The 72,089-nt window shown below is 43.1% G+C and overlaps 3 protein-coding genes across 4 annotated transcripts; all 3 read right to left on the bottom strand.

The window, feature by feature from the left end:
• Nucleotides 1-16,935: 16,935 nt before the first annotated feature.
• LOC308240331 (spindlin-2) lies at nt 16,936-18,965 on the bottom strand (the record flags this gene model as incomplete). The annotated part of the gene is made up of 2 exons (XM_080653215.1): nt 18,844-18,965; nt 16,936-17,747 (listed from the first exon to the last, which is right to left on the bottom strand). The coding sequence occupies exon 2, from the start codon at nt 17,713-17,715 to the stop codon at nt 16,936-16,938; it is 780 nt and encodes a 259-aa protein (XP_080509341.1). The 5' UTR covers nt 17,716-17,747; nt 18,844-18,965.
• A 28,076-nt stretch (nt 18,966-47,041) lies between these two features.
• Nucleotides 47,042-48,571, bottom strand: LOC308239296 (spindlin-2B). Its single transcript, XM_080652101.1, has 2 exons — nt 48,436-48,571; nt 47,042-47,934 (listed from the first exon to the last, which is right to left on the bottom strand). The coding sequence occupies exon 2, from the start codon at nt 47,930-47,932 to the stop codon at nt 47,159-47,161; it is 774 nt and encodes a 257-aa protein (XP_080508227.1). The 5' UTR covers nt 47,933-47,934; nt 48,436-48,571; the 3' UTR covers nt 47,042-47,158.
• Nucleotides 48,572-63,107: 14,536 nt separating this feature from the next.
• Nucleotides 63,108-65,029, bottom strand: LOC308239386 (spindlin-2B). Of its 2 annotated transcripts, none has more exons than XM_080652215.1 (2): nt 64,996-65,029; nt 63,108-64,048 (listed from the first exon to the last, which is right to left on the bottom strand). In XM_080652215.1, exon 2 carries the CDS (start codon nt 64,044-64,046, stop codon nt 63,273-63,275), a length of 774 nt encoding a protein of 257 aa, XP_080508341.1. In that variant the 5' UTR covers nt 64,047-64,048; nt 64,996-65,029; the 3' UTR covers nt 63,108-63,272. The 2 variants fall into 2 exon arrangements, with proteins under 2 accessions (XP_080508341.1, XP_080508340.1); XM_080652214.1 differs by lacking the exon at nt 64,996-65,029 and adding an exon at nt 64,550-64,687 and having other exon boundaries at nt 63,156-64,048.
• Between the last annotated feature and the right edge of the window lie 7,060 nt (nt 65,030-72,089).

The raw sequence follows: 72,089 nt of genomic DNA, 5'->3' as shown, positions 1-72,089 counted from the left end.
TTGCCCCTCAGGAGCAGGGGGAGGTGGAGAAGCCCTCAGGGGCAATCAGGGCCAGCAGCCACCACTCGAACCCACTGATGGCACCAAGCAATCAGAACCGGCACTGGGCACCAGCAATGGGTGCGAGCAGCGGCTCCAGGACCAGCAGTAGGTGCGAGAGGTGGCTGCCGACCCCAATCTCCCCTCAGGAGCAGGGGGAGGTAGAGAAGCCAAGGGGCAATTGGGGCCAGCAGCCTCTTGCACCCACTGACGGCACCAAGTGATCAGGACTGGCGCTGGGCACCAGCAGTGGGTGTGAGCGGCAGCTCTGGCACCGGCAGCAGATGCAAGCGCCAGGTAGGACCGCAGTGCACAGAAGCAAAGAATTTTCAGTAATCACCAGAGGCTCACCCCAATGACAGCGCCCCCGCTCACCTGTTCCACCATCCCGCCGCAGCTGACACCCGCCATGTTCCGCGCATGCCCCCTGGTGGTCAGCGCACATCATAGCGACCAGTTGTTTGGTTGTTCCGCCATTCAGTCTATTTGCATATTAGCCTTTTATTATATAGGTTAACTATGTTCTGCTTTTAACTTTTTAAAAAAACATTTCTTTTAATACTGGTTAGGTAGTGATGAATTCCTTTAGTTATTTTTTTCTGGAAAGCTATTTCTTTTTTAATTTAATTTAATTTAAAAATTTTAAATGATAGCCTTGCTGGGTAGAGTAGTCTTGGTTGTAGGTCCTTGTTTTTCATCACTTTGAATATTTGTGCCAATCCCATCTGGTCTGAAATGTTTCTATTGAAGAAACAACATACAGTCTCTTTTCTAGGTAACTTTCTTTTGCTGCTTTTACCATTCTCTATCTTTAACTTTTGCCATTTTAATGATGTTGTGTCTCGGTGTGGGCCTCTTTGGGTTCACCTTATTGGGAATTCTCTGCAATTTCTGGATATATCTTTTTCCTTCCCCAGTTTAGAGTAGTTTTCATTCATTATGTCTTCAAATTGGTTCTCAATTCCTTGCTCTCTCTCTCTTCTCCTTCTGGTACCCTGATGATGCAAATGTTGTTACACTTGATGTTGTCCTTTAATTATCCTTTTTTTAAAAAAACATTTTGTGCTGTTCTGATTGAGTGTTTTTTACTGCCTTGTCTTTCAAATCATTGATTTGATCTTTTGTTTCATTCAAGCTGCTATTGATTCCTTCTAGTGTATTCATTTCATTTATTTTAATTTATTTTATTAATTAATAAATATACTTTATTTCTGACTGGTTCTCTTTTATGGTTTCTATGTTCCTTTTTATGATTACTATCTTTTTATTGTTCTCACTGAGTTCATCCATTCTTCCTGTAAGTTTCTTGAGCATCCTTAAACCATTGTTTTTAACTCTATATCTGGTAGATTTCATTCCTCCATTTCATTTTGTTCTTTTTCTGGAGATTTCTCCTGTTCTTTCATTTGGGGCATGTTTCTTTGTTTCCCAAGTTTCACTGTGTCTCTGCATTTGTTTCTGTATATTAGGTAGATCCGCTATGTTCTCCAGTCTTGGTAGGGTGGCCTTATGTAGCAGGTGTCCTGTGGGAGTCAGTGGTGCAGTCTCCATGATCACTTGAGCTAGGTGCTCCAGGAATGTTCCTTGTTTGGGTTATATGGGCTCTCTTGTAGTTGCATCTTGCTTACTATTGGTTCATCCTTGGGTGGGGTTTACCCTCAGGTTTCCCCAACTTTTGAAGATTGAGTCTTACCTATGTGTACAAGCTACTGTGTGAGGGGTTGGACCCATGAAGCAGAATTTTCCCCAGCAGTTTCTGGTGCCTGCTGAGATCTTTGCATGTGCCACTTGTGGAGGAAATTGGATCATGCTCTGATGTGGTCTGAATCCCACTACCATGTGTTTTTTTTAATTATTGTTGTTGTTTTTGTTTTGTTTTGTTTTTGTTCTGGGGCCTCCTGGGACGGACTTCAGTGCTGGTCAATGTCAGGGGCTGCCTATGAATGGCCCTGAGCTATTTGTTCAGAGCTAAAAAAGCCATCCACAGTTTTCAGCTGCCTCTGCTGAGCCTGAGTTTGTGTGGGAGGAGCCATACTGTGTACCGAGGCTGGCTTTCACTAGTATCAAGCCTGTGACGAGTCAACAAAATGCCCAAGTCTCCCTGAGATTCGCCTACTCTTGCCAGCTGCCTGTGAGGCTCAACCACTGAAAGAGCCTCTAGCATTAGGCAAGTTGCATGAGGCAGATTCTCATTGAGTCACCAGGTTGATAAAGATTTAAGATCGGTGTCTGTTTGGGTCTGTGACCACTCAGACATTTTATCAGTGTACACCAAGGCCATCCAACACCTACCTAGGGCCTTTGGACCTTTGTGGTGTGGTGAGGTCTCAGGGAGTTGTCATTCATAGGCCAATAGAGTTCATCAAGTTAAAACTATTTAAGATTTGGCCATGTGGAGTGAGATCTCTGCACAGGAATGGTGGTGCCAGTTGGAGCACACGGGGGAAATATGATCCTTGCCCTAGAGCCACACAACTCAGTACTCCCTGTGTGTCTCTGACACCCCCCTCCCCCAGCATGCCCAGAACTCCTCAAGAGCCTTCCAAGAAAGACTGCAACCCAGACCCAAGCTGGCCACAGCCAAAAGACTCCTCCGCAGGGTGCAAGCTTGGCATTGTGAAGCCACAATGAGTCAGGAGCATTGGGCTAGTTCGTCTCCCCAGGCCAGTGCTATAGGGTGACAGTGCTGGTCAGATACATGAGGAAAAAATGGCTCTGGCTCTATAGCCATTCCACTCCATCCCTTTCTGTGCCTCTCTGGCACTCCCTGAGTCTGCCTGGAACTTCTCAAGAACCTTCCAAAAAAAGACTGCAATGCAGGTCCAAGCTGGTCACGGCTAGCTCATTCCTCCACAGGGTACAAGCTTGGCTGGGCAAGGCCACAAGGAGTCAGGAGAGTGGGGCTAGTGCATCTCTCCAGGCTGATATTGTAGGAAGAGTAGTGCTCAACCCAGGAAAGTTAGCATCTATGGGTGGTGTGGGAGAGGCACTTAGCACAGGGACACTGGCAGCTGTCCTTCTAGGCCTTTTCCTAAAATCATACAACCCAATATCTCTCTGTATGACTCCAGTTTGCTCTGTGCCATTGTCGTTCTGCCAGAGCCCATGAACAGTGCACGCTAAGGTTTTTTACATTGGCCCTTTAAGGGTGCCTGGCAATGATAAAATTTTCTTTGTGGAGATGTTTTGAAGACTGAATGATTTAATATTTGTAAAGAATCTAGAATAGTTCTAGCACATAGAAAACACTCTCTATGTGCTTATTAGATATTACATAAGTAAAATGGCTTCAATAAAGTAGCAGTTGCTCTGACTGGTTTGGCTCAGTGGATAGAGCGTCGGCCTGCGGACTGAAGGGTCCCAGGTTCGATTCCGGTCAAGGGCATGTACCTTGGTTGCGGGCACATCCCCAGTGGGGGATGTGCAGGAGGCAGCTGATCGATGTTTCTCTCTCATCGATGTTTCTAACTCTCTATCCCTCTCCCTTCCTCTCTGTAAAAAATAAATAAAAAATAAAAATAAAAAAAAATAAAGTAGCAGTCTCCCATCTCACTCTGATGAATAACATCCCTGGCACTGGTGTTCTGGGCTGGGGAACCCAGCATAGGGCTGAGACCCCTTGCTCCTAAGGTAGGACGTCTACTGCTGAGATATCTCTTCAGAATCTCAGATGCTGCACGTGGATGTGGGGCCAGCCCTGTTCATATCTCCACCCTTCTTACCAGTCTTTGGCTGTTTCTTAGTTATAAGACTTCTTCAACCAGTCTTTAGTTGGTTATTCAGGTTGATTGCTCTATAATTTATGTGTAATGCCCATTTGGTCTTAGGAGAAGGTGAGTATAACTTCCACATACTCTGCCAAGTGTGTCTGGATTCTTTCACTTAGCACAATTTTTAATGGCTCATGTTGCAACATGTATCAGAACTTCATTCCATTTTCTGACTAATATTCCATTGTGTGTATATATTATATGTCTTAGTCCATTCAGCTGGTATAAATACATACCTTACGTGCAGGAGCACCATTTCTCTCCACTAATACTAGCAGCAAATATTTTAGCAGCCGATTGTCACGTCATTAGTCTTGTACTGACTTGTTTGGTGTGCGCAACAAAATATTTCACTTTCGGAGAACAAGAAAAATAGGTTTATTTGCGTTCTGCTTATTAATTTGTGCAATTATTCAGTATCTAGTAAGTTAATTTTCAAGGACTATATTAATTTTTATTAAAATGTTCTATTATTTTATGTTAATGATGACTCATTTTTTTCAGCCCTTTGTATTCAGCATATCTCTATCAAAATAAACCTGTGTTTCTATGAAAATTGAAGCTTTTGTTTTTTTGCGGCCCACATAAACTTAAACCTTGTTTATTTGGCCCGTGTTAGCCTTTGAGTTTGACATGCTTGCTATACACTGTAGGTGATACTTTAAGTCAGAGAGAAACTTGACATTATCCTATGTTTGAAGAAGACATATTACCAGCAATTTCACTCATATTATTGGAAGGCAATTCTACATATGTCTGATATGTTTCTGTACTCTTGAATGAAAGACACTGACTCTTCTTTCTTTGAAGCTATCTATCTAAAGGTGTTTGAACAGCAAGCAGCTTTGGCAGATAGAGATAGTATCTCTCTCTGACGTAAAGAGCAGGTTTGCTTTGAACCTGTGGAAGATAGAATGATTCATTCTGCAGCAAAGGGAAAGAATGCTTATTCCAATATAATAAAGATAATGTCTCCTTCAAGAGCAAAGGGCACTTATTACCCATTATAAAAGTTTTGAGCTTCCCAAACTGAGATTCCCTTTCTCGTAATGCAACCTACTTTATACGTATGTAGTTGTCATAAGACCATTTTACATCAGGGGACTTGGGCTTCCTGGGCATAAAAACCAATATTCGGGCTATTGCTATTATTGTGAATAATAAACTATCCTTTGTCTCTGACCCAGAAGTCTCCTGTCTTCGGCTGGCACCCAAGAAACTGTAACAGGCTACCTTGTTAACGCACAAATAGGGTAAAATTTCATAATCCTCACAGTTTTTGATACTTGTAACAATGAGATAAAATGCTGATAGAAACGTGGTTTTCTGTAAGAATGAGGACCTCACCAGCCAATTAATGGAATCTGATGGTACTTTACAAGAATTGGTGGTAAATGTACAGACCAACTATGTGATAAATTGTCCTACATATTTTAATGAGAAGGAATTGGGGAAGTGGTTACAGGATGAGAGCTGTGGGCTCCCTGTCTTTAATGGCAATCAAAAGTCATATGCACCTGTCTGAATATGCTGGGGAATTTTGGTGAAGGGAGAGAAACTTCTATGGCCCTGTTAGATATGAATGCTCAAGTCAGTGTTATGCCCAGACCTGCTGAGGGAAATGGCATAAAAAATGAGCTAATGGTCCAGTTTGTGTGGTTCAGTGGTTGAGCATCAACCTGTGAACCAAGAGATCACTGTTTGACTTCCTGTCAGGGCACATGCCCCAGTTGTGAGCTAGATCCCTAGTAGGGGTGTGCAGGAAGCAGTAGATGTATGTTTCTCTCTCATCATTGATGTTTCTATCTCCCACTCTCCCTACCTCTCTTTGAAATCAATCAAAACCATTTTAAAAATGAGCTAATGGGTTTGGGCTTAGTTTACAGTACACAAAGGAAGTCAATATGACCTTGTGAGTAAAACCTTTTGGGTCAATTCTGTGTACTCTAAGTGTTACCTCTAAACCTTAATATATATTAGGAACAGATGTTTGTATTTTCCTGCCAATAGGTGCCAGATAAGATTCAGCCACATGTAGAGAAGTATTGGTGGGACACATAAATCACTCTAACACTAGCCTTTTTGACCCTTCCTGAGTGTATAGAAATCCAGGAGGAAAAAAATTACAGCTCAGATTAAATTCTTAAAGGAAGCACAGGTAATAAGAGGTTCAAGGACAGCCATGTACAAAAGTCTAAAAGGAACTGAAGGTTTATACTGGACTAGAGGCCCAGTGCATGAAATAATGCATGGGTAGGGTCCCTAGGTCTGGCCTGCAATCAGGGCCGGCCGGGGCCTTCCTTCCCCAGCTGTCTGCTGGCCAGGGCCTTTCTTCATTCTGCACTGCCCCCTGGCGGTCAGCGCACGTCATAGCGAGCGATCGAACTCCCAGTCTCCCAGTCAAACTCCAGAGGGGACACTTTGCATATTAGCTATATATATATATTCTTGTCAAATAAATCCAGTTGTTTCTCCTATAGCCTCAGCTGTTGGAAACAATGTGACTAACTGAACTAATGGCACGTGGTAAAATGTTTTACACATTGACAAAACCTTCTTTCCAATACTACTGGTACCTAAAGATCAGATTTCTTTGCATTCATATGAACAGGTCTCCAATATATGTTTCTTGTACTTCAGGGCTACCTAAACTTCACTTGCCACAATGTGATAGATCAAAGTTTAGCACAAGTGCTTCTACACTCTGGTTTTCAAAACTTTCACTAAATCAGAAGTCTCAGTCTAAACAGCCCATGTTGTGGTATCACACATCTAGGAAGAATGGCAAAAATCTCCAAGAAAATTCAGGAGCCTGCTTGCCAAGCAATGATGCTTAGTACTATGTAGGCAGGTTTACAATACTCAGTCCTTCAGGCAAAGAAAAATGGACTCTTCATCCCCTCTACCACCAAAAAGGAGACTGAGCACCTAACTGGATCCTTTAGATATTAAAAACTCTTTGTGATTACTTTGGCATTGTATTTGGCTGTTATATCAGATACCCACAAAATAGCATCTTTTGAGAGGGGTTTCAAACAAAATTAGGATATGAAAATTGTCCAGCAAGTTATGTTATGCTCTTTAACTTTGGGGTCCCACAATTTTCATGACCTCTTTTAGCTATATGTCTCTGGGACCATCCAATTGGAATCTCTGGCAAAGTGAAGCAGTCTCTGCCTGGATGCAAAGAATTAACATTAATAATTTTTTAAAATATTCAATACAATGCTACATTTTATGTGGATGTACACATATACTGTAAGCATAAAGCATACTAGAAAAGGGGCCTCACCAGGACCCAACCATGTTGGCACCCTGATCTCAGACTTATAGCCTACAGAACTGTGAGAAAGAAATTTATTTTATACATACTTTATGGCAAGCATGTCAAATTAGTGGCCCACATGCCGCATGCGGCCCACAATGAATATTTTTGCAGCCCAGCCAATATAAGAAATGTTTTAAAAAAATTTCATAACTTAATTTTTACAATATCCTGTTACACGTAATTATTAATAACGAACATTGTAATTAATACAACGTTCGCTAATCACTGATGACTATAATCGTGTTGCATTCATTTCCCTTATGCGCCTTACACACAGGCGCACCATTTCTCTCCACTAATACTAGCAACGAATATTTTAGCAGCCAATGGCCTCGTCATTAGTCTTGGAATGACTTGTTTGGTGTATGCAACAGGAAATACTTCGACTTCAGGGAACAAAAAACATAGGTTTACCATATTTGCGTTACGCTTATTAATTTGTGCAGTTATTCAGTGTCAGGTAAGTTAATGTTCAAGAAAAAATAGTAATTTTTATTAAAATGATCTATTATTTTATGTGAATGATGACTCATTTATTTCAGCCCTTTGTATTCAGCATGTCTCTATCAAAATAAACCCACGTTTCTATGAAAATTGAAGCTTTTGGTTTTTTGCAGCCCACATACACTTCAACCTTGTTTATTTGGCCCGTGTTAGCCTTTGAGTTTGACATGCTTGGTGTATAGGGTCTCCCCTTTGTTAAACTTGTCAATACATATTTTCTTTTTTTCTTAAATCCTCACCTGAGGATATTTTTTCAATTGATTTTCAGACACAGTGAAAGGGAGGGAGGAGGGGGAAAGAGAGAGAGGGAGAGAAAACACTGACATGAGATACATAGATTGGTTGCCTCCTGCACGTGCCCTGGTCAGGGCTGGGGGTTCAACATGCAAACAAGGTTTGTGCCCTTGACCGAGAATCAAACCCATGAACCTTTGGTCCGTGGGCCAGTACTCTGTCCAACTGAGCCAAACCGGCCAGAGCATCAATCCATATTTTCAAACTTCACATATGTTGCTGCTCTGATACGTGTGACATTTTTTTTTATTTACTTCCATTTCCTTCGTCTTACTTACCAATGAGATTCATATCGTCAACAAATACTTATATGCCAGATATTCTTCTAAGGACTTGAGATACATTTGGTGTGAAAGAAGAAAAAATATGCACCTTTAAGGATTACATTCTGAGGAAAACAAACTCTATAATAAAGACCCAGGATTGCAACAATGGCTCATGACCAAACGCTGACAATCCGGAAGTCAGCGCAGGGTTGCCCAGCTGCAGCCTGGTGACCCAGCAGTGACTGCCCAGGTGGCTGAGACCCAGAAAGTGAGTCGGTCTGATCTGCATCCTCAGTGGAAGCTGTTGATCACTGTACTTACCTCTCTATTTCTCTCCCTTTCTTTCTGATGTTCCCCTGCATCCAGGCTTTTCTTTCTCTCCGGTCATCCGCGTGGCTGCTGTTAAGCCCCGCCACTTTGATCAGGCCCAGAGATAGGCCTGGAGATGCTGACTGGCATAGGAACCCATCAATGAGAACCAAATCTGGGTGCTGTGGGGAGCCAATGGCAGACTAGGAGGCGGAGCTTTTGATGCTGACTGGCATAGGAATCAACCAATCAGAACCAAAGGTGGGTGCTGTGGGGAACCAATGGCTGTCTAGGAGGCAGAGTTTCTGATGCTGAGAGGCATAGGAACTGACCAATAAGAAACACAGGTGGGTGCTGTGGGGAACCAATGGCTGCCTAGGAGGCAGAGCTTCTGAGGCTGACTGGCATAGGAACCATCCAATGAGAACCAAACCTGTGTGCAGTGGGGAGCCAATGGCTGCCTAGGAGGCGGAGCTTTTGACACTGACTGGAATAGAAAATGACCAATGAGAACCAAATATGGATGCTGTGGGGGAGCCAATGGCTGTATAGGAGGTGGAGCTTTTGACAAGGTCTGGCATAGTTACTGACCAATCAGAATCAAAGATGAGTGCTGTGGGGAACCAATGGCTGTATAGGAGGGGGAGGAGCTTTAGATGCTGACTGGCATAGGAAATGAACAATCAGAACCACAGGTGGGTGCTGAGGGAAGCCAATGGCTACCTAGGAGGAGGAACTTTTGACGCTGACTGGCATAGAAACTGACCAATGAGAACCAAAGAAGGGTGCTGTCAGGAGCCAATGGTTGCCTAGAAGGTGGAGGGTCTGACCCTGACGGGCATAGGAACCGACCAATGAAACCAACAGATGGGTGCTGTGGGGAGCCAATGGCTGCCGAGGAGGCTGAGCTTTTGACACTGACTGGCATAGAAACCAACCAATGAGAACCAAATCTGGGTGCTGTGGGAGGCCAATGGCTGTCTGGGAGGCAGAGCTTTTGCCTATGACTGGCATAGTTACTGACCAATCAGAACCAAAGGTGGGTGCTGTGGGGAACCAATGGCTGCATATGAGGCAGAGCTTTGGACGCTGATTGGCAGAGGAACCAACCAATCAGAACCCAAGGTTGGTGCTGTCGGGAGCCAATGGCTGCCTAGGAGGTGGAGCTTTTTGATGCTAACTGGCATAGGAACCGACCAATCAGAACCACAGGTGGGTGTTGTGGGAAACCAATGGCTGCCTATGAGGTGGAGCTTTTGATGCTGACTGGCATAGTAACCAACCAATGAGTAGCACAGGTGGGTGCTGTGGAGAACCTATGGATGCCTAGGAGGCGGAGCTTCTTACACTGACTGACATAAAAACCGACCAATGACAACCACAGTGGGTGCTGTGGGGAACCAATGGCTGCCTAGGAGGCAGAGATTTTGAGGCTGACAGGCATAGGAACTGACCAATGAGAACCAAATCTGGATGCTGTGGGGAGCCAATGGCCACCTAGAAGGCGGAGCTTCAGACACTGACTGGCATATTAACAGACCAATGAGAACCAAATCTGGATGCTGTGAGGAGCCAATAGCTGTCTAGGAGGTGGAGCTTTTGATGCTGACTGGCATAGGAACCGACCAATGAGTAGCACAGGTGGGTGCTGTGGGGAACCAATGGCTGCCTAGGAGGTGGAGATTTTTGACGCCGACAGGCATAGGAACCGACCAATGAGAACCAAATCTGGAGGCTGTGGGGAGTCAATGGCTGCCTAGGAGGCAGAGCTTTTGACACTGACTGGCATACAAACCGAACAATGAGGACCAAACTTGGATGCTGTCAGGAGCCAATGGCTGCCCAGGATGCAGAGCTTTTGACACTGACTGGCATAGAAACCGAAAAATGAGAACCACAGGTGGGTGCTGTGGGTTACCAATGGCTGCCTAGGAGGTGGAGATTTTGATGATGACTGAAATAGTTACCGACCAATCAGAACCAAAGGAGGGTGCTGTGGGGAACCAATGACTGTCTAGGAGGAGGAGCTTTTGACACTGACTGGCATAGGAAACGACCAATCAGAACCAAAGGTTAATGCTGTCGGGAGCCAATGACTGCCTAGGAGGTGGAGCTTCTGATGCTGACTGGCATAGAAAACAACCATTGAGAACCAAATCTGAATGCTTGTGGACAGCCAATAGCTACCTAGGAGGTGGAGCTTTGGATGCTGACTTGCATAGGAACCGACCAATGAGACCCACAGGTGGGTGCTGTGGGTAACCAATGGCTGCCTAGGAGGTAGAGATTTTGACAAGGACTGGCATAGTTACCGACCAATCAGAATCAAAGATGAGTGCTGTGGGAAACCAATGGCTGTATAGGAGGAGGAGCTTTAGATGCTGACTGGCATAGGAACCAACCAATCAAAACCTCAGGTGGGTGCGGCAGGTAACGAATGGCTGCCTAGGAGGCAGAGCTGATGACTGGCATAGTTACCGACCAATCAGAACCAAAGGTGGGTGCTGTGGGGAACCAATGGCTGCCTAGGAGGAGGAGCTTTTGACGCTGACTGGCATAGGAACCAACTAATCAGAACCACAGGTTGGTGCTCTCGGGAGCCAATGGCTGCCTAGGAGGTGGACCTTTGATGCTGACTGGCATAGGAACCAACCAATCAGAACAACAGCTGGGTGTTGTGGGGAACCAATGGCTGCCTAGGAGGCAGAGCTTTTGATGCTGACTGGCATAGGAACCAACCAATGAGAACCCCAGGTGGGTGCTGTGGGTAACCAATGGCTGGCTAGGAGGTGGAGCTTTGGACGCTGACTGGCATAGGAACTGATCAATGAGTAGCACAGGTGGGTGCTGTTGGGAATCAATGGCTGTCTAGGAAGCAGAGCTTTTGACACTGGTTGGCATAGGAAGCAACCAATGAGAAGCACAGGTGTGTAATGTGGGGAACCAATGGTTGCCTAGGAGGTGGAGCTTTGGATTCTGACTGGCATAGGAACTGACCAATGAGTAGCACAGGTGGGTGCTGTTGGGAATCAATGGCTGTCTAGGAAGTGGAGCTTTTGACACTGGTTGGCATAGGAAGTGACCAATGAAAAGCACAGGTGCGTGATGTGGGGAGCCAATGGCTGCCTAAGAGGTGGAGCATCTGACCCTGAATAGCATAGTAACCGAACAATGAGAACCAAAGTTGGGTGCTGTCAGGAGCCAATGGCTGCCTAGGAGGTGGAGCTTCTGATGCTGACTGGCTAAGAACCAACCAATGTGAACCACAGGTGGGTTCTGTGGGGAGCCTATGGCTACCTAGGAGGTGGAGCTTCTGATGCTGACTGGCATAAGAACCGACCAATGTGAACCACAGGTGGGTTCTGTGGGGAGCCTATGGCTACCTAGGAGGTGGAGCTTCTGATGCTGACTGGCATAAGAACCGACCAATCAGAACCACAGGTGGGTGCTGTGGGCAGCCAATGGCTGCCTAGGAGGCGGAACTTTTGATCCTGACTGGCATTGGAACTGACCAATCAGAACCACAGATGGGTGCTGTGGGGAACCAATGGCTTCCAAAGAGGCAGAGCTTTTGACACTGACTGGCATAGAAAACCAATAGTCAGAACCAAAGGTGGGTTTTGTGGGGAACCAATGGCTGCCTACAAGGCAGAGCTTTTGACACTGACTGGCATAGGAACCGACCAATCAGAACCACAGGTGGGTGCTTTGGGGAACCAAGCTGCTTGGGAGGCGGAGCTTCTGATGCTGACTGGCATAGAAACTGACCATTGAGAACCAAATCTGGATGCTGTGGGCAGCCAATGGCTGCCTAGGAGGTGGAGCTTTGGATGCTGACTGGCATAGTAACCGACCAATCAGAACCATAGTTGGGTGCTGTGGGGAGCCAATAGCTGCCTAGGAGGTGGAGCTTTTGACGATGACTGGCATACAAACTGACCAATGAGAAACAAATCTGGATGCTGTGTGGAGCAATGACTGCCTCTGAGGCAGAGCTTCTGACGCTGACTGGCATAGGATCCGACCAATGAGAACCACAGGTGGGTGCTGTGGGGAGCCAATGGCTGCCTAGGTGTCGGAATTTCTGACGCTGCCTGGCATAGGAACCAACCAATGAGAAACTAATCTGGATGCTGTGGGGAGCCAATGGCTGCCTAGGAGCCAGAGATTTTGACGATGACTGGCATAGGAACTGAGCAATCAGAACCACAGGTTGATGCTGTGGGCAGCCAATGGCTGCCTAGGAGCCCAGCTTTTGACACTGACTGGCATAGGAACTGACCAATCAGAACCTAATCTGGGTGCTGTGGGGAGCCATTGGCTGCCTAGGAGTCGGAGCTTTTGACACTGGCATAGGAACTGACCAATCAGAACCAAATTGGCCAGCAGACGAGGGCAGTTGGGGGCAACCAGGCCAGCAGGGGAGGGCAGTTAGGGTTGATCAGGCTGGCAGGCAGAGGCAGTTAGGGGCAATCAGGCAGGCAAGCAGATGAGCTGTTAGGTGCCAGTGGTCCCAGATTATGAGAGGGTTATCCGACTGCCAGTTTAGGCACGATCCCATGGATCAGGCCTAAAATGGCAGTCGGACATCCCGCAAGGTGTCCCCAATTGGAGAGGGTGCAGGCTGAGTTAAGGGACACCCCCCCCCCCAGTTCCATGCAAGAATTTTATGCACTGGGCCTCTAGTAAACATATAACTAAGTAAATTATATAGTATGTTAGCTTATATATGTTATGAAGCCATACAAAGGTCTTAGGGAGTATATTAAGGCCATGAATGTTTACTAACCATGGGATCTATTGTGAATTGCCTATTCATGTTTTTACCCAAGTTTTCTATGGACTGTTTCTTTTTTCTCATAGAATACATACACTTTTTTATTTCATCATTTTAAATACTGAAGTTTGTAGCCTAATTTCACTATGTATATGATGATTTTGAAATTACAGGTTTTCATATTTTAATATATTCAAATATATCAAACTTTCCCCTCAATACTTTTTCATTTTTTACCTTTAAACAAAATCTTCCCTATTTTCACAGTCAAAATATAAACATTCTCTTCCTTTTGATTCTAAACATTATATAAATGTTACTTTCCAAATTTAGGATTTAACCATTTTTCCACTTGCAATTTATATTGTGTGTAAAGTGTGATAAAGGGCCTTAAGTTTATTTTTGCCCTAAGGAAAGCAAACAGATTAATCCAGCTCCACTTATTGAATGAAATATCTTTTCTCATTCATCTAAAATTTCACTTCAATTATGATCCAGTTTTCTCTTTGCAAATCTGTTTCTAGGTCTCTCCTCTGATTCACTGACATACTTGACCTTGCTTTTTCATCCTTGTACTCCACACAAACCACTTTCAGAGTTGCCAGTGATACTGTTAAAATATAAGACAAATCATGTCCCACCTCTGCTGAAAATACTTGTCTGGCTCCCCATCGCACTCAGGGTAAGAGCCAAATTCCATTCTAGCACTTCCAAGGCTCTAAGCTTTCTGCTTCCCCCACATCCCCAGCACCTCTCTGAACTCACTTCTTGATATTCACTACTTCAGTCACTCCAGCTCCAGCCATGCTACCTAACTGGCTCCTAACTGCTCACCTGCCTGCCTGCCTGATCGCCCCTAACTTCCTCCGCCTGCCAGCCTGATCAACCCTAACTGCCCTCCCCTGCCAGCCTGATCACCCCTAACTGCCCTCCCCTGCTGGCCTGGTTGCCCCCAACTGCCCTCGTCTGTTGGCCAATTTGGTTCTGATTGGTCAGTTCCTATGTCAGTGTCTCTAGAACATGGCAGACCATACGTGTCTTGGGAGCTCAGCACTTGCTATCCCTGTACTTGGAATTCTCCTTCCCCAGACATGCACAGGGCCAGTCCTCTCATTGCCTTTAGGTCTTTACTCAAAAGCCACGTTCTCAGTGAGGCTCTCCCTGGCCTTCCTATCTAATCAATGTCAGACTCCTGTCTGGAAATTCCAGTCCTCATTCCTTGCTTTCTTTATTTTCCCTCTTAACACTTACCACTTTGAAAATACGTTGTATTTACTTACTGCATCTTCGCTATTGTCTGGCACACTAAAATGAAAGTTCCATGAGGGTAGGATTATTTTACTTGTTCCTTTTGATCATTACCACATCATAAGTGCCTGTGCCTAGAAGACTGCTGGCAGAGAGCTATCTGTGGTTATTATTGGTGAGTTGAAGATAAAACAAATAGAGCCGCCGAAATAGCTCAGTTGGGAGAGCGTAAGACTGAAGATAAAACAAATAAATAAAAAATGGGGTCAAACTAAGGCAAAAGGGGAGCTAGTCAGTTTTCCCTGGGTCTTGCCTCAAAGCTACACACACTAATGCCTCCAGGGGCAACTGGGCATTTTATTCACTAGAGTGAAGCAGGCCAGCTGGGGGCTTGGCCAACTTGAGAGAGCATGTGAGTCTATAATGGGCTGCTGTATCCTTGTAGGAACCTTGTTGGGCTCTAATTGTTAGTTTACTGTTTATGATTTTTTTCAAGTGAGCCAGAAGTAAGAATTTATGTAATATGAATTCTCCCAAATGCCGAAGTCGCTAATTTAAACACAGAAAGCAATAAAAACATGAAGATCAAACAAAACAATGCAGCTGTCTGAAGTTGGCCCATGGGTGACGTGCAGGTGGATGCCGGAATAAACTGTACGATCTATGAAAAAAAAAACTAACCTGTGCTATGGTGAGGTGGGCTTGCTTGTGCCATTCTTGAGGTAAACAGCTTCAGGTCATACTGGGTGGAGAATGAAGATGAATTAACACTTTCTTTCAACTCCTGGAAGTTCCCTGCCTCCCTTTCCTCCTGCTATGCGTGGAGTTTGGGGAACACAGGCAGTGAGGAGTCCTCAGAACTCTTCCATTATGAGCAAGTATATTTTCGGGAAGTGGGAAGTGGGTAAACCAGAGAGAGTTTTGAGGGGAATGTCACTAATAGGTCTAGGGAAAGGAGAAGAGGTGAGGAAGAGAAGGACGTAGACAGATCCATGGATCAAGACACCCTATCTCGGAGGGACTTTATTGGGGTTACTGCAGCCTCACACCAACAACCACTACTCCGCTATGTGGCAATACAGAGCCAAAGGAGTGAGTTAAACCAGTGGTCGGCTAAAAGCAGCTCGCGAGCTTTGGCCCCTTGAGTGTGGCTCTTCCACAAAATACCACAGCCTGGGTGAGTCTATTTTGAAGAAGTGGCGTTAGAAGAAGTTTAAAAAATTTGGCTCTCAAAAGAAATTTCAATCATTGTACTGTTGATATTTGGCTCTGTTGACTAATGAGTTTGCCGACCACTGGTGTAGGGTAAAGGAACCAAGACCTTCAGTTCCAAGATTTGCTGCACCTGGGTCCTCTGAGCAATGAGGCCTCCCACAGCCACATGCTTAATGCACAATGTGAGTGTGTTTAGGCTGAGGGTCCGGGGTCCCGCTTTGCAGTTGTGGCATGAAGTCCCTGAAATGAACCTTTTAGGTATAATCCTGGCTCCTGCTTAACCCTTGAGTCATCCCTGTCAAAATACCCTTCTAGGGAACCTCCAAGCCACCTGGTTTCTCTCCTTTGCCACATCCTTTGTGCCCAGAGCCAGGGACAGCAATGTGGACCTGTCAGAAGTGCAAGTTTTTCCTGGGCCTCCCCTCTCTCCTGGGCCCCACTCCCCACACCTCTTTTTCTGTAGGCTCACTCCCTGGGTCAGTCTTTCTTCTTAGAATTCCTCCTTCTTCAGCATCCCTGGCCCTTTGGTCCTCACATGCCTAGGTCCCACCTTAGAGTGAGTATCCTTTAGCCTCTCCCCAAATCCCTGCCAACTCTGTCTTTCTCCCCTTGCTCTGGACCTCTTGTGAGATTCTTTGTGCCCTGTCTACTCAAGTTATTCAGTCTATTTTCCTCTAAGCCCCAAGATCTCCCTCTCCCTCTGTTATCCTCATCTCCTCCCAGTTGGGTGCCTCCCCCTCCTAAGACATCCCTCCCCCCAGGAAGCCCCTCCATTTCTGGCCCCTCCCCACTTCTTCCTAAGCATCAACCTCCCCTGTGCCCTCCCCCCACAGCCCATCTCTAGTTCCTTCTCCTCCCTCCTTCCTAGAGCAGGCCAGCTAAGTCCTATTCCATTTTTAGATGACTGATGATGATGCTAGCTGAACTTTATTCACAGCCTGAATTTACAGCTGTCCCTTCCTTTCATGCCCCATCCACCAAACACACCCAGTCTCTTCAACATGATAAAGTCCTTCCACACAGCATGTCATGTCCACACACATTTGTATTTTTCAGAACAAACAACAGTTATGCTGGCAACGATGTTCGTTGGTAGGGAGTCTAAAGCTTTCTATACATTAAAAAGGTACATTTCTTGTGCCTCCAAATCAAACATTTGCCTCCACAAATGTGACAAATTATACCCTAATAGGACCTTTTCACCAAATCATAGACATAGATATGGAAATCATCATCAAACTTGATGAAGTACACAGAGGGTTTGGCTTCCACTTGGTGAATAACCTTGCCTGTCCGTTTGGAGCCATCTTCTTTGGTATATTCCACATGCTTGCCTATCAGGCCATCTATAACTCCTTCTGGCTCCCTCTCCGCTGGTGGAGGCTCACTGGGCTCTGGCATGATACGGAGGTCTCCTTCCTTATAGTCATCCAGAAGCTGGTACATGTACAACACGGGATCTTTCTCATAGGTAATATAAAACCACGCTTTCATGATCGGCGCTTGGGCTAACACCATCCCTCTCCATTCATCCTTAGAACCATGCTCGCCCTCAAACATATGCTCCACAGCTTTGCCGATGATGGTGTTGGCAAGGCGCGCATCTCTGACTCGAGACAGTGGCACCTTATCAGGAAGTATTTTAAGTTTTAAAATTCTTTCATCTGTGTGAAGTTCCAGTCCATAGACACAGTCAATGCCATCGTATTTCACCAGGTAAAGAGCGGGGTTTATAGGCACCTGATCCAGAACGGTTCCTTTCCACTGGGTGATGGGCTCATCGCCTTCCTTCCATCCGTGGGAAATCCTGCAGCCCACGATGTTCCTGCGGGGCTGGGACGAAGGTCTCCCCCTCTGTTTCTTTTGAGACGTTTTTTTCTTCTTCACATTTGCAGATCCGGTGTGGTGATTTACTGAGTCTCTGGTTTCCTGCCCTGCAGGTGCCTTTTTGTGAGAGGTCTTCATACCTGCAAAGGCGGGGGGAGGGGGGAAAGAGGCTAGAAAGAAACATTTAGTATATTATAGCATGAATTAATTTCTCTATCGCAAATTCGCTGGGCACCAAGTACATTGCTGCCCAAATTATTCAGATACGTCCAGCAAGAATACTGGGTATTGCCCTGCCTGGTTTGGCTTAGTGGATAGAGCATCGTACTTCAGACTGAAGGGTCCTGTGTTCGATTCAGGTCAAGAGCACATGCCTGGGTTGTGGGCTGGATGGGGGGGGGGGGGCGTTGTGCAGGAGGCAGCTGGCCAGTGATTGTCTCATCACTGATGTTTCTATCTCTCTCTCCCTTCCTTTCTAAATCAATAAAAATATATTTTTTAAAAGAATGCTGGTTATCAAGATAGTACTGGATGCTTGGCTGCATCAGCCCACCCTCCAGGCTCCTTTGGCTGTGCTGGAGTTTTAGAGAGGTGGTGGTTGCTTTGATTGAAGGCCCAACAACAGGGTTCCTTTCCATAACGCCTGTCCCTCTGTTGTTATCCTAGAGTCCTTACACCACACACAAATATTCACCATTTCTTAGACCCCCCCCCACCCACCCCATCTCTTCATTTCCACTAGTGTAGTCCACATGTCCCTTGTTTTTTAAAATATATTTCTTTTTTGATTTCAGAGAGGAAGGGAGAATGAGAGAGAGAAACATCAATGATGAGAATCACTGATGGACTGCCCCCTGCACGCCCCACACTGGGGAATCGAGCCCACAACCCAAGAATGTGTCTTTGGCTGGAAATGAACCTGGGACTCTTCAGTCCGCAGGCTAACGCTCTATCCACTGAGCAAAGCCGGCTAGGGCACACTCTGTCCCTCTTAATTCCCATAATGATGCCTTCTGCCTGCTGTTCATGTCTCTCTCCTTCATCTCCTTCCTATTCATTCCCACTTTCCCGCTGGGTGCTCACAACAAACTCATTTCCTTTTCTAGGCACCTTTGTACGCTAACCAGGTGTTTTTCCACTCCCCCCTCCCACCTCCAGTCTCCAAGTCACTCTTCTCAGTCTCCTGTCCCATCCTGGCACCGACCCCAATTGTCTTGCCTGAAGCAAACCAACCCCCAACCTCCAGTTCTCTAGTCCAGTGCCCACCTCCCCGCGTCCGGGGATCGCGGGCTTCACGTGCCCAAATAGAGGACACCTGGCTGCTGCCTTCGCTGTGAACCTGTGAGGAAAGTGGATCAGCAGGCGCCGAGCCGCGAGCTTGCAAGAGCTGGTTGAGGAGGATCCGTGGTCGAGGAGCGCGTCTAAGAGGGCGGCGGGGCGGGCGAAGAGGATGGCGGCTGTGTCTCCAGCGCCGCGCTCGCGGACCCCCTGACTCCCAGTCGGCCGCAGAAGCCCCTCTGCCACTTCGGGATCCCACCGGCCACTACCGCTGCAGGAGTCTCCTCCCCTCTCTCCACAGCTCAGCTTCCTGCCAGGCCTCCCCTTCCTGCTAAACAACGTGCGCTCCCCTCCCCCAACTCTCACACGCCCACCTAGGCCCCTGGCTTGGGAAACGCGTCTGGGCTCCTGGACCCGCCCCTTTTCCAAATCCCGAGCAGCCCAGCCCACAGCCCCCCCTACCCTACCACCTAGCGTCTCTTTCTCCAGTTCAGAGACCTCAGGTTCCCCACCCCCCACCTCACCCCACCCCCACCTCGGTGCCCCTGCCCCATCTGCTTTTCATCTTCTAGGAATTCGCCCTTTCTTTTCCCCGTGCCTTTCTGGAGTTACCGAAACCTTCCTTTCCTGTCATCAAAGGGGATTTGTGGTAAGACTAAGAAGCGCACTAGTGCTCAGTCTGCCATCTTGACCCAATCAATCTCTAGGTAAATTTGACTGTCTGGTCATTTCCAGACTTGACTTCTTGAAGATAGTCCCCCCCACCTCCCTTTTGTTGTTGTTGTTGTTTTCACCGATTGAAAAAAGAATTGCATGCACAATGTCAATACTGTAAAATTCACTTTAAGAAGATAATCCACCCTAAATCCACTTCTCATTCACTAGGGCTCAGAGCGAAACATTAGCTCTCAGTATCTCCTTTGCCTTTTTTTTTTTCTAATCTCATAGAAATCTGGGATCATTTTGCAAAATTCAGTTGTTAAAAATTATTTGTAAAATAATTGCTATGATATTTTGCTATACTGTATGTAGCAATATTAGAAGTACTACTCTCCATGAAAAATTAATTTTACTTATTTTATTGAAGCATTTAAAAGTAGAAATAAAATATTACCAATAAAATTTAATTCTCTATTCTCCTCAAGTCCTGATCCTATTCCTTTCTCCTTCTCTAATGTTAATATTTATTATTCAATTTCTGTGTTTTCAACCATCATACACACACACACACACACACACACACACACACACACAAATACTGTGCATTTTCTGTCTCATATTTGTTTTCCAAATGTACATTATGAAGGATAATTACTCCATAATCTCAGGGAAAAATAGTTGTTTAAAAATGTGTTTTATTTACTTTTTTGTTGTGTTTTTTTTTAATTAAATTTAATTTTTCCCCATCACCATTTATCCCCCCCATTTAACCTTACACCCCTCCCCCGGCAATCACCACACTTTTGTCCTTGCCCATGAATTCTTTCTCTTTTTTTTTTCTTTTTTGCTCAATCCCTCCACCTCCCTAACACTCCCCACCCACCAGAGCTGTCTGCCTGCTCTCTATCTATGAGTCTGTCTCTATTCTGCTTGTTAGTTCAGTTTGTTCATTAAATTCCACATATGAGTGAAATCATATGGTAACTTGTCTTTCTCTGACTGCCTTATTTCACTTAGCATAATGTTCTCCAGGTCCATCCATGCTGTCACAAAGAGTAAAACTTTCTTCCTTTTTACCATTGTGTAGATGTACCACACCTGTTTTATCCACTCATCTGCTGATGGACACTTAGGCTGCTTCCAAATCTTGGCTATTGTAAATAATGCTGCAATGAACAGGGGTGTATATATTCTTTTGAATTACTGTTTCAGGTATATTACTATTAATTTTCAGAAGTGGAATTGCTGGGTCATAAGGCAGTTCCATTTTTAGTTTTTTGAGGTAACTCCATACTGCTTTCCACAGTGGCTGCACCAGTCTGCATTCCCACCAACAGTGCACTAGGATTCCCTTTTCTCCACATCTTCACCAAGACTTGTTTGTTGATTTATTGATGATACCCATTCTGCCAGGTGTGAGGTGATATCTCATTGCAGTTTTAATTTGCATTTCTCTGATTAGTGACATTGAGCATCTTTTCATATGTTTATTGGCTATCTGTGTGTCCTCTTTGGAGAAGTGCCTATTCAGGTTCTTTGCCCATTTTTTAATTGGATTGTTTTTTTTTTCTGTTGAGTTGTATGACTTCTTTATACATTTTAGATAGTAACACCTTATCAGATGCTTCGACGGATATGTTCTCCCATTCAGTGGATTGTCTTTGCATTTTGTTGATGGTTTTCTTTGCTGTGCAAAACTTTTTAGTTTGATATAGTCCCATTTGTTTCGTTTTTCTTTTGTTTCCCTTGCCTGAGGAGATATATCAGAAAAAAATATTGCTATAAGAAATGTCTGTTGCCAAAAATTAAAATTTAAAGTTATCAAGACTGCATTATAAAATTTACAAAAGCCCCCATTAATCAAAAAAGGGGGGATAATAGGGTAATATCATGTAAGGAAAAATATCCTATAAGTAAATTACATCTAGAAAACTTTTACTTTACAAAATTAATTTTCATTTGTAACGCTAACAGCAAGACACCCATGAAAAACACACATGGTGTCTAAATAAGACAAAGGAAAATCGTTTGGGCAAAAATAAAAAGGATCCCAAATCAATTATATAGAAAAGATTCCTTTATTAACTTTTGGTCGAGAATATGTTTGTATATTTTCAGAAAACAACTCCAAGACCATGTGGATTCCTGCAACAGAGAGGAATTGACAGGCCTGCTCCAACCACAAAGACAAGAGGAGAAACAGTCCAGAGATGGAATACGCTGACGATGCCTTGCCCCGCTAGCAGTCAGCAGCTGTGCGACGCAGCAAGTTGCCTAGGACCAAACCAGAGAGGGTCGGACCTGCATTGCCACCATGTGCCCACCATCCAGATATCATTGCTGACATGTACACTTAAGGAACTGTTTGACATTGAAACGGGGACTCACAACTGTTGGACATTGAAATTGGGACTCAAACATTTTTTGTTATTATACGTTTATTTCTAGTCTGCAGAGGCAAGATTTTTTAAAGGAAAGAAAAGGGGAAAAAATAGATACAGAGGCAAAGAAGCATTGAACAGACTGTCAAACTACAGCGGGAAGGCAGGGGGGGTTGGGGGGGGGCTGTAAGAGATCAACCGAAGGACTTGTACGCATGCATATGAGCATAACCAATGGATAAAAGACACTGGCGGGGGGGGGGGGGCAGGTAAAGGCATGTACTGGGGGGTAGGGGAGGCCGGGGGGAGGTCAATGGGCAAAAAAAAGGAGACATATGTACTACTATTTGTAATACTTCAAACAATTAAAAAAATAAATAATAATAAAAAAGAAAAAAAAAAGAAATGTCTGAGATTTTACTACCTATGTTTTCTTCCAGGATTTTTATGGTTTCAAGTCTAACATTTAAGTCTTTAATCAGTTTTGTGTTTTTACTTGTATGCAGTGTAAGAAGGTGGTCTAGTTTCATTTTTTTGCATGTATCTGTCTAGTTTTCCCAACACCATCTATTGAATAGACTATCTTTAGCCCATTGTATGTTTTTGCCTCCTCTGTCAAATATTAATTGACTATAAAGGCATGGGTTTATTTCTGGGTTCTCTATTCTGTTCCATTGATCTATATATCTCTTTTTATGTCAGTGTCATGCCATTTTCATGACTATGGCCTTGTTGTACACTTTGATATCAGGTAGCATGATTCCTCTAACTTTGTTCTTCTTTCTCCAGATTGCTGTTGCTATTCAGGATCTTTTGTGGTTCCATATAAATTTTTGGAATATATGTTCTAGTTCTGTGAAATACGCCATTGGTATCTTGGTAAGAATTGCATTAAATCTGTATATTGCTTTGGGTAGAATGGACATTTTAATTCTTCCTATCCATGAACACGGTATATGCTTCCACTTATTTATATCTTCTTTAATTTCTTTCTTTAGTGTCTTATAATTTTCTAAGTAAAGGTCTTTTACATTCTTGGTTAAATCAATAATGAACTATCAGAAATGGAAACTGAAAAAACAACAATCCTATTAACAATTGCTTCAAAAATAATAAAATAGCTAGGAAAAAAATAATTTTTTAATGACCAACACCTGACATTTCTGATATATGGCATTTGGTCATTATGGCTTGGCTGTATATACTGTGCAGTTGATGGGAATATGACATTTCTACATTTTGTAAAGTAACCAATAATATATTTAGTTTAAAAAATGTTTTTAAGAACTTTTTTTTACTCTATAAATCCACTCTTATGATATTAAAAAAATGTCTTTTTTTTTTACTAGGGGCCCAGTGCACGAACTCATGCACCTTGAAAGGAACTATGGGTCACAAGGCTGCAGTGGGCACAGGGGCGGGTCTCAGCCCATCCTCCATGCCCCCGCCCGGCCCCTCCCACCGTGTATGTATCTGTCCAGTTTTCCCAACACCATCCCCACTCCCGCAGCTGCCGCTCCCACGTGCTGACAGCACGTAGTGATTGGGGCCGGTGCCAGCAGCTGGTGTGAGCAGGGCCAGCGCTATCAGTGGGTGCAAGTGGCTGCCAAGCCCAATCGCCCCTGAGGGCTTCTCCACCTTCTCCTGCTCCTGAGGGCTTCTCCATCTCCCCCTACTCCTGAAGGTTGATCTGGGCAGCAGCCACCACTCGTACCCCCTGATGGCCCCGAGCGATCGGGACTGGCACCAGACACCGTCAGTGGATCTGAGTGGCAGCTCCAGCGCTGGCTGTGGGTGCAAGCAGGGCCAGCACCATCAGTGGGTGTGAGCAGTGGCTGCTGCCCAGATTGCCCCTCAGGAGCAGGGGGAGGTAGAGAAGCCCTGAGGGGTGATCGGGGCCAGCAGCCGCTGCTCGCACCCGCTGATGGCACCAAGCAATCAGGGCCGGTGCCGGGCACTGGCATCAGGTGAGAGTGGGGCGGGCACCGCCAGCAGGTGCAAATGTTGGGCGGGACTGCAGCGTGGGAGCAAAGAATTTTCAGTAACCACCAGAGGCTTGCCCCAATAACAGCAACTGGCGCCCCACCTTGGTCTGGTGCCCCTGCTCACCTGCTCCACCATCCTGCTGCGGCTGACGCCTGCCATGTTCTGCACTTGCCCCCTGGTGCTCAGCGCACATCATAGTGACCAATTGTTCTGCGTTTGGTCTATTTGCATATTAGGGTTTTATATATATAGATAATTACATTGTCAACAAGCCTAAAATAGAACTCTGATATTTCTCTTAATCTAACTTAACTGACCTTTATTTTAAACATAAGTTTTATCACAGGTATGTTATTTTTCTAAATCTTGCTTTTATTACTCAATATTTTGTTTTTAAAATTTATGTGTGTTATATTTCTAACATTTCTTGTTACTTTCAAACTCTTGCAAAGTAGACATATATGACAATTTGTCATCCCTTGAACAATATATTCAAGTATCCATTCCACTTTTTAAAAATATATATATGTATATGTACACTGAATGGCCAGATTATTATGTTCTCTGAATGCATAATAATCTGGCCACTCAGTGTATATCCTATATAATAAAAGGCTAATATGCAAATTGTCCCCTCGACCAGGAGTTCGACCAGCAGGCAGGCCGGCCAACCACCCATGTCCCCTCCCCCTGGCCAGGCTGGCCGGACCCCACCCATGCACGAATTCATGCACCAGGCCTCTAATACACACACACACACACTGAGTGGCAAGATTATTATGATCTCTGAACGCATAGTGTATATACATACATATTTTTTAATTGATTTCAGAGAAGAAGAGAGAGATAGAAACATCAATGATGAGAAAGAATCATTAATTGGTTGCCTCCTGCATGCCCTCTACTGGGGATTGAGCCCACAACCAAGGCATGTGTCCTTGACTGAAATTGAACCTGGGACCCTTCAGTCTGCAGGCTCTATCCACTTAGCCAAACTGGCTAGGGCTGGTTCCACTTTTGATGATCATTTTGATTAATTTCAAATTTCATTTTTAAAAATAATGCTGCAATAAATCTTTCTGTACTTGTTCCAGAGTATCTGTGTGTACAGTATATACTAAAAGAAGAAATGTTGAGTTGTATGTATAAGCACTTCAAAGTTCATAAATGGTGCCAAATTGCTACATTAATTGGCTCTACCAAATTATGGTATACTCATCATTGTAGGTATTCCATCTTCTCTATATCCTAGACAAATCTTGATATATCATCTTTCTGGTGTGTGCCAAACTAGTGAGTGAGAAATAGCAACTCATTGTTTTAGTTTACATTTTCCTCATTATTAGTTTCATCTTATTTTCTTGTGTGTTTTTTTGCAGGTGGGGGGGGGCTGGCATTCAGTATTTCTGTTGTGTGATTTTATCTTCACATATTTCTTTTGAATTGTTAATCTTCTTTTCATTCACTTATATATCATTGACTCTAAAGTTAGCCAGTTTTACATATTCTATGTAAAAATTTTTTACACATACAATCTTGGAATCCATTCCCCTTTTAAATTATTAGAATATTGCACTTAAAAATTTACAAGCTTTCACAACCACAGTTGTTCTCCCTTGATTGTTATCCCTGTTATGAATTTTCTTTTTTGCCTTATGTATGTAGTCATACAAAATATATTTTCAATATCGTTGAGTCTAGCATACTATTAATTTTGAGACACACTTTTATTTTGTGTACTAATAAAAAAGAAAATGATGGTCAATTCAATTATGATAAGTCATGACTTTGTAAGACATAGATCACATTAGAGATGTTAAAATATGAAAAACTAAAAAGAAAAGAGAAAATAGAAAAAATAAGGTAAGCAAATGGAAATAGTAGAATACTACTTTTTTATCTTCAGAATATGTGAAAAACTTTGTCTTAAATTAGAAGAAGTATGATAATATTGGTGAAATTTTTAAAGCATAAATTGTGCCATGTTGTTTCTGTTTTCTACACCTTGCTTATTTTTGCATCAAGCATTATGTTATTGGGTTACATCAGCATAAGAACATGTTGTTACTTTTTCCTTCTCAAAAATACCCTCTTCTGATTCCACATACCCTTCCAGCTACCTTATTTTTCTACTCCTCTTTGCAAAAAAACTTGAAAGAGTTGCCTATCCATTGTCTTCAACTTTTTTCCTCCCATTGTCTCTCTAAAACCCATTCTGATCCTAATCTGGTTCTCCTTCCCATTCCCCCAACATGCCATAAAAAAATGCTCTTAAGCCTGGCTTAAAATGCTCTTAAGTGTGGCTCAGTGGTTGAGCCTATGAACCAGGAGGTCACGGTTCAATGCCAGATCAACTGCAGGCTCTATCCCCAGTGTGGGGCCTGCAGGAGGCAGCGGATCAATGATTCTTATATAATAAAGAGGTAATATGCAAGTTGACCCTCACACCCTCACAAGATGGCTGCCTACGACCAGGCTGGCAGGGGGGTTAGTGAGGGACGACCAAATGACTGAACAAACAGACTGTGTGGGGCGACCAGGCCAATAGGAGGGTTAGTGATGGATGACCAAATGACTGAACAAGCAGGCTGTGTGGGGAGACCAGGCCAGCACGGGGGTTAATGAGGGATGATCAAATGACTGAACAAGCAGGCTGTGTGGGGCGACCAGGCCGGCATGGGGGTTATTGAGGGATGATAAAATGACTGAACAAGAAGACTGCGTGGGGCAACCAGGCCGGCAGGGGGGTTAGTGAGGGACTGCCAAATGACTGAACAAGCAGGCTGTGTGGGGTGACAAGGCCGGCACAGGGGTTAATGAGGGACGACCAAATGACTGAACAAGCAGGTTGCATGGGGTGACCAGACCGGCAGGGGGGTTATTGAGGGATGACCAAATGATTGAACAAACAGGCTGTGTGGGGCGACCACCAGGCCAGCAGGGGGTTAGTGAGGGACGACCAAACGACTGAACAAGCAGGCTGCATGAGACGACCAGACCAGCAGGGGGGTTAGTGAGGGACGACCAAATGACTGAACAAGCAGGCTGTGTGGGGTGACAAGGCCGGCACAGGGGTTAATGAGGGACGACCAAATGACTGAACAAGCAGGTTGCATGGGGTGACCAGACCGGCAGGGGGGTTATTGAGGGATGACCAAATGACTGAACAAACAGGCTGTGTGGGGCGACCACCAGGCCGGCAGGGGGTTAGTGAGGGACGACCAAATGACTGAACAAGCAGGCTGCATGAGATGACCAGACCAGCAGGGGGGTTAGTGAGGGACGACCAAATGACTGAACAAGCAGGCTGTGTGGGGTGACAAGGCCGGCACAGGGGTTAATGAGGGACGACCAAATGACTGAACAAGCAGGTTGCGTGGGGTGACCAGACCGGCAGGGGGGTTAGTGAGGGACGACCAAACGACTGAACAAGCAGGTTGCATGGGGCGACCAGACTGGCAGGAGGGTTAGTGAGGGACGACCAAACGACTGAACAAGCAGGCTGTGTGGGCAACCAGGCTGTCAGGGGGGTTAGTGAGGGATGACCAAACGACTGAACAAGCAGGCTGCGTGGAGTGACCAGACTGGCAGGAGGGTTAGTGAAGGATGACCAAATGACTGAACAGCAGGCTGCATGGGGTGACCAGGCCGGTAGGGAGGGGCAGTTGGGGGCGACCAGGCCAGCAGTGGGCAATTAGGCTGGCAGGGGGGGGGGCAATGAGAGGCAACTAAGCTGGTGGGGGGGGCAGTTGGGGGCAACCAGGCCGGTGGGGGGGCAGTTGGGGGTGACCTGGCCAGCAGCAGGAGGCACTTAAGGGTGACCAGGCTGGCAGGGGGGGCAGTTAGGGATGATTAGGCCGGCACGCAGAGGCAGTGAGGGACGATCAGGCCTCTGGGTGTGGGGGCAGTTAGGGGTGACCAGGCAGGCAGGCAGGTGGGCAATTAGGAGCCAGTGGTCCAGGATTGTGAGAGGGATGTCCGACAGTCAGACATCCCCCAAGGGGTCCCAGATTGGAGAGGGTACAGACTGGGCTGAGGGGACCCCCCCATGCACGAATTTTGTGCACCGGGCCTCGTGTCGTGTGTGTGTGTGTGTGTGTGTGTGTGTGTGTGTGTGTGTGTGTGTGTGTGTGTGTATTTTTTTCAGAGAGGAAGGGAGAGGGAAAGAGAGATAGACATTGATTGGCTGCCTCCTGCACACACCCCACTGGGGATCAAGCCAGCAATCCAGGCATGTGTCCTTGACCAGAATTGAACCCAGGACCCTTCAGTCTACAGACTGACACTCTATCCACAGAGCCAAACCAGCTAGGGCTAAAAATATATTTTTAAAGATTTTAAAAATTTATCTTAAGGTCATCAATGACCTCTAATTTTCATTTACTATTCTCTTTCTTACTTTATCAATCAGCAGCTTTTGATCATATATTTTCCTTGAAAAACTTCTCTTTTTGACTCTCAGGATCCCACACTCTTCAGGGTTTTCTAGTAACTCACTGGCTATTTCTTTGTCTTTTTTATTAATCCCTCCTTATTACTCCCATTTCGTAATGTTGTTGTGGCCCAGTCTCAAATTTGTATCTTTCGGCTGAACTCTCTCTGTGCTCTAGACCTGTACATCCAGTTACCTACTTGACATCTCCATGGGGCTGCCCACCAAAGTAAAATATCAATCTGAGAGTGTTGTATTTCCCCTAAAACCTGCTTCACCTGCAGACCTACCTTCCCATCACAGTAAATGGAAACTCCATCTTTCCACTTACTCAAGGTATAAATTGAATGTAACTTTTTCTCACAGCCCCCATCTAATTTGTCATAATTACGTTGGCCCTGCTTTAAAAATGTGTCCCAAATATGACCATTTTAAACATTTCACTACCAACACCCTAATTTGAGCCATCCTCATCCTATAACCAGTATATTGCCAAGGCCTCTTTACTAGATTTATTGCTTGTACTGATGTTCCTTTATTGTCTGATCTCACACATCAGTAGAAAATTACAATGGATCCCCATTTCACTTAGAGGAAAAGCCAAAGTACCTAGAATTTCTTCTCAAGTGCACATGGATCATTCACAAAGATAGACCACATGTTAGGACACAAAACAAGCTTCTACAAGTTCAAGAAGATTGAAATCATATCAAGCATCTTCTCAGATCACAATGGAATGAAATTAGAAATCAACTACAGTAAAAACACCCAAAAACATTCAAACACATGGAGGCTAAATAGCATGTTATTAAACAATGAATGGGTTACCAACAAGATCAAGAAAGAAATAAACAACTTCATGGAAACAAATGGAAATGAACACACAACAACCCCAAATCTCTGGGACACAGCAAAAGCAGTCCTGAGAGGGAAGTTCATAGCACTACAGACATACCTAAAAAAAAAAAAAAAGAAAAAAGAAAAAGAAAAGTCAGCAATAAAATATTTAACCCTACAACTTAAAGAACTAGAAAGACAACAACAAGAAAAGACCAGAGCAAGTAGAAGGAAGGAAATAATAAAGATTACAGCAGAAATAAATAACATAGGGACTGTTGGAAGCCGCCCATTGTCTTCACTAGTAGAGAGGTGTTGACAAGGAACCCGGAAGGCTGGAGACCTTGAGCTCTGAAAGGTCAGAGCTCTGCACCCACTGTTTAGTTGACACAATGGTAGCTAAGCAACTTCCACCTTTTAGTTTTATGTAAATCCTTGCTGATTGGCTATTATTGGAATTGCCTGCCTAAGGGCTATGGGTGTATCCCAAAACCTGAATAAAAGGGATAGCAAGGCCAGAGCAAAGTGGAGTCCTTCCTCTTGAGCTGGGCTCCCGCCTGGCCCCCAATTCCCAAATTTATATTTTCTTGTCTAGTCTCTCATTTATGTGCAGCCTCCTCCAGAACCCAAACCCTGAACCTGAACCCTGAACCACGCGGGATGTGGGGGGGATACTCACAACCGGCGCCTTCGACATGGGACCTCTGGAGGGGATGATATTTCGCCTACAGTAAAGAAAGGAAGAATACACTGAAAAGGTGGGCAAGAATTCACCAAAAAGGTGGGGAAGAATTCACCGTATAGGTGAGGGAAATTCACTGCAAGCAAAGCCCACGATCAGCTGCAGAAGTCCCCGATCTGTAAGTAGGGTGGGAACGTCTTTTTCAGCCAGGCTAATGGGTCAGAATTAGGTTTTATTGTAAACTTTATCATAAACTTTTGGTTTGCATGCTTAAGGAATTAGTTTTAGAAGGTATTCTCTTACAGTTTTTGTTTGATGTTATAGAACATAACCCTTGGTTTCCTGAAGAAGGTACATTAGATCTTGAGTGTTTAGCAAATTTGGTCAAAACTTGAAAAAAGCTCAGCAGCAGGGAAAAAACTTGCCTCCAAACAGTTTCTCCATGGGGAACACAATATTGCATTTGCTAGAGCCTTTTAGAGAGGCTGAGGAGGAGTCTCCTCCCCTGGCTCCCTCCGCTCCTAGAGAGGAGCAGGAAGAAAAATTGGAGGAATGGCCTTTATGGCCCCATCCACCTCCATGTCCTAATCCTGAAGGAATGAAGGATATGTCGGTGGAAGAAAGGCTTGCTTTTCCTGTTATACAAGTAGCTGACCCACAGCTCCCAAATCAGATAATAAGACACCATGAAAAAATTGATTTTAAAATGATAAAAGCTTTGCGAGAAAGTGTTGTTAAAAAACGGTCCGACGGCTCCTTTTACAGGAGAAATTATGAACAATATTTCAGAAGCATTCTTAGCTCCATATGATTGGTATTCTCTGGCTCGTGCAACTCTGGATGGAGGAGATTATTTACTATGGAAGGGAGAATATTTGGAGAAATGTCAAGAGCAAGCCCACACAAATGGAGGGCCAAATGCTCAAATAACGTATGAAATGCTGGCAGGACTGGGGCAGTATATGGATGTACAAAATCAGCTACATTATGTGCAACAGGCGTATGAGCAAATTAGACTTTGTGGAAGGAAAGCTTGGTGGGCTTTACCAGCAAAAGGGGACCCTCAGGGAGCTTTTAGTAAATGTATGCAGGGACCTACAGGGTCATTTTCTGATTTTGTGGCTTGTCTCACTGGAGCAGTGAGACGACAGATTCAACATGAGACAGCAGGAGATATTTTAATTCAACAATTGGCTTATGAAAATGCCAATGCTGATTGTAAGAAATGCCTGACACCTCTGAAAAAAAATAGTACCATTACAGAGATGATTCGAGCGTGTCAGAATGTGGGATCAGGCACTTTTCAAGCAAATTTACTCACTGCTGCAGTAACAGTGGGAAATAAGAGGTGTTATAAGTGTGGAAAAACAGGACATTTCCAAAAGCAATGTAGGCAACTGAGAAGGACACAAGGTAGCGCTCTAGGGAGAGGCGTAAACACTCCGCCTCCAGATTCAATCTCTCGGTGTCCTAGATGTCAGAAAGGGAACCATTGGGCCAGTCTGTGTAGATCGAGATTTCATAGAAACGGCAGCCGCTAGATCAAGATATAGGGCATGGTCAACCGCTGGGAAACGGCCAGAGGGGTGCCCCCCCAACCCCGTCATCAATAGGGGAAATCTGCCCTGCAAGGCCCACAGTGGATCCCCTCATCCGAGCAACTCCAGGAAGCACAGGCCTGGATCTTAACAGCACTATAGCGGTCACTTTGACCCCTGATATTGCTCGGCAAGCTATTCCTACAGGAATTTGGGGACCTGCGCCAGGCAATTTCCTCAGCCCAAGTAGCACGGGTACAGCCTGAATTACCTTTATTGGGACAAATTAACCCTACTGCATATAGTCCCACTGGAGTCATCTTTCAAAATAAAAACTCTCCTGCCATTATTGAATGGGTCCACCTAGGGCATCAATCCTCTAAAACTGTGGTTACATATGTAGAACTATTGGCCCAGTTAATATTTCAAATTAGAAAGCGTTGTAAACAGCTTAGAGGGGAAGAGCCCCAGTGTATCTACCTCCCCCTCACTGGGAAGCAATTAGAAATGTTATTTCAGACTGATATAAATTGGCAAATTGGGTTAAGTGGATATTCAGGGGAACTTAGTGTCAACTATTAAAAGATAAATTACTGCAATTTTTATATAATACCTCCATCATTATACCAAAAAATACTAGGCAGGAACCAATTCCTGGAGCTTTAACTGTTTTTACTGATGGATCATCTAATGCGGTGGTTCTCAACCTTTCTAATGCCTCGACCCTTTAATACAGTTCCTCATGTTGTGGTGACCCCCAACCATAAAATTATTTTTGTTGCTACTTCATAACTGTAATTTTGCTACTGTTGTGAATCATAATGTAAATAAATATCTGTGTTTTCTGATGGTCTTAGGTGACCCTGCTAGCGGTTCTCAATCAGTTTGCGACCCACAGGTTGAGAACCACTGCTGTAGAGCCTAAGACCATCGGAAAACACAGATATTTACATTATGATTCACAACAGTAGCAAAATTACTGTTATGAAGTAGCAACAAAAATAATTTTATGGTTGGGGGTCACCACAACATGAGGAACTGTAATAAAGGGTCGCGGCATTAGAAAGTTTGAGAACCACTGATCTAATTGATAGATCCTCCCTTCCCCCAACGGATGGACGGAGTATGACGTAACCTGCACCTGCGGCCTGGACATTCCTGAGCACCTAACCAGGCACCTTATGTGGACTATACATTGAACCACCAATCAGCACCTGCCAAATACCCTAAGCCCTCGATTCCTAAGTACCTAAGTGCCTAATCATGTGCCTTATATGAAACCACCAATCAGCACGTGCCGAGTACCCTAAGCCCCATCCCTTCCCATTCCTCCCCTCAAAAGGCGTGTTCACCTCTGCATGTGTTGCTACTCTCCCCTTGCGAGACAGCCCAGCAGGGGTCCTTCTCCTCTAATAAAGCCTGTAGTCCTGGTTTTCGGCCCTCTGTCTCATCTTTCACTAATGGGAAAGCTGCCTATCATACAATGAATTCAGACTGAGTCATACTGACCAGTCATACTTCTGTACAAAGAATCGAACTAACAGCTATTAAGGCTGCATTGCAGGATTTCCAAGAGCCTCTTAATATTGTCTCTGATTCTTTTTATGCTGCGAACCTAGTGAATAGAATTGAAACTGCCCAGTTGAAATGGCTCAGTGACCAAAGTTTATTTTTACTATTTAAACAAGTTCAGCAGATTGTACAACAGAGACAATATCCTTTTTATATCACTCACATCAGGGCTCATAGTATATTACCTGGTCCTTTAACAAAAGGAAATGCACATGCTGATCAATTAGTTGCTTTATTAAAAGAAGCCTTAGACTCTCATCAGCTTTTACATCAGCCTGACAAAATGTTGTCTAAACCAGTGGTCGGCAAACTCATTAGTCAACAGAGCGGCAAACTGCGGCTCGTGAGCCACATGTTTAATTACTTTAAATTTTTTCACTTGTGATGCTGATGGCAAGATACCTATGGAGTTACACTGGTGTCAGAATAAAACAAAGGAAAATGGTCTAGTAACCATTTACTAGTGGTTGGCAAACTCATTAGTCAACAGAGCCAAATATCAACAGTACAATGATTGAAATTTCTTTTGAGAGCCAATTTTTTTAAACTTAAACTTCTTTTAACGCCACTTCTTCAAAATAGACTCGCCCAGGCCATGGTATTTTGTGGAAGAGCCACACTCAAGGGGCCAAAGAACCGCATGTGGCTTGGGAGCCACAGTTTGCCGACCACTGGTCTAGTTAAATGGAAAGATCCCGAATCTGGTTTATGGAAGGGACCCGATCCATTATTAACCTTTGGCAGAGGGTATGCTTGTATATTTCCAGAGAATTTTTCCAAACCCATGTGGATTCCTGCTAGAAATATTAAATTGCAACATGAATCCAAGAGAGAAACTAGCTAGCCAGATGAATAAGGACCTTGTGCCTGGAGCCACACCATGCAGCTGCAGACAATCAACTACCTCAGCCACAGAGAGCAGCGACTCCAAGCAATCCACTGAAGATGAGGAGCAGGAGAATGACGAGCCGGACAACAAACAGCCCGGAGACCACCTGGGGCATGGTAAAGAAGACGGTACAGAAAGCTGGGTGAATTTGTGGGGAGACCAGAACCCCAAGAACGCCTGAGAACGTCTTTCTTGCCATGCTAGCAGTAATCAGCTGTGCAATAATATTACCTGGGGCAAATGGGGAAGTATTATGGACTTATGTTCCTGACCCTCCATGGGTAAGACCCCTTATGTGAGCTGATCCCCAGCCTAATGTAATCACCAATAATACCAAACATTTTGGTCATCCAGGAGGACCACGGGTGGGGCAAGGAAGTATATGGGCAAAGTATAATTACACAGGTGTTGCCACCCAGCTTCCCTTTTGTATGACACAAAATCAAACCACTGCTCCTTTGTGTGTAAAATTAACGAGAGGCTTCCGGCTTGCATGGACACCAAAGGAGGGGAGGCAAAAGCCCAAATACGTCTACTATCACTACTTGCTCTAGGGAGAGGTGCAGAAAATATAACTAAGACCTTGTATGTACAAAAAGGAATTGACAGCCAGTTTGAAATTGAATTGATGGCATTAAGGTCTACAGTCTTGTGCATGGGTGATAAAATCCATGGCATAGAGCAAAGAATATCCTTACAATGTCATTATAATTTTTCCCAGATTTGTGTTACCCCTGTTACCTATAATAGTACCTTGCACCCTTGGGAATCAATAAAAAATCATCTTCTTGGTGCTTGGAGACAAAGGTAACACAACTCTTGATATTTTAGAATTACAATTATCCCAAGCAAACTTACAAACTAATTCTTTGAATGTCTGGCAGCAATTTAAAAAGGACATGAAAGGATTTAATCCCTTCCACTGGATGTCCTTGCATTTGCCTCTCAGCATAACCCCAATTGCTTATCTCATTTTTGTCCTCATATGTTTATTTCTAGTCTGCAGATGCGGAATGAAGAGTCTTAAGAGGACTCGAACCCTTCAGGCGGCATTCACCATGCAAGATTTACTAAAGGAAAGAAACGGGGGGAGATGTTGGAAGCCGCCCATTGTCTTCACTAGCAGAGAAGTGTGGACAAGGAACCCAGAAGGCTGGTCAACCTTGAAGCTCTGAAAGGTCAGAGCTCTGCACCCACTGTTTAGTTGACACAATGGTAGCTAAGCAACTTCCACCTTTTAGTTTTATGTAAATCCTTACTGATTGGCTATTATTGGAATTGCCTGCCTAAGGGCTATGGGTGTATCCCAAAACCTGAATAAAAGGGATAGCAAGGCCAGAGCAAAGTGGAGTCCTTCCTCTTGAGCTGGGCTCCCGCTTGGCTCCCAATTCCCAAATTTATATTTTCTTGTCTAGTCTCTTTCATTTGTGTGTGGCCTCCTCCAGAACCTGAACCCTGAACCTGAACCCTAAACCACGCGGGACGTGGGGGGGGGGGGACACTCACAAGGGACTACAAAAACAACAACAAAAAATCAATGAAACCAAGAGCTGGTTCTTTGAAAGGATAAACAAAATTGATGAACTATTAGCCAGACTCATCAAGAAGCAAAGAGAGGACTCAAATAAATAAAATCAGAAACTTAAGTGGAGAAGTAACCACTGACACAACAGAAATAAAAAGGATTATAAGAAAATACTATGAACAACTATATGCCAACAAGCTGGACAATGTGGATGAAATGGACAAATTCCTAGAAAAATACAGTCTTCCAAAACTGAATCAGGAAGAATCAGAAAGCCTGAATAGGCCAATAACAACTGATGAAACTGAAGCAGTAATCAAAAAACTCCCAACAAACAAAAGCCCAGGTCTGGGCAGCTTCATAGGGGAGTTTTACCAAACATTCAAAGACTAACACCTATCCTCCTCAAACTATGTCAAAAATTCCAAGAGGAAGGAACACTTCCAAACTCCTTTTATGAGGCCAGCATTATCATAATACCAAAACCAGATAAAGTCACTACAAAGAAAGAGAATTAGAGGCCAATATCCCTGATGAACATAGATGCTAAAATCCTCAACAAAATATAAGCAAATAGGATCCAGCAATATATTAAAAAAGATCATACACCATAACTAATTGGGATTTATTCCAGGGATGCAAGGCTGCTATAATATTCACAAATCAATAAACGTGATAGATACATCAAATAAACAAATTGAAAGACAAAAATCATAGGATCATATCAATAGATGCAGAAAAAACATTCGACAAAATCCAATACCCCTCCTATATAATAAAAGGCTAATATGCAAATTGTCCTCTCGGGAGTTCAACTGCTCCCTATGACGTGCACTGACCACCAGGGGGTGGCGCAGAATGAATGAAGGTCCCGGCTGGCAGCCGGCAGCCAGCAGCTGGGGGAAGGAAGGCCCCAATCAGCCCTGATCGCTGGCCAGGCCTAGGGACCCTGCCCATGCACAAATTTCCTGCACCAGGCCTCTAGTTTTTGATAAAAACTCTCAGCAAAGTGGAAATACAGGGAGCATACATCAACATGATAAAGGCCATATATGACAAACCTACAGCCAACGCCATACTCAATGGGCAAAAACTAAGAACAGGAACAAGACAGGAATGTCCACTTTCACCAGTCTTATTCAACATAGTACTGGAAGTCCTAGCCACAATGATCAGACAAGAAGAAGAAATAAAAGGCATCCAAATTGGAAAGGAGGAAGTAAAACTCTCATTATTCACAATGACATGATATTATACATAGAAAACCCTAAAGACTCCACCACAAAACTACTAGATTTAATAAATGAATTTGGCAGTGTAGCAGGATACAAAATCAACACCCAAAAATTGATGGCTTTTTTTATACACCAATAATGAATTCTCAGAAAGGGAAGCTAAACAAACAATCCCATTTACCACTGCAACAAAAAAATTAAGATACCTAGGAATAAACTTAACCAAAGAGGCAAAAGACCTGTACTTGGAAAACTACAGGACACTGAAAAAAAGAGATAGAAGAAGATATAAACAAGTAGAAGAATATACCATGTTCATGGATTGGTAGAATCAACATCATTAAAATGTTCATACTACCCAAGGCAATCTACAGATTCAATGCAATCCCTATTGAAATACCAACAGCATATTTCAAAGAGCTAGAACTAATACTCCAAAAATTTATATGGAATCAAAAAAGACCCTGAATAGCTGCAGCAATTTTGAAAAAGAAAAAGTTTCAGGAATCACAATACCAGATTTCAAGTTATACTACAAAGCCACCGTAATCAAAACAGCCTGGTACTGGCACAAGAACAGGCATATAGATCAATGTAATAGATGAGAGAACCCAGAAATCTACCCAAGCCATTATGCTCAATTAATATTTGACAAAGGAGGCAAGAGCATACAATGGAGTCAAGACATAATAAATGGTGCTGGGAAATTTGGTCAGATACATGCAAAAAAATGAAACTAGATCACCAACTTACACCATACACAAAAACAAACTCAAAATGGTTAAAGGACTTAAATGTAAGAAGGGAAACCATAAAAATCTTAGAAGACTCCATAGGCAGCAAAATATCAGACATATGTCATAGCAATATCTTTACTGATACAGCTCGTAGGGCAATGGAAACTAAGGAGGAAATAAACAAATGGGACTACATCAAAATAAAAAGCTTCTGCACAGCAAAAGAAACCATCAACAAAACAACAAGAAAGCCCACTGCATGGGAGAATACATTTGCCAATGATATTTCAGATAAGGGCTTAACCTCCAAAATTTACAGGGAACTCATACAACTTAACAAAAGAAAGATAAACAATCCAATCAAAAAATGGGCATAGGACCTAAATAGACACTTTTTGAAAGAGGACATACAGAAGGCCAAGAGACATATGAAAACATGCTCAAAGTCACTAATCATCTGAGAGATGCAAATCAAAACAACAATGAGGTACCATCTCACACCTATCAGACTGGCTATCATCAACAAATCAACAAATGACAAGTGCTGGTGAGGATGCGGAGAAAAAGGAACCCTCCTGCACTGCTGGTGGGAATGCAGACTTGGGCAGCCACTATGGAAAACAGTATGGAATTTCCTCAAAAAATAAAAAATGGAACTCCCATTTGACCCAGTAATCCCACTTCTAGGAATATATCCCAAGAAATCAAAAACACCAATCAGAAAGAATATATGCACCTCTATGTTCATAGCACAATTTACAATAGCTAAGATTTGGAAATAGCCTAAATGCCCATCAGCAGATGAGTGGATTAAAAAACTGTGGTACATCTACACAATGGAATACTACACTGCTGTAAAAAAAAAAGAAGGAATTCTTACCATTTGCAACAGCATGAATGGACCTGGAGAGCATTATACTCAGAGAAATAAGCCAGTCAGAGAAAGATAAATATCACATGATCTCACTCATTTGTGGAATATAATGAACAACATGAGCTAATGAACAAAAATAGAGCCAGAGGGGGAAAATATTTTAGAATACAATAGACGTAATCCTGTTATTTGCAGATTTTTAATATTTCCTACAACTTTTGTGATATTATATTATGTTAGTGAGTTTTGGTAATATTATTATATTTGAAATCTGTTCTTCTTGAAATATTAATGTTTATTGCCTGTAACATCATATTTAAAACTAGAGGCCAGTTGCACGAAATTCATGCACGGGTAGGGTCCCTAGGCCTGGCTGGCTATCATGGCCGATCGGGACCTTCCGGCTGCCAGCCAGGGCCTTCCTTCCAGCTGCCAGCTGCTGTCCGGGGCCTCCCTTCCCCAGCTGCTGACTAGGGCCTCTCTTCGTTCTGCACTGCCCCCTGGTGGCCAGTGCACATCATAACGAGCGATGGGTCTCCCGGTCAAACTCCCACAGGGACAATTTGCATTTTAGGCTTTTATATATATAGATTGTTTTTCCACAGTCAGTGTGTGTACAGGAGGCAACCAATCTATGTGTCTGATGGGTTTTTTCTCTCTCTCTCTCTCTAAAATCGGTAAATATATCCTTGGGTGAAAATTTAAAAAAGATTATATACCACTAGAGTAAGGACAGGTAAGTTTTAATATATATTATTTACCTTTGGCAAGCAAGGTTTGTTGATCTTTTCTCACCATAATAGGTGTTATTTTGGAATTGATCATTACAAAAAGGGAACTTCAGGCTAGAAAGATACAAGGCCTCTATGGTTAAGATGTTCAGTTATAAGAAGAACCCAGTAGCACATTAATAGTTGCTTTTCAAAAGGGATATATCTAACACTTATGTCAAAGAAAAGCTAAACCCCAAACCCCAAGGCATACCTCCAGGCAGAGACTGCTTCCTTTTGCCCGAGACTCCAATTGGAAAATCATCAGTTACAGAGACATAAAGCTCAAAGTGGTCATTATAAATGTAGGGCACTAAAGATAGCATGACACAGCTTGCTGGACAGTTTCCATAATAGTACGTTGTTTTGGGCCCCCCTTAAAAGATGCTATGTGAATTAGCTGATCTAAAGGACCAAGCAGAATGCCCAAACAATCACAAACTGTTTCCAATATCCAAAGGATCCAGTTTGGTGCCAGTCTTCCTTTTTATTGGTGAGGGCTGAGGAGACATTTTTCTTTACTGCCTGATGATTCAGGGTTGTAAATTTGCCTACACTGTCCCAAGAAACATTACTTGGCAAGCAGGGTCTCAAATTACTTTGGAGGTTTTCACCCACTCTTCCTAAGGAATGTATGATAATACCACAAGCAATGGTTTTAAGACTGAAGCTTGTGACTACTGACCATCAGGACATCATGTATATAGTGAAATTTTTGGAAATCAGAGTGTATAAGCACTTCCACTAATTTCTGACCTATCCAATTTTCACAAATGACAATGGAGTTTAGGTAACTCTGAAGAAGTACTACAAAACATATATCAGAGGTCTGTCACATAAATGTGAACAGACGTTGATCCTCAGATGCCAGTAGTATGGGGGGAAAAGGTACTATAAATGTTCAAAAGAGTGTACCATGTGCCATTAGTGTGTGTAATGGATTAATTAGAGTCATACTGTTTGCAACAGCTGAGACTACAGGAGAAACAATTTATTTGACAATGATCATTATAAGTCTTCAACTCTTCTTAGACTTTTACAGTGAACATACATGGCTGCTTTATAGACATCTTGCATCTCCTGCTTTCTTTAAGTATTTAATCATAGCTATAGTTTTCTTGTTTTCCTCCAGAGATTCTATATTCTTTGTGTTAAACCACCCAGGGTTAGGTAGAGAGGCTTGTGGGGGAGTAATTTATGTTCCTCACTAACATTTCTCTACATGAGGCTAAATTTCATCTATCACTTATGGGACAGGGAAATACAAACATCCATTCCTACCATATATTCAGATGTAGAGGTAACACCAAGGCTGTGCATAATTGGTCCTAAAGGTTTTACTAACAATGCCATATTTGAGTTTTCCTGCTCTAAACCCAGCCAAACCCATTACTAAAGAAAACACGTTGTTTATCCAAAGAAAACAAAAACACTAATTAAAAATGATGCATGGCCTGGCCAGCATGGCTCAGTGGTTGCGGGTTGACCTATGAACCAGGAGGTCACAGTTCGATTCTTGGTCAGGGCTCATGCCCGGGTTGTGGGCTCAATCCACAGTGTGGGACGTGCAGGAGGCAGCCGATCACTGATTCTCTCTCATCATTGATGTTTCTATCTCTCTTCCTCTCCCTTCCTCTCTGAAATCAATAAAAAATATATTTTTAAAAATGATGCATGTACCCCTATGTTCATTGCAGCATTATTTACTATAACTAAGATAGGGAAGACAAATACTGTATGATTTCACTTGTAAGTGGTATCTAGATGCTGAAGCCTTCCACAGGTCCTGTAGAGTAGTGACTGGGGTATCCATGTCTAACAGAGCCATAAAAGTTTGATTCTCTCCCCTCACCATAACTCCTCAGCCTACTTAGATGGATGCATGTAGCATTTGATCTCCTTTAGGGACAGAGAAGACTCAGCCTCATCTCTACTAGTAAGCATTTTTCTCCTCATAGTAGTAGCTGTGGTTGGGTTAAAGGAGAGGGAGGATTCAGGAAGCATGGAGTTAGAGAGCAGCCCTGTACTATTAGAAAGGCTTTGCATTATATTTAAGACCTGAAACCATAAAAGCCCTAGAAAAAAATCATGGGAATAAACTCTGATATTGCTTTCAGCAATATCTTTTTTGTTATGTCTCCTCAAGCAAGGGCAGCAAAAGCAAAAATAAATAAATGGTACTACATCAAACTAAAAAGCTTTTGCACAGTGAAGAAAAACATCAAGAAAACAAAAAGACAACCTACTGAATGAGGAAAGATATTAATAAATGATACGTCTGATAAGGGGTTAATATACAAAATATATAAGGAACTCATAACACTAAAAACAACAACAAACAATCCAATTAAAAATAGCCAGAGGATCTGAATAGATACTTCTCCAAAGAGGATAGATAGATGGCCAAAAGACATATGAAAAAATGCTCAACATCACTAATCATCAGAGAAATACAAATTAAAACCACAATGAGATATCACCTCATAGCTACTAGAATGACTACCATCAATAAATCAAACAACAAGTGCGGAAGAAGATGTGGAGAAAAGAGACCCCTTGTGCACTGTTGGTGGAATTGTAAATTGCTACAGCCACTATGGAAAACAGTACATAGGGTCTTTAAAAATCCAAAAATAGAGCTGCCATATGACCCAGCAATTCTACTTCTGGGTATTTATCCAAAGAAAACAAACACACTAATTAAAAACGATACACTGCAGCATTATTTACTATAACAAAGATACAGAAGACAAATACTGTATGATTTCACTTATAGGTGGTATCTAAAAATCAAAACAAAACATATGAATAAATAAAACAGAAACAGACCCATAAATATAGAGAACATGTTGACTGACAGTTGCTAAAGGAGTGGGTGTACGTGGATGGGTGAAATAAAAAATAATAAGACGGAAGAAGAAAGCAAGAAAGGAAGAGAGGAGAAAAAGAGAGAGAGAGCGCGCGAGAGCGTTTTCAGGGTCATGGAGAGAGCAGCTCTGTACCTTTAGGAAGGCGTTGCATTTGCTTTCAATTCTGTGTGACATAGTGGCTGCTTGTGTCTCGTGCAATCTCACTTTCCATGTTTTCGGATGACTCAATGCTCTATACCAGGTGGCAAAACCCTCATGGCTAACATCATCTATTTTTGCCTTAGACAATGTTTTGACTCAGCAGGCACAATCACATTATTTTTCAGTAAAACTGGGTTTCAAAGACACACTGGCTGATTTGGCTCACACAGCAATAAACTTATGTGAGAAATTCAAAATAACCCAGGGTGTCTGCTACCTCATTAGTAAAATAATATCTCTTATTTTCTCCCATGTTTTCAAGATAAGAGCTAGGGAAGTTTTCCAAGGGTGAGAGATTGATCATCAAGAATTTATCTACATTTTTTTGATTCTGTTTCTCATTCTTTGGTGGTTAACTTCATTAGTAAAATCTTGGGCAGTAAGAACCCAAATAGTATTTAATGACTCATTTATGATATACATAGGAGATTGGTTGTCTTAGAAAATCTCCCCAAGAGGGCCAATATTACCTTAAGCAGATAGTATCCACTACTAAAAACCAACCAAACAAACAAAAAGTAACTGAGTTATTTGCTATCATCTCTGAAAGTATTTAAAGCTTCTATGATCATGTGATGGATGGGCTGAGTCATAAGACAGCCAAGCTGTTTACATTCTTCACTTTACAAGCATTTTTTTTTTTGCCCAGTTCTCACATATCCAACTTCAACTAGCAAAAGTTCTGCCGGGGGTTCTTGTGATTTAACTTCCTTTAACTCGCAGTGTCATTGTTTGTCTCTCACTGTTACTGAAGAGAGACAAAACATTCTATTTATCCAGGATCAATCTTAGCATTATTTGTCACAATGGAGTGAGCTTGAGGCCCCACCAGGAGTTGAATTTGCAATAAACAATGCATGGTCCCAGCATCTGTCTTTGAATCCACTCCCTGGTATTCATCCTGCAACCTTTTCCTCAATTCCTCCTCATTAATATTTTAGTATTCACAGCAACAGCGATAGCCAGAGTAGCAGCAATTTCACCCTAAATCCCTGAGGCCCACTTACCATAGGGTGAGGCAAAATGGGCATCTGACACATACATACAATAGAGGAAAGAAAATTTCAGTTTAATTAACCTCATCGTTTATAATGGGCAGTAAACATGCCTTCAGACATTGTATTTATTATATTGTAACATACATTCCTGCCCATTGCAACAAAGGGAACCACCATCTCATCTTACAAAGATGTTTGTTATCCAAACATTCTTCAATAGAAGGTAGCAAACAAAAGACATTCAGTGGTTGCTTGCAAAATGTATAGAAACATGAAAGATCCATACAGAATTGTCTTCCAATAATATAAAAAGTAAAATTGCTGGAATATAACATCTTCCAACTCACTATATAATGGCAAACTTATCTCCATTTGAACTCCTACCAACAATGTATAGATTCTCCCACTTGTTTATCTAGTTGACAACACATTTTCAAACTTCATGCCTGTTGCTAATCTAATGCATATGAAATTGTATGTCATTTTAATTGCAATTTTTCTGATTATTGGTGAGACACATAAACTCAAGAAATAGTACTGAGCACCAAATCTGCGCCAGATCTTATTTTAAGTATCTGGGATACAGAAGTGAAAAAAAGAAGGGAAATCACATACTTATGTACTTTATATTCTGACAAGTATAAAAACAATACACTTAACTAAGTAAATTATACAGTATTATGTCCCTTTAAAAAATGTTCCCCATTCCCATTAGAAAAACTATAAACATTCTCTTCCGTTTGAATTTAAAAATTTTATAAATTTACTTTCTAAATTTAAGTGTTAACCTTTATCCACTTGGAAATTATTTTTTGTACAAGGTGTGAGGAAGAGCTATGGTTACTATTTGGCTTATGAAAAACAGATTAATCTAGCACCCTTTATTGAATAAAAAGACACTTCTCATTTATATGAAATGTCACTTATTATGATTCCCTTTTCATGCATGCAAATCAGTTTGTAGGTCTCTCCTCTATTTCAGTGATATCAGACCTCCCTGTTTTAATCCTTGCAATCTATACAAAGTACTTTCCCGAGGTTCCAGAGTGATCCGGTTAAAATATGAGACAAATCACATCACAATTTTGTTGAAAATATTCAAATGGTTCCTCATCACACTCAGTGTAAAACCAATTCCATTCTAGCACTTCCAAGGCTCTAAACTTTCTGCTTCTCCCAGATCCCCAGCACCTCTCTGAACTCTATCTCACTCCCTCAGCTTCAGGCATGCTGGTATCCTCAGTGTTTCTAGAACATGGGAGACCACACGTGTCTTGGGGGCTCAGCACTTGCTGTCCCTCTACCTGTAAGGCTCCTTCCCTAGACATGCACAGGGCCAGTCCTCTCACTGCCTTCAGGTCTTCACTCAAAAGCCACGTTCTCAGCGAGGCTCTCCCTGGCCTTCCTATCGAATCAATGTCAGACTCCTGTCTGGAATTTCCATTCCTCATATCTTGCTTTCCGAATTTTCCCTCTTAACACCTATCACTTTGAAAATAATTTCTATCTATTGAATATATCTTGCCTACTGTCTGGCACACTGAAATAAAAGTTCCAAGAGGGTAGGATTATTTTGTTTCTTTTGGTCATTACCACATCATATGTTCCTGTGCCTAGAAGACTGCCTAGCATCAGAGAGCTACCTGTAGTTACTATTGGTGCGATGAAGCTAAAATAGACAAAAATGGGGTCAAAGTAAGCCAAAAAAAGGGAGCTAATCAGTTTTCCCTGGGTCTTGCCTCAAAGCTACACACACTAATGCCTTCAGGGGACAACTGGGCATTTTATTCATGAAACAGGCCTGCTGGGGGCTTGGCCAACTTGAGAGCATCTGAATCTATAATGGGCTGAGCCCTTCCTCAGACTCAGCTGCTGTATCCTTGTTGAAATGTGGACCATAATCCACAGTTTACTTTTGTTTTTTTACAGGTGGGCCAGAAATAAGAAATCTCCCAAATGTCCAAGTAGTTATATAAGCATAGAAAACTATGTTAATTAGAAAACAAAAAAACAGGAAGATCAAATAAAACATGACAGCTGGCTGAAATTAGCTCATGAGTATCCTACGGTGTTTGTCAGACTAAATTGTGTGATATATGAAAGAAAATTTACCCCTGCTATGATGAGGTGGGATTGTTTGTGTCATTTTTGAAACAAACATCTTCAGGTCATGTTGGGTGGAGAATGAAGATGAATTACAAATTCTTTAACTCTTGGAAGCTTCCTCCCTCATCCTCCCACTGCTACACATGGAGTTAGTTGAAGCTGGGTAGTAGGGAGTGACCAGAACTCTACCATTAAGGCAGGGGTATATTTTGGTGAACTGTAGGATGAGAAAACCAGAGAGAGGGTTTTAAGGGGACCTTCCATGGCAGCACTGGAGAAAGGGAAGGAGGAGAGGAAGAGAAAGGCCCATGTGTCAGGACACCCTATCTCGGAGGGACTTCATTGGGGTTACTGCAGCCTCACACCAACAACCACTACACTGCTATGTGGCAATACAGAGCCAAAGGAGTGAGTTACACCAAGCCACAGATCCCAGCCTGACTTCCCCATGCCATCTATCTCACCTGGAAACACAGCTGCACAAACTCCCATCACTGCTACCCATGTGCCTGGGGTGGGCAAAACTGGCCAGGAGTTCCCTGAGAGCCAGCTGATCTGTTGGGATATAGCCAACAGATGGGGCTTCTGGGGACAGCAAACCTCAGTTTGGTGCAGCACTGGCGGGAGCCAACTGCGAGAGGCATGGACTGAAGCCAACTATGGGAAGTATGGACTGTCATGCTCATGCCCTGGAGAGAAACAGTAGGCACAATCCTCTGATGTCCCTCCTCCGAAGGGAAGCAAGGTTCAGTCCGGCCAGAGAAAGAACAATGAGGGGACTGATGCTGCTGGGTTCTGCAAGGTTCCATTTTTGTGGATAAAATACTTTCCAAGTGCAACATGGCACAGCTCTTAAGATCTGAGAGCCCACTGACCCAGGCCCACAGGAATTGTTTACACAGTGTAGGGTAACGGAACCAAGACCTTCAGGTCCAAGATTTGCTGCACCTGGGTCCTCTGAGCAATGAGGCCTCCCACAGCCACATGCTTAATGCACAATGTGAGTGTGTTTAGGCTGAGGGTCCGGGGTCCTGCTTTGCAGTTGTGGCATGAAGTCCCTGAAATGAACCTTTTAGGTATAATCCTGGCTCCTGCTTAACCCTTGAGTCATCCCTGTCAAAATACCCTTCTAGGGAACCTCCAAGCCACCTGGTTTCTCTCCTTTGCCACATCCTTTGTGCCCAGAGCCAGGGAAAGCAATGTGGACCTGTCAGAAGTGCAAGTTTTTCCTGGGCCTCCCCTCTCTCCTGGACCCCACTCCCCACACCTCTTTTTCTGTAGGCTCACTCCCTGGGTCAGTCTTTCTTCTTAGAATTCCTCCTTCTTCAGCATCCCTGGCCCTTTGGTCCTCACATGCCTAGGTCCCACCTTAGAGTGAGTATCCTTTAGCCTCTCCCCAAATCCCTGCCAACTCTGTCTTTCTCCCCTTGCTCTGGACCTCTTGTGAGATTCTTTGTGCCCTGTCTACTCAAGTTATTCAGTCTGTTTTCCTCTAAGCCCCAAGATCTCCCTCTCCCTGTTATTCTCATCTCCTCCCAGTTGGGTGCCTCCCCCTCCTAAGACATCCCTCCCCCCAGGAAGCCCCTCCATTTCTGGCCCCTCCCCACTTCTTCCTAAGCAGCAACCTCCCCTGTGCCCTCCCCCCACAGCCCATCTCTAGTTCCTTCTCCTCCCTCCTTCCTAGAGCAGGCCAGCTAAGTCCTATTCCATTTTTAGATGACTGATGATGATGCTAGCTGAACTTTATTCACAGCCTGAATTTACAGCTGTCCCTTCCTTTCATGCCCCATCCACCAAACACACCCAGTCTCTTCAACATGATAAAGTCCTTCCACACAGCATGTCATGTCCACACACATTTGTATTTTTCAGAACAAACAACAGTTATGCTGGCAACGATGCTAAATCAACGGGACCCTTAAACTCCAACACACTGAAAAACAACATTATTTTGCATATCCACAACCTATACATTTGTTTTCACAAATGTGGCAAATTCTACACTAGCAGTTAGAACTTTTTCACCAAATCATAGACATAGATATGGAAATCATCATCAAACTTGATGAAGTACACAGAGGGTTTGGCTTCCACTTGGTGAATGACCATGCCGATCCGTTTGGAGCCATCTTCTTTGGTATATTCCACATGTTTGCCTATCAGGCCATCTACAACCCCTGGCTCCCTCTCGGCTGGCGGAGGCTCACTGGGCTCTGGCATGATACGGAGGTCTCCTTCCTTATAGTCATCCAGAAGCTGGTACATGTACAACACGGGATCTTTCTCATAGGTAATATAAAACCACGCTTTCATGATCGGCGCTTGGGCTAACACCATCCCTCTCCATTCATCCTTAGAACCATGCTCGCCCTCAAACATATGCTCCACAGCTTTGCCGATGATGGTGTTGGCAAGGTTTGCATCAGTGACTTGAGATGACGCCACCCTGTCTGAAAGAACCTTAAGAGACAAAACTCTCTCATCTCTGTGAAGTTCCAGTCCATAGACACAGTCAATGCCATCGTATTTCACCAGGTAAAGAGAGGGGTTTATAGGCACCTGATCCAGAACGGTTCCTTTCCACTGGGTGATGGGCTCATCGCCTTCCTTCCATCCGTGGGAAATCCTGCAGCCCACGATGTTCCTGCGGGGCTGGGACGAAGGTCGCCCCCTCTGTTTCTTTGGGAAGCTTCTTTTCTTCATGGTGTTTGCAGACCCAGCGGCCCGTCCGGCTGGTGCCCTGGCTTGCTGCCCTTCGGCTTCCTGTGCGCCGGGGGTCTTCATGCCTGCAGCCAGCGCGAGCAGGGAAGATAAGAGGAGAGAATGTAGGGAGACAGTCAGTATGCCCTAAGGTGACGTTCGGCAGACAGCGGCATCTCTTTGTACCCTGCGCTGCAACTACATTTCCCCTGCGAGCCTGTAGCCAGCGCTGAAGTCCTGGCTGCGTGCCTGCAAGAGCTCTCTGTCCAGGGCTCCTTCAGGCTGCGCGAAGGGCAGCGGCGGCGGCGGCGGCGGCGGTGCTGGCTGGGGTTAGGAACTCCGCAGCAGGGGGCAGGCTGCTTCCGAGTTCCGAGCCCCTGCCTGCACCGCCCGCCCCTGGCGTCCACTCTAAATCCCCTGCAAGGCGCCTCTCCCTCCCCAGCGTTGACCCGCGGGCGCTCGCTGTCCTGCAGCCCGAGCACCCCAGCCTCGCTGCGAGTCAGCCTCCGCCCCCTGCCCCCCTCGCCCCCCTCGCCCCCCATCTCCTGCAGGAGTGCACCCCGCTCTCTTTCCAACCTGGTACCCACCAATAGCCTTGCCTGCCTGGCGTCCACCTCCGGGGAGCGGGCCTCACGTGCCCAAATCGGACACCGCGCTCCTGCCTTCGCGGGGAGCCCGCGTGGAAGGAGAATTAGCGGGCGGCGAGCCGCGAGCTTGCAAGAGCTGCTTGGAGCGGATCGGTGCGCCAGGAGCACGTCCAGGGGGGCGGCGGGGCGGGCTAAGAGGATGGCGGCTGCGTCTCCAGCGCTGTGCTTGTGGACCCTCAGCCTCAGGTCGGCGGCAGAGGCCCCTCTGCCACATTGGGATCCCACCGCCGCTACCGCTTCAGCAGTCTCCTCCCCCTTTCTGTAGCGCAGCTTCCTGCCAGGAGAGTGGCCTCCCCTTCCTGCCAAACACTGGGTGCCCCCGCCCCCCATTCTTAGACCCACCACTGCCTTTGGCATGGGAGGTATTCCTTGTCTCCTGTCCCGCCCCTTTCTAAATTCAGGAGCTCCCGGACCCCCAACTCTGTCCCTGTCTTTTCATTTCAGGGGTCTTTGGCTCTTGTGGTCACCTTGACCTCCAACCTCTCAGTGTCCATGCCTCTCTGCTTTTTATCTTCCAGGAATTTGTGTTTTCTTTTTTTTATTTCCCTTATGTAGTTGTTCTTTATACATAAATCTGCCTTTCTTGTCATTTGTAAGCATTTGGGATAGGACGAGAGAAATGTGCTAATTTTGAGTCTGCCATCTTGATCCAGTCTCTACATAATGTTTCCTGAGTGGTCATTCTTGGGTTTTACTTTTTAAGGATTATTCCTGCCTTTCTTTTTTTTCTCTTTTTTAAAATTGCAAAATAATTGCTTCCGCAATGTTAACACTGCATACATTTCAAAAATTGATAGGAAGAAAATAACCAACTGAAATTACACTTCCCATTCCCCGGAGCTCACTGCAAAACATTAATACTCATTATTCCATTTGCCATTTTTTTCTAGGCTCTCACAAAACCTGGATATTTTGCATATGCAAGTTCATGCTCTGTTCTTTTCCATATAGAATAAGCACTTTCTCAGGACATTAGATATTTTTAAAAAATTATTTCTTTTACTCAGTCAACAAATATTTCTTGAGCACCTGTTACATATCTGACCATTAGTCTATAAACCTCAACTTTATAGTGACCACAATTTAACTTTTCCCTCATTACTGAACATTTGGAAAACGTGTCCACAAAAAATGGTAATGTGATCTACTTATCACAAAGGACAGCTCAGGAAAAAAAAATAACTTTATAAGAAACAGAAAATGACAGTTTTATAATTCAGTAGAAAAAGTTGGTTATTCTTTAAGCAATGCTAAGATTCTTTAAATATTTGGGAAGACAGAAATAAAACCACATGTATATGGGCAAATAATTTTTGACAAAGGAGCCAAAAACACACAATAGAGAAAAGAAAGCCTCTCAATAAATGATGCTGGGAAAATTGGAAAGCCACATGCAAATGAAAGAAACTAGATTACAGTTTGTCCCATGAACAAAAATTAATTCAAAATGAATCAAAGACCTAAATATAAGATCCGAAACAATAAATTACATAGTAGAAAACATAGGTACTAATCTTATGTATCTTTTTTTTTCTTTTTTTGGAGGTTTATTCTTTCTTTTTTTAAAATAAATCTTTATTGTTCAGATTATTACAATTGTTCCTCTTTTTTCCCCCCATAGCTCCCATCCACCCGGTTCCCACCCCACCATATGGCCTTACCCCCCCGCACTGTCCTCATCCATAGGTGTACAATTTTTGTCCAGTCTCTTCCAGCACCCCTGACACCCCTTTCCCCCTGAAAATTATCAGTCCACTCCCTTTGTATGCCCCTGATTCTATTATATTCACCAGTTTATTCGGTTCATCAGATTTTTTATTCAATTGATTTTTAGATTCATTTGTTGATAGATATGTATTAGTTGTTCATAATTTTTATCTTTACCTTTTTCTTCTTCTTCCTCTTCTTAAAGAATACCTTTCAGTATTTCATATAATACTGGTTTGGTGGTGATGAACTCCTTTAGCTTTTTCTTATCTGTGAAGCTCTTTATCTGCCCTTCATTTCTGAATGATAGCTTTGCTGGGTAGAGTAATCTTGGTTGTAGGTTCTTGCTATTCATCACTTTGAATATTTCTTGCCACTCCAGTCTGGCCTGCATAGTTTCTGTTGAGAAATCAGCTGACAGATGTATGGGTGCTCCCTTGTAGGTAACTAACTGTTTTTCTCTTGCTGCTTTTAATATTCTCTCTTTGTCTTTTGCTCTTGGCATTTTAATTATGATGTGTCTTGGTGTGGTCCTCTTTGGATTCCTTTTGTTTGGGGTTCTCTGTGCTTCCTGGACTTGTAAGTCTATTTCTTTCACCAGGTTGGGGAAGTTTTCTGTCATTATTTCTTCTAATAGGTTTTCAGTATCTTGCTCTCTCTCTTCTTCTGGCACCTCCATAATTCGGATGTTGGTATGCTTGAAGTTGTCCCAGAGGCTCCTTACCCTATCTTCATATTTTTTTTGTTTTTGCTTTTCTAGTTGGGTGTTTTTTGCTTCTTTGTATTTCAAATCTTTGACTTGATTCTTGCGATCCTCTAGTCTGCTGTTGGATCTCTGTATATTATTTTTTATTTCAGTCAGTGTATGCTTAATTTCTAGTTGGTCCTTTTTCATATCCTCTAGGGTCTCACTAAATTTATCAGCCTTTTCTAGAAAATTCTTGAAAAACCTTATTACCGTGGTTTTGAACTCTATATCCAGTCGTTTGCTTTCCTCCATTTCTTTCATTTGTGACCTGTTTCTTTGTCTCCACATTTTGGTTGCTTCCCTGTGTTGATAGAGTGGCTTTGTGTGCTAGGTGTCCTATAGGGCCCAGTGGCTCAGCCTCCCCAGTTACCTGTGGTGGACACTCTTGGTGCACCCCTTTGTGGGCTGTGTGCACAGTCTTGTTGTAGTTAAGCCTTCATTGTTGTTGGTATCACTGGGAGGAATTGACCTCCAGGCCAATTGGCTGTGAGGATCAGCTGTGTCTACGCTGGGAGAACTTCTGTGCTGGAGACACCCTTATGAGACAAGACTTGCAAAAGCCTCTGTGCTCAGCTTGGATGGGGCAGAGTTTCAGGGTGGAGCAGACAGCAATGGCTTCCTGTCAGCCCTGCCCTAAGAGGCCCCCGGATCTCAGTGTCCCTTGGTAATTGCTGTAAGCACTTCTGAGAGAAAGCCGCCCTTGAGTTTCGCCCACTGCCAGACAGTCCAGTTTCTCCCTGAATGAGTCTGGGTCCCCAGAGTCTCGCCCAGAACTGGAGTTCAGAGCAGTTGGGAGGTTTTGTCTCCCTCCCGATTGAGAAAACCAGCCGCGTACTCAGTTGCCAGCCCCCTCCCTGCCTGCGCCTCTGTACCTCTGCCTTCTGCAGCTCCTCTGAGTCTCAGTGTGCTTTTCTCTTTCCTTCTAGTTGTAGAATTTCCACTTGGCCAGCCTTCCTGTGGTTCTGGATAATGTCTGTTTTGTGTTTTAGTTGTAGTTTTGAAATTGTTGTGTAGGTGTTTACCTATGCCACCATCTTGGTTTCTCCCTAATCTTATGTATCTTGGTTGTAGAGAACATTTTATTATTTTGACCCCAAAGGCAAGGGAAGTAAAGGCAAAATAAATGAATGGGACCATATCAAATTAAAAAGCTACTGCAAGGCAAAAGAAATTGACTGCAAAACAAAAAGCCCACCAACCAAATGGGAGAAGATATTTGCAAACAACAGCTCCAACAAGATGTTAATATCTAAAATATGTAAAACAATACTCACACAACTCAACACCAATCAAACAAAAAATACAATAAAAAAAATGGGCAGAAAACCTGAACAGATACATCTCCCAAGAATACATACAAATGGCCAACAGACATATGAAAAGATGTTCAACTTCACTAGCTATTAGGGAAATGCAAATCAAAACTGTAATGAGATACCACCTAATATCTGTTAGAATGGCTGTTATCAATAAGACAAGTAATTACAAGTATTTGAGAGGTTGTGGAGAAAAATGAACCTTCATTCACTGCTGATGGGAATGTAAACTGGTACAGCCACTATGGAAAACAGCATGGTGGTTTCTCAGAAATTTAAGAGTAGACTTATCATATGACCTTTCCTGGGTATCTACCCAAAAACCTCAAAAATATTCTCCACAAAGATATATGCACCCCTATGTTCACTGCAGCATTATTCATGGTTTCTAAGAATAGAGATAAGCTTTGATAGAGAATTGGATAAAGATATGACACATCTATTCTATGGAATACTACTCAGCCATAAGAAAAGATGGAATACTGCCATTTGTGATAACATGGACAGATAATATGAGAATATTATGCTAAGTGAAATAAGTCAGTCAGAAAAAGCTAAGAACCATAAATTTCACTCATATGTGGAGTATAAAACTGAAATTCATAGACACAGACAACAATATAGTGGTTACCAGAAGGAAGGAGGTGGAGGGGAGGTAAAGGGGGCCAAATATATGGTGATGGAAGATGATTTGACTTTGGGTGGTGGGCACAGAGTACAATATAGATCATGTATCATAGCAATGTACACTTGAAACCTATGTAACCCAATTGACCAGTGTTACCCCAATAAATTTAATAATTTTTTTAAAAATATATTTTATTGATATTTTACAGAGAGGAAGGGAGAGTGACAGAGAGCTAGAAACATCGATGAGAGAGAAACATCGATCAGCTGCCTCCTGCACAACTCCCACTGGGGATGTGCCCGCAACCAAGGTACATGCCTTTGACCGGAATCGAACCCGGGACCTTTCAGTCCGCAGGCCGACGCTCTATCCACTGAGCCAAACCGGTTTCGGCTTTAATAAATTTTTTAAAAGGAAAAAAGTAGCCCAGCCAGCGTGGCTCAGTGGTTGAGCATCGACCCATGAACCAGGACGTCACATTAAATTCCCCGTCAGGGCACATGCCTGGGTTGTGGGCTCGATCCCCTGCGTGGGGCGTGCAGGAGGCAGCCAATCAATGATTCTCTCTCATTGACATTTCTATCTCTCTCCCTCTCCCTTCATCTCTGAAATCAATAAAAATATATTTTTAAAAAAAGATCTCAACATTAAAAATTAATAATAATAAATAAGAAGGAAAACAGTAAATATTTGGGGAAATTTTTACACTAAATTTGTCCCTAAATCAATATTTTATTTATTAAAATGTAAAATTCAGCAAAATAAAACAGAAGAAAAAAACTAATGAACAAAACAAAATCCCAATAAACAATATGAACATTTCATAGTTACTTATGGTATCTGAATCAGGTGCTGTGTCAGATGTTAACAGAACAGCTAAGCTTAAAACAATAAAATAATTCCTAAAAGAAAAAAGTAAATCAATAAAAATTGATTCAACAAAGTATGAAATAACATTAAAATATTAATGTCATTGAGCATGAGGAATGAATTTCACATCTAGTACTGCTTCAAATGAAAGTTCATACAACTTTTTTGGGGGAAAGCAATTTTCAGATATATGTTAATTCATGTGAGGGCTTATTTAGTTCTGGTTAACCCTTATTCCTGGGATATCACCTTTGGAGTTCCAACCAAATTAGTGAAGGGTGTTTATCAGAGCTCTTGACTCCAATTTCTGCATTCTTAGTTTCAATGGGAATTCATAAGCTCTTCTGAGCTTCTAAGCCTTTCAGTGATCCCCTCCTGAATAGGTAAACTTCCGCAGGAGAGAAAACATCCAACACATTTACTGTTTATCTCTTGGACCTGTTCTCCTTCATATCCTGGCTGAGTAATTATTTCCTATCTTCTTGGTTTTCAGATGCCTTTGAGAAGATTTATTTTTAACTGTTTTATCCAGCTTTTATTATTTCTTTAATGAGAAAGCTGTTTTGAATTCCTTAGTCTCCTATCACTAAAATCCAAACCCCTATATCTATAATAATAAAAGTATAATATGCAAACCGACCGAACAGCATAATGACCATCCAGACAACATTCCGGACGACCACGCTATGACACACACTGGTGCCAGGCCAGCCAAGGCGGGTGCCATGCTGTTGGCCCGGGGGCCTTGTCATCACCCCACGATCGCCCCACAGAGGGAGGCCCAGGCCAACCTCTGTGGGGCGATGGACTGGGGGGGCTCCATGATGGCCCCAAAGAGGGAGGAGGCCCGTGATCGATCGCCCCACAGAGGGAGGCCCAGGCCATCGGCCAGCGACCCTGTGGTGGGTGTGTGGGCTGGCCAGAGATCACCCCACAGAGGGAGGCCCAGGCCAGCCAAGCGATTGCACCCCACACCTGTCATCTGCAGAGGGAGGCAACCGGTGGCGGGCAGCGCTGCACAGATGGCAAGCAGTGGCAGCAGCACGGGTGGGTCCAGCTGTTGGCAGCCAGAGGAAGGAAAGCCCAATAGGCCCTAATCACCAGCCATGCCTAGGGACCCTACCCAAGGGGTTCCAGATTGTGAGAGGGTGCAGGCCAGGCTAAGCGACACCCCCACCCCCTGTACATGAATTTCATTCACTGAGCCTCTAGTTTTATTATAAAATACATGTGTTCAACTATTTGCAATAGCTCTAAACTGGAAACCACCTAAATGTTTGTCAACAGTAGACTGGGTATTTTGTAGTGTATTCATACAATGGCATATCATATAGAAGCAAGAATGAGAAAATTACAAGTACATGCAACAACATGAGTGACTCTCACAAATACATTTTTTAAAAAGAAGACAACAAACAGGCACACATTTTTGTCTTTCCAATTTATTTAAAGTTCAAAAATAAACTAATCTATTGGCTGAACATTTAAAATAGCAGTTATTTTTGCAAGAGCATTTTCCAAATAGACAGTAATAATTCGCATTCTGTCAGCAATTGATGAAAGCACACCTTTATTGTAGAGACATTTTTAAGTGACGTATATGGCAAGAGGGCTTTATATAGAGCAGCAAAATGTGTTGAATTGTGACATTATTTGGCATTGCAGCCTAGCATCTAATTACACTTCTGGTAATTGCGTCCCCCATTTCCCTTTTGTGAACAACCTAAGTCTCACCTTGCAGAGCACTGAAATACTATTAGAATGATTATTTTATGACTAGGCACCCAAACTAATCAGAGCCAAATAGGTACGATGATATTTTGCACAAGCTCCTGGATATAAGATAGATGATCTTTTTCACTGGACATGAGTGAACCTAGAAGACATGAGAATCAAACTGCTCTGTTCACCTTACCATCATCTGGAGACTGAGGAAGAAAGCAGCATTGAGAAGACATCAAATTCACGCTAAGAAAAAGAGGGAGACTGTTACACTAGTGACATGTTTTGTACCTGTAGGTAGTCAGAGCCATTGACTTCCCAATATATATCCCTTCTACAAGGTTACTCTAAGTTAATCATGGCAATATCATGGCCCCCTGTAAGTGATTGGTTTAGTATTTGTCATAGGATATGATCTGAACAATGAAACATAACAATCTATTGGCTGGGAGACTTCTGACCAAAAAAAATTTTTTTTTTCACTCTTCAGAGAGACAGGAAATTATGTTTTCTTTTCTTTTTTAGGATAATGCTATGCGTGCACATGATCCTTGGCATCTCTATAACCAGCCTGTGGGCAAAACCAGCACAAGGAAGATAGCAGAAGAGGGAATCGGAATAGTATGAGCCTTTTGATTATTTCATTTAGCTGCTGATCATATCATCCCTGGAGTCTTACTTTTGATTCCAATTTATGAGATAAGAAATTTTGTTACAGTTAAGGCAACTTGAGTTTGGGTTTTCTATTACTTGTAATGCAATCTAAAATGGCAAAGTGTCTGTTTAGTAAATGTATGTGTATCTGTGCTTAATACATAAGATTACATATATAAAAATAGGAAGTTTTATGTAGGGTTGGGATAAGTAAATTTGAAGATAGAGATGAAATTAAAAATTGGGAAAATATTAACATCTAACTTAACTATTTGTTGAGTGACTTAATGGAATTTAATGACATAAATTCTAATGCATACAATGTAAATATGCAAATTAGCAATTTATATACATATCAGATAATCAAATTTTTAAAAATAATCCAAAATCTGTATTTCCAGAAAAGCAAAACATTTGAAAAAATTGATTTTTTTAAAAAGTTATTTTTAGTGAACTTGACTTTTAACTTTTGCTTTGTTAGGACAAAAGTTTTAACTAGCTGCTAGATATTCATAAATCATTGACATTTTGTCCTTTCACCACTTGACATAATAACTGATGGGTTGAATAATTAAATATATATCATTTTCACTTTAATTTTCAAAGCCCAAGTCACACACAAGGGTCTGGGAGACAAACTATAAATGCAATCAATGCCAGCCAATAGGTACACACAGGCCACTTCTCATGATATGACTTCAGGAATGAGCAATGGCTTAAACGTCCTCCAATCACAGCCATCTATTTGCCATGGTTTTGTAGCACTAATCTTGCATTCATTTTGTTTATCTTCCATGAACTCAGTGTCACTGTTGTTCTTGTGATTATCCATGAAAACCTAAAGAGAGCAATTAAATTCTGAGGAATAAGATTTTATCAGATATAGTTGAGCTTTGGAGGGCCACAAACCATTGTAATAGCTAAGATTTTTTTTTTTTTTACCTCCCACACAAGGATCAATTTTCTCCCCCTTGTGGGCAATATCATGCTAGTTGAGAGTACATGATCTAGGGCTTGCAGAGTAAAGCAAGAAGATTGGATGTTATATCAACTGTAATAGAATCGCTTTGTGGAGTTTTAAGCAGGAGGGTAATATAATCTTATTTATATTTTTAAAAGAGTGCTACTACTATTATGTGGAGAATTCAAAGGGCAAAGAGAGCTTAATTCCCAATACCCGATGTAATCATACTTAAGACCTTATTTTATTTTCTAAGTCTTTTAGTTTTTGAGAAAACACCCTTCTCTCTCCATGCTATGAAAGCATCAGGTCATGTGCTCACTGCTTTTATTTTCCGTTCTCTAGGGATTTTACTCATAATCTTTAAAGCTCAGCCATACATTAAAAAGGAGATCTGTGATATTTTATCTGAGATTTTTTTAAAAGTATATTTTATTGATTTTTTTTTTTTTTTTACAGAGAGGAAGGGAGAGGGACAGAGAGCCAGAAACATCGATGAGAGAGAAACATCAATCAGCTGCCTCCTGCACACTCCCCACTGGGCATGCGCCCGAAACCAAGGTACACACCCCTGATCAGAATCGAACCTGGGACCCTCGAGTGCGCAGGCTGACGCTCCATCCACTGAGCCAAACCGGTCAGGGCTTATCTGAGATTTTAACGTGATTTTAGTGAGAGTGTTCCTCTATGCACATTTTAGTCTTTTCTAAGCCAGCGGGTGAATTAGCCACTTCTGTGGTCAACCAGTGGTATAGTTCCCTCCCTACATGATGGAGACAAGATTATAGGGCAGTCAGAGGAGTCTTGCTCACACTTTGTGAGGGCCCTCCTTCAATATCTGCTGTTGCTTCTTCAATGAGTGAGCTAGGAAGTTCATGGTTTATCTCAGCAGCCTCTTGAATTGATTTTCAAAAGCCACGCTGAAAATATTAATCCCTTAAACTATAACCCATTGCAAATTATGCTCAGGTATGTTGAACAGATATTAACTGCACAAAGTTAAAAAGTGGTGGGTGAAATGGGTGAAGGGAGTCAAAATGTACAAACTTCCAGTTATAAGATAAATAAGTCATGGGGATATAATGTACAGCATGGTGACTATAGTTAGTAATACTGCAATACATATTTGAAAGTTTCTAAAAGAGTAGATCTTTAAAGTTCTCATCACAAGGAAAAAAATTGGACCTATGTATGGTGATGGATTTTAACTGGACTTATTATGGGAATTATTTCACAATATATACAAGTCATTATGTTGTACACATGAAACGAATATAATATCGTACGTCCATTTATGTACCTTAATAAAAATTATTTTAAAAAGATATTTCACTTTGTTTCTTTTACCAAGTACTATGTGTAGTGGTTGTCAAGTAGGACCCTCATTCCCTTGCCTTCATTCCTACCAATTATTTCTTTAATTGGTTTGAGAGGAGTTAAATATGTGCGACACCTTCTGAGGTGTCTCTTGAATTTATCTCTCTTAAGCAGAAGATGCAATCTAATTTATTCTCAGAGAGTAGGACTTGGGGGCCAGGGACATCCGCCCCTCTCTGGGAGGCCTGCAGTTATCTAGCTCTGCCTGTGACTGTGTGAAGTGTGAGGAAGTCCTCCGGGTCTCATAGCAAAGGATGTCCTCCCAATTGCGCTTTTCTGAATACAAAGGAGATATTTGGAACTCCATTTTTGTGATTATTGTGCCTGTCTCTCAGATGGTTACAAAACTTGCAAAGAGAAAAGAGGTTTTATTTATTAGTCTTCTGAAACCTCAATTGAACTTTATGTTGAGCTGTGGCACACTTTCAATCTGGAAGAGAAGGTATATCCGTTGCAACTATGGCAAGACCTAGCGCCACTTCCCTACGGAAAAACCAACCAACAGACAAACAAACAAACAAACAAACAGGACAATGGTTTCTATCTCTAAGAAAGGAAAGGAAATTTTTGGCATTCCAAAGTTGCCCTTTGCAATTGTCTCCAATAATGACCTTGAGGAAAGAGTTGGGAGACTCTGACCATATTCCTTTAACAGTAATGCATGCACAAACCAAGACTGATTGACTGTGTAATCCCACCACTAATAACTAATCATTAATCTCATATTCACTCCATTTTAACTCAATTATACTTAGAAAGGAAAATATGACTTGACCCTGGGAATGGAAAATGGGTTGTGATCTGGAAAATGCATTTTGAAAAATTCCACATGAGTATAGGCATCTGTCCTTTACCCAGACACAGTGTAAGTTCATGGCCTGTCTGAATTCTGCCTCCTTTGAACACCCAATAATTTTAAATTCTGTACTAACTGTTTTATCCATGACAGGTACTGTTTGGGATACCTGCTCCCTATTGCAATGATAGCACCCTTTAATTCTGACCTGGTTTGAATAGAAAGGTAGGGAACATTCCAAGGGGGTGAACATTACAGTAACAATTTACACAGTTGGGGTTTTTTTTGGTCAGTTTTTCACGCTCTGGTATGTCACTTCATCAGCATTATACACCCAAACAAAAGCAATAAGAATCCAAATCCTTCAGCTTTTATCTGGGGGAGGTTGTGTGGTTCAAGGATATCAGAAAATGTACAGTTGTCATTGACACCTGCTGTATTTCTCTTCCACCAGATATCTTGTCTAAGGTCAAATTATGGAGCTATGCTTCAAAATACAGCCAGAATCCAGGCAATTCTTACGACACCCACTGTCACCAGACTGGTTTAAACCACCGTTATCTGTTACCTAGAATATTGGATAATCCCAAATTGACCTCCCCTTTTCTATCCTTTCACCTCACACAGGCTACTTTCCAGAGTTTCCAGGGTGAACCTGATAAAATATGAGACAAATCACATCATACCTCTGCTAAAAAGAATCAAATAGCTCCCCATCACACTCAGGGTAAGAGCCAAATTCATTCTAGCACTTCCAAGGCTCTAAGCTATCTGCTTCCCAGATCCCCAGCACTTGTTTTCACTTTTGGTTCTGTTTAGTTGGCATTTATCTGAACTCACTTCTTGACATTCACTACTTCAGTCACACCAGCTCCAGCCATGCTGGTATCCTCAGTGTCTCTAGAACATGGCAGACCACATGTGCCTTGGGAGCTCAGCACTTGCTATCCCTCTACCTGTAAGGCTCCTTCCCCAGACATGCACAGGGCCAGTCCTCTTGCTGCCTTTAGGTCTTTACTCAAAAGCCACGTTCTCAGTGAGGCTCTCCCTGGCCTTCCTATCTAATCAATGTCAGACTCCTGTCTGGAATTTTCATTACCCATTCCTCCTTATTTTCCTCAACATTTACCACTTTGAAAATACTTTCGATTTATTTATTGTATCTTGGCTAATGTCTGGCACGTTAAAATGAAAGTTCCATGAGGGTAAGATTATTTTATTTGTTTCTTTTTTTTTTCTTTTTTTTTTTTTTAAATATATTTTATTGATATTTTTACAGAGAGGAAGGGAGAGAGATAGAGAGCTAGAAACATCGATGAGAGAGAAACATCGATCAGCTGCCTCCTGCACACCTCCCACCGGGGATGTGCCCGCAACCAAAGTACATGCCCTTGACCGGAATCGAACGCGGGACCCTTCAGTCCGCAGGCCGACGCTCTATCCACTGAGCCAAACCGGTTTCGGCTATTTGTTTCTTTTTTCAATACCTCATCATAAGTGCCTGTGCCTAGAAGTCAGCCTGGTGGAGAGCTACCTGTAGTTACCATTGGTGCAGCGAAGCTAAAACAAACAAAAAATGGGGTCAAACTAAGGCAAAAGGGAGCTAGTCAGTTTTCCCTGGGTCTTGCCTCAAAGCTACATGCACTAATGCCTCCAGGGGACAACTGGGCATTTTATTCGCTAGAGTGAAGCAGGCCAGCTGGGGGCTTGGCCAACTTGAGAGCATCTGAGTCTATAATGGGCTGAGCCCTTTCTCAGTCCCAGCTGCTGTATCCTTATTGGAATGTGGACCATAATCCTCAGTTTACTAATTTTTTTTAGGTGAGCCAGAAATAAGAATTTTTAAAATATGAAACCTCCCAAATGTCCAGGTAGTTAGTTAAACATAGAAAACAAAAACAGGAAGATCAAAATGAAAAATGACTGCCCACTGAAATTGACTCATGGGTATCCTACAGGTGATTGTAGGACTAAATTGTGTGACATATGAAAGAAAATTAGCCCCGCTATGGCGAGGTGGGTTTGCCTTGTGTCATTCTTGAAGGAAACAGTTCAAGTCATGTTGGGTGTAGTATGAATAGGTATTACTACTTTTTCAACTCTTGACACTCCCTACCTCCCCGTCTCCCTATTTGTCAGGGAGTTAGCGGAAGTTGGGCAAAGGGTTGTATCCTTTAGCCTCCTCCTTTCAGGACAAGGATATATTTTGGTGAAGGGTGGAGTGAGTGAACCAGAGAGAGGGTTTTGAGGGGAACATCAATAGCAGTACTAGGAAAAGGGAATGAGGAGAGGAAGAGAAGGGCCCATGTGTCAGGACACCCTATCTCGGAGGGACTTTATTGGAGTTACTGCAGCCTCACACCAACAACCACTACACTGCTATGTGGCAATACAGAGCCAAAGGAGTGAGTTACACCAAGCCACAGATCCCAGCCTGACTTCCCCATGCCATTTATCTCACCTGGAAACACTCCCAATCACTGCTCCCCAAGTGCCTGGGGTGGGCAAAACTGGCCAGGAGTTCCCTGAGAGCCAGCCGACCTGTTGGGATATAGCCAACAGATGGGGCTTCTGGGGACAGCAAACCTCAGTTTGGTGCAGCACTGGCGGGAGCCAACTGTGAGAGGCATGGACTGAAGCCAACTATGGGAAGTATGGACTGTCATGCTCATGCCCTGGAGAGAAACAGTAGGCGCAATCCTCTGATGTCCCTCCTCCGAAGGGAAGCAAGGTTCAGTCCGGCCAGAGAAAGAACAATGAGGGGACTGATGCTGCTGGGTTCTGCAAGGTTCCATTTTTGTGGATAAAATACTTTCCAAGTGCAACATGGCACAGCTCTTAAGATCTGAGAGCCCACTGACCCAGTCCCACAGGAATTGTTTACACAGTGTAGGGTAAAGGAACCAAGACCTTCAGGTCCAAGATTTGCTGCACCTGGGTCCTCTGAGCAATGAGGCCTCCCACAGCCACGTGCTTAATGCACAATGTGAGTGTGTTTAGGCTGAGGGTCCGGGGTCCTGCTTTGCAGTTGTGGCATGAAGTCCCTGAAATGAACCTTTTAGGTATAATCCTGGCTCCTGCTTAACCCTTGAGTCATTCCTGTCAAAATACCCTTCTAGGGAACCTCCAAGCCACCTGGTTTCTCTCCTTTGCCACATCCTTTGTGCCCAGAGCCAGGGACAGCAATGTGGACCTGTCAGAAGTGCAAGTTTTTCCTGGGCCTCCCCTCTCTCCTGGGCCCCACTCCCCACACCTCTTTTTCTGTAGGCTCACTCCCTGGGTCAGTCTTTCTTCTTAGAATTCCTCCTTCTGCAGTATCCCTGGCCCTTTGGTCCTCACATGCCTAGGTCCCACCTTAGAGTGAGTATCCTTTAGCCTCTCCCCAAATCCCTGCCAACTCTGTCTTTCTCCCCTTGCTCTGGACCTCTTGTGAGATTCTTTGTGCCCTGTCTACTCAAGTTATTCAGTCTGTTTTCCTCTAAGCCCCAAGATCTCCCTCTCCCTCTGTTATTCTCATCTCCTCCCAGTTGGGTGCCTCCCCCTCCTAAGACATCCCTCCCCCCAGGAAGCCCCTCCATTTCTGGCCCCTTCCCACTTCTTCCTAAGCAGCAACCTCCCCTGTGCCCTCCCCCCACAGCCCATCTCTAGTTCCTTCTCCTCCCTCCTTCCTAGAGCAGGCCAGCTAAGTCCTATTCCATTTTTAGATGACTGATGATGATGCTAGCTGAACTTTATTCACAGCCTGAATTTACAGCTGTCCCTTCCTTTCATGCCCCATCCACCAAACACACCCAGTCTCTTCAACATGATAAAGTCCTTCCACACAGCATGTCATGTCCACACACATTTGTATTTTTCAGAACAAACAACAGTTATGCTGGCAACGATGCTAAATCAACGGGACCCTTAAACTCCAACACACTGAAAAACAACATTATTTTGCATATCCACAACCTATACATTTGTTTTCACAAATGTGGCAAATTCTACACTAGCAGTTAGAACTTTTTCACCAAATCATAGACATAGATATGGAAATCATCATCAAACTTGATGAAGTACACAGAGGGTTTGGCTTCCACTTGGTGAATGACCATGCCGATCCGTTTGGAGCCATCTTCTTTGGTATATTCCACATGTTTGCCTATCAGGCCATCTACAACCCCTGGCTCCCTCTCCGCTGGCGGAGGCTCACTGGGCTCTGGCATGATACGGAGGTCTCCTTCCTTATAGTCATCCAGAAGCTGGTACATGTACAACACGGGATCTTTCTCATAGGTAATATAAAACCACGCTTTCATGATCGGCGCTTGGGCTAACACCATCCCTCTCCATTCATCCTTAGAACCATGCTCGCCCTCAAACATATGCTCCACAGCTTTGCCGATGATGGTGTTGGCAAGGTTTGCATCAGTGACTTGAGATGACGCCACCCTGTCTGAAAGAACCTTAAGAGACAAAACTCTCTCATCTCTGTGAAGTTCCAGTCCATAGACACAGTCAATGCCATCGTATTTCACCAGGTAAAGAGAGGGGTTTATAGGCACCTGATCCAGAACGGTTCCTTTCCACTGGGTGATGGGCTCATCGCCTTCCTTCCATCCGTGGGAAATCCTGCAGCCCACGATGTTCCTGCGGGGCTGGGACGAAGGTCGCCCCCTCTGTTTCTTTGGGAAGCTTCTTTTCTTCATGGTGTTTGCAGACCCAGCGGCCCGTCCGGCTGGTGCCCTGGCTTGCTGCCCTTCGGCTTCCTGTGCGCCGGGGGTCTTCATGCCTGCAGCCAGCGCGAGCAGGGAAGATAAGAGGAGAGAATGTAGGGAGACAGTCAGTATGCCCTAAGGTGACGTTCGGCAGACAGCGGCATCTCTTTGTACCCTGCGCTGCAACTACATTTCCCCTGCGAGCCTGTAGCCAGCGCTGAAGTCCTGGCTGCGTGCCTGCAAGAGCTCTCTGTCCAGGGCTCCTTCAGGCTGCGCGAAGGGCAGCGGCGGCGGCGGCGGCGGCGGTGCTGGCTGGGGTTAGGAACTCCGCAGCAGGGGGCAGGCTGCTTCCGAGTTCCGAGCCCCTGCCTGCACCGCCCGCCCCTGGCGTCCACTCTAAATCCCCTGCAAGGCGCCTCTCCCTCCCCAGCGTTGACCCGCGGGCGCTCGCTGTCCTGCAGCCCGAGCACCCCAGCCTCGCTGCGAGTCAGCCTCCGCCCCCTGCCCCCCTCGCCCCCCTCGCCCCCCATCTCCTGCAGGAGTGCACCCCGCTCTCTTTCCAACCTGGTACCCACCAATAGCCTTGCCTGCCTGGCGTCCACCTCCGGGGAGCGGGCCTCACGTGCCCAAATCGGACACCGCGCTCCTGCCTTCGCGGGGAGCCCGCGTGGAAGGAGAATTAGCGGGCGGCGAGCCGCGAGCTTGCAAGAGCTGCTTGGAGCGGATCGGTGCGCCAGGAGCGCGTCCAGGGGGGCGGCGGGGCGGGCTAAGAGGATGGCGGCTGCGTCTCCAGCGCTGTGCTTGCGGACCCTCAGCCTCAGGTCGGCGGCAGAGGCCCCTCTGCCACATTGGGATCCCACCGCCGCTACCGCTTCAGCAGTCTCCTCCCCCTTTCCTCATGAGAATATCCTCTTAGTTTTTGGTCAGTAAAGAGGCCTCCCTGTCCTGCTATTCACTGCACAGGCAGCCTTTCTTGCCTAGGAAAAAAGCCTAGACTTCTCCCCAGTTCCAAAATTCGTACCTGTGTGACCTGTTGGCGCTCCTTTCTTCTTTCCCTCCCCACCTCCACCCTCCCAGGCTCTCTAGCTCCACCCCTCAATTCCCTGCTAGAGTGGTTTTCCATTCTTAACACATTCCTCACATTCTTGCATGCACACATATTCACACAGAAATACCTTACCTTACTCGAAACTTATATGGCTACAGAAATCCTTTATATGCATGCACAAATATATGTACGTGCATACATATGTACATTTCCTCTAGATATTTGCAGATATGCATATTAGGAAACACATAATCCCAATTATATACCTCTACCCAATCACAACACACAGACATAATTCTTTGTATACACATACACAGAAATCCCCATAATAAGAGTTTCCTGAAAGCAATGGTAGGCTTCTTTTAGATTTGGAGACCTAATTTTGGAAAAATAAGGCTTAAGCTTAGAGAGTTATTCTTGAATGTAATTGCAATGTATAACAAACCAAATCTAGTTTTGCAAAAAGTGGCATCCATTTTGAATCTTTTTAATATCCTTTTTTGTTATTTATAATTTTTTGTCCATAGGACCCCATAATCCTGTAAAACAAGCATGTCAAACTCAAAGGCTAACACGGGCCAAATAAACAAGGTTGAAGTGTATGTGGGCCGCAAAAAAAACAAAAGCTTCAATTTTCGTAGAAACGTAGGTTTATTTCGATAGAGACATGCTGAATACAAAGGGCTCAAATGAGTCATCGTTCACATAAAATAATAGAACAGTTTAATAAAATTAATATTTTTTTCTTGAACATTAACTTACCGACACTGAATAACTGCACAAATTAATAAGCATAACACAAATAAACCTATTTTTCTTGTTCTCCGAAAGCGAAATATTTCCTGTTGCACACACCACACAAGTCAGTCCAAGACTAATGATGTGGCAACGGGCTGCTAAAATATTCGCTGCTAGTATTAGTGGAGACAAATGGTGCACCTGCACGTAAGGCACGTAAGGAAAATGAATGCAACACGATTATAGTAATGTCATTAGCAAACGTTGTAGTTCATTATTAATAATTATGTATAACAGGATATGGTAAAAATTAAGTTAAGAAATTTTTATTAAAACGTTTCTTACATATCGTTATATTGGCTGGGCTGCAGAAATATTCGTTGTGGGTCTCATGCAGCCCCCGAGCCGTGAGTTTGACATGCTTGCTGTAAAATATCAATATTATTATGGTGCTATATCAGGAAGGACATTATGAGTTACATGCAAGTTGAAAACCATCTCAAACTGATTTAAAATAAAAGGAATTTATTGGCTACTTATTTGAAAAATCTGTTAGATTAGACTTAGTCCATGTGCTCAGGGTGTGGGCTGACTCTGTCCCCTCCAAATTCAAATGTTAAAGTCCTAGCTTCCAGCATCTCAGAATGTGAAACTATTTGGAGATGGGGACTTTAAAGAGGTAATTAAGGTAAAATGGGGTCTCATATGTTGGCTTTAATATAATATTAGTGGTGTCCTTATGAGAAGAGATTAGAGCTCAGATACACATAGGAGAACGAGCATGTGAGTAGTGAGGAAGAAGATAGTATATAAAAGTCAAGGGGAGAGGCCTCAGAAAAAAATCAACCCTGGAGACACCTTGATCTTGGACACCTAGCTTCCAAAACTGTGACAAGATAAATTTGTGTTGTTTACGCCACTGAGTCTGTCATGCTTTTTTATGGCAGCCTTAATGAATGAATACACTCAGTGATGCCACCAAAAACCAAGTTGGGTTCTGTCTTCTATTTTCTCTCATGTCAGTTTTATCCTGAAGTTTATGTTACGATATGGTTGTTGACAACTTTGGGAGATATGCTTCCTTATTCATGTACAGTAACAGAGAGCAGCTTTTTACAGCAACTTTTTAAAATTCCATTTTACCTTCTATATTATATTAATTACAACAACTTTTGATCAAAATTGTGCTTTACTTTGATTGGGACCAACATAGCTCATTTGCCTGCCCTTGTAATATGGACAAAGATAACACTATGCCCACTTGTCTTAAATCCAGATTATGTACGTATTTCATAACAGTCACATTAGTAAAATGGAACCATTTGACTAATTGGCTTATGCTAATCAAGCACCATCACTGAAGTAGGAGGTGGAGTCAATCTCACCAAAATGACATAGGTACTAAACAATCAAGGAAGACCAAAGTGGATATGGTGAGGTAATCAACAACATCTGCAGCAATTCCAGACTTTTATTTTGAAAGGCAATCTAAAGTTTTTGTTTGCTTGTTTTGTTTTTAATTTTATTTTTTAATATATCTTTATTGATTTCAAAGAGGAAGGAAGAGGGAGAGAGAGATAGAAACATCAATGATGAAAGAGAATCATTGATTGGCTGCCTCCTGCCCACCCCCCACTGGGGATTGAGCCTGCAACCCGGGCATGTGCCCTTGACCGGAATCAAACCTGGGACCCTGCAGTCCGCAGGCCAACTCTCTATCCACCCAGCCAAACCGGCTAGGGCTAAACGTTTTTATTCTTCTTCTAAAATTTGTGTTTTTCTTAATACTGTTCCTAGATATGCCACTGCCAATTAATTGTAGATTTTTTCATATTTCTTTGACTAGGTGAACAATTTACCCACTTTCAAAAATTTTATTTCTAAATTCTTTCAAGTTGTTAGTATAGTTACAACATTCTTTATGAAATTGCCAGTCTTTGGGGTTCATTTATGAAAATTGATCCAGCCCCTTTTACAGTTATCCTTTTATAGTCATGATTTTGAATTGTCTGACCCCATAAGGGTCATCAGTAGGGATAGATTGGCACATTAGATGTTCCACGGCATCAAAGTTTGTATTTAACTTAGAAACCAATGCAAATATCCTCTCTTGAAACACAGCTTTCTGACCTCCTTTTGTGGAGGGTCACTATCTTCAAAGGGGATATCTACACTAATAAAAGAGAAAGATGCAAATTGACTGTACCTTCACAAAGCCCACCAGCCAATCAGGAGTGAGTATGCAAATTAACTCAACAAAGATGGAGGATTAATTTGCATATGCAGGTGCCGAGCGCCCCAGCCACTGTGGGTCTCTGGGCAGTGTGGGAAGGCGGAAAGGCGGTGCCAGCAGCCAGGGGAAGGAAGGCCCATTCTTGCATGAATCTTCGTGCATCGGGCCTCTAGTATATATATAAAAGGCTAATATGCAAAGTGTCCCCCTGGGAGTTCAACTGGGAGACCAGGAGTTCAATCGCTCGCTATGATGTGTGCTGACCACCAAGGGGGGTTGTGGAACAAAGGAAGGCCCTGGCTGGCAGCTGGCAGCCAGGGAAGGGAGACCCCGGCAGGCAGCTGGAAGGCCCCGATCGGCCCTGATCACCGGCCAGACCTAGGGACCCTACCCATGCACAGATTTCGTGCACCAGGCCTCTAGTCTGGAATAGCTAGCTAGTCCTAACATATGTACCTTTCTGGGAATTAAAGTGATGCAGGAAGAATTTTATAACAGGCCCATTTGATAATAGTCCCAAAGTCCTTTAAGAAAGACTTTGATGTTGCTTTAGAAAGTATTTTTCCCAGTACCATAACATCTAAAAACCATGCAGTGTGTAGGCATGGCCCTTTAAATACTGACCACTGAGGGACTATCGCTCCCAACTGTTTTCACTCACCCTATGCTGTGACTTTTCCAAACTGCAAAGTTTTTAAGGTTAGATATATTTATCATATGCTATCTTATCTTTTGTCTTGGCCTTAGGCATCATTTTCTCAACCATAGCCCCACATCCTGCCATTTATGGCCTTTGAGATCCCATTGCCCACAAGTTTCAGGCTTCCTATCTTCCTTTAAAACAGTTATTATACCTCAGATTCACCCAGAAATCTTTATAATCTACAGCGCTGTCATCATTTTCCACATGTTAACTAGACCATATATCTATTAATAAATTCCAGGTAAGTTCAATAAGCTGAGCATGTATAATGGCATTACATGTTGCTGTGAAACAAACTCAATCTGGGAAAATACAAGAACTATATACCACATCTAAGGTTTTTGGTCATTGGGCTGGCACTCTACTTCTTTTTTTTTTTTTTAAATATATTTTATTGATTTTTTACAGAGAGGAAGGAAGAGGGATAGATAGTCAGAAACATCGATGAGAGAGAAACATCGATCAGCTGCCTCCTGCACACCTCCCACTGGGGATGTGCCCGCAACCAAGTCACATGCCCTCGACCGGAATCGAACCCGGGACCCTTCAGTCCGCAGGCTGACGCTCTATCCACTGAGCCAAACCGGTTTTGGCTGGCACTCTACTTCTAAAGCAAAAGTTTTTATGGGACAGTTACAGTGATCATTAAGAAAGGGGAGAGATTATTGATGTGCAGAACTCTCTTTCATTGCCTTGTCATACCACATTGAGTTCATCAATTTCCTTGGTTTGCTGCACTGGGTAATAAGGGAAACTCCTCATGATGACTGACACCTGGGGGAGCTGTCATCCTAGCTGACTTGAGCTAGAATTACTGGTCTGAATGTGATAATTGTGCACCCCGCCCAGTAGTCCCATTGGAAGAATGTATAGCCAGTCCATGTGTGCTTGTGGACTTTTTAACCATATGTTTAGTTCCTAACAAGGCTATCTCTCACCATGAAGCTGTGATAGAAAAGAATATCCAAGACAGCATCAAAGTCCTTTTTATTTAGTATACATGTAGCAGACACTACATAGATGTCTACTACCCCAGCATTTTGTTGGAGTCAGTGACTCAATGTCTAGTAATCACAGAGCCATATGTAGGTGGGGCACCAGTCTGCATTCCCACCAACAGTGCACTAGGGTTCCCTTTTCTCCACATCCTCGCCAGCACTTGTTGATTGTTGATTTGTTGATGGTAGCCATTCTGACAGGTGTAAAGTGATATCTCATTGTGGTTTTAATTTGCATCTCTCTGATGATTAGTGACTTTGAGGATTTTTCATGTCTATTGACTATCTGTATGTCCTCTTTGGAGAAGTGTCTATTCAGGTCCTTTGCCCATTTTCTAATTGCATTGTTTGTCTTCCTGGTGTTGAGTTGTATAAGTTCTTTATATACAGTATTTTAGAAATTAACCCCTTATCATATGTATCATTGGCAAATATGTTCTCCCATATGGTGAGATCCCTTTTCATTTTGTTGATGGTTTCTTTTGCTGTGCAGAAGCTTTTTAGTTTGATGTAGTCCCATTTGTTTATTTTTCCCTTTATTTCCCTTGCCTTAGGAGATGTATCGTTAAAATTTTGCTATGAAAGATGTCTGAGATTTTACTGCCTATGATTTCTTCTAGGATTTTTATGATTTGGGGACTTACATTTAAGTCTTTTATCCATTTTGAGTTTATTCTTGTTTATGGTGTAAGTTGATGGTGTAGTTTCATTGTTTTGCATGTACCTGTCCAGTTTTCCCAACACTATTTACTGAAGAGGCTATCTTTTCTCCATTGCATGTTCTTGCTTCTTTTGTCAAATATTAATTGACCATAGTGGCATGGGTTGATTTCTGGGCTCTCTGTTCTGTTCTGTTGATGCCTGTTCTTATGCCAGTACCAGGCTGTTTTTATTACAATGACTTTGTAGTGTAGGTTGATATCAACCAGTTTAATCCTTCCAACTTCGTTCTTCTTTCTTAAGATTGCTGAGGCTATTTGGGGTCTATTGTGGTTCCATGTAAATTTTTGGGATATTTCTTCTACATCTGTGATATATGCCATTGGTATTTTAATAAAAATTTTGTTGAATCTATAGATTACTTTGGGTAGTATGGATATTTTAATGGTGTTAATTCTTCTAATTCATGAATATAGTACATGCTTTCACTTGTGTCTTCCTCAATTTCTTTGTTCAGTGGCCTATAGTTTTCTGAGTACAGCTCTCTTACCACCTTGGTTATATTTATTGCTAGGTACATTATTATTTTTTGTTGCAATATTAAATAGGACTGTTTTCTTAGTTTCTCTTTCTGATAGTTCATTATTGGTGTACAAAAATGCCACTGACTTCTCAATATTAATTTTGCATCCTGCTACTTTGCCTAGTTTATTTATTAGGTCTAGTGGTTTTTTTTGATGGAGTCTTTAGGGTTTTCTATATACAATATCATGTCATCTGTGAATAATGACAGTTTTACTTCTTCTTTTCTTTTTTTTTTTTTTTAAATATATTTTATTGATATTTTACAGAGAGGAAGGGAGAGGGATAGAGAGTTAGAAACATCGATGAGAGAGAAACATCGATCAGCTGCCTCCTGCACACCTCCCACTGGGGATGTGCCCGCAACCAAGGCACATGCCCTTGACCGGAATCGAACCCGGGACCCCCCAGTCCGCAGGCCGACGCTCTATCCACTGAGCCAAACCGGTCTCGGCTACTTCTTCTTTTCCAATTTAGATGCCTTATATTTCTTCTTCTTGTCTGATCACTGTGCTAGGACTTCAAGTACTATATTAAATAAGAGTGGAGAAAGCAGACATCCCTGTCTTGTTCCTGATCTTAAAGGAAAAGTTTTTAGAATTTGCCCATTGAGTATGATATTGGCTGTAGGTTTGTCATATATGGCCTTTATTATGTTGAGGTATGGTCCCTTTATTCTTACTTTGCTGAAATTTTTTTTATCATAAATTGGTGCTGGATTTTATTGAATGTTTTTTATGCATCTATTGATATGATCATGTGATTTTTATCCTTTATTTTGTTTATGTGATATATCACATTTATTGATTTGAAGATATTGTACCAGCCTTGCATCCCCAGAATAAATCTCACTTGACATGGTGTATGATCTTTTAAATGTATTGCCAGATCTGATTTGTTAATACTTTGTTGAGGACTTTAGCAACTCTATTCATCAGGGATATTGGCCTAAAATTTTCCTTTTTTGTAGTGTCTTTATCTGGTTTTGGAATTTGTATAATGCTGGCCTCATAAAAAGACCTTGGAAGTCTACCCTCCTCTTGAATTATTTTAGTAGTTTGAAGAGGATAGGTGTTATTCTATGGTAAATTTTTATGGTAATATTTGCCTGTGAAGCCATACAATCCAGGATTTTTGTTTGTTGGCATTTTTA

This window comes from Plecotus auritus (genome assembly GCF_963455305.1).
Source record: "Plecotus auritus genome assembly, chromosome: X".
NCBI lineage: Eukaryota > Metazoa > Chordata > Mammalia > Chiroptera > Vespertilionidae > Plecotus > Plecotus auritus.
This window is presented reverse-complemented; position numbering and strand designations above follow the sequence as displayed.

Coding starts and splice junctions, on each gene's coding strand:
- LOC308239296 (XM_080652101.1), bottom strand. CDS start 47,932: ATGAAGACCCCCGGCGCACAGGAAGCCGAAGGGCAGCAAGCCAGGGCA.
- LOC308239386 (XM_080652215.1), bottom strand. CDS start 64,046: ATGAAGACCCCCGGCGCACAGGAAGCCGAAGGGCAGCAAGCCAGGGCA.